A 60,948-nucleotide genomic window follows, 5' to 3' on the forward strand; every position below is an offset into this window, starting at 1 on the left:
CCAGGAAGATAGCAGAAATGACAGAACATGGGAGTCAAAGCATTAGTACTATAGATGCTGCTGTAGATAGACTGGAAGAAGAGTGAACTATGGGGGCGTAGAAGCATCATTAACATGGGTGAAATTAGTAATAAAATACATAGGGGCCTATTCATTAAACGATAAATGGCCCGGTAACCATGCAGAAACGCATATTTAAGTTACTGGGCCATTCATCATCAGGGGTCCCAAATGGACACCCTGATATTCAACAACTCCGAAAACTGAAATTTTTCGGAGTTTGCTGCCGAGTACAGGCGCCATCTTCAGACGGTGCTTGTTCTCGGATCCCAGCTCCTTTCAATGTGAAGGAGTTCTGGGGATACGAAGAGGTTGACCTTCTTACATGTCTACCTTTAATGTGTCGACCTATTGTCCATGTCGACCTATTGCCTGTCTAACATCTGGCGTCTATCTAGACATTGTCTACCTTTTTACTGTAGATCTATCAATCCATAACCATCTCCACCATAGTGTATGGGGGAGATGTATCACAATCTATACAATGAGAAGCTGATTGGTTGCTAAGAGCAACTTCTGCAGTTGGTAGAAACTAGAGGGTATATTTACTAAAGTACAGGTTTTTAAAAGTGGAGCTGTTGCCCATAGCAACCAATCAGGTTCTACTTATCATTTATCTAGCACCTTCGAGAAGATAATAGCTAGAATCTGAATTGTTGCTATGGGCTTTGTTACCACCACCCAGCACTGGACTGAACCCCTAGTAGTTTTGCTTCATTATTGTGTCCTTCATTGGTGGAGGCACCGAGACCTCAGGGCATACTGTACTTACCGACATCTGAGATTCCCTTCCCGGGAGAAGCCCAGGGAGGAGAAGCATCTCGGGAATTGGTTGTGAACGCCCATATTTGCCTACCCTCCCGAAAATCGTGTGCCACTCCCGGCCCTCCGGAAAGGCAGGCAATGCCTCCCGATGCCGGTCACACCCACCTGCGATGCCAATTTGGCTAACCCTTCACGGAAGGAGCAGCCAGAAAGTCAGCAACCCTGGCAACGGCGCATACTTAATTAGGGGGGCGGGGCAAAATGCAATGATTCTCATAGAATCGCGTCATAAGAACCCGCCGCCTACGCACGTACACGCAGATCCCCGGGAATATTCTGCCCACTTCACTAGGAAGTGGGCGGAATGCGGGAGAAGTGTCTACTCTTCCGGGGGTTACCCAAAAAATCGGGATCCTCCCGTAGGTCCCGTTGAGGGTGGGCATATATGCCTCAGGGTACTGAGCAACCAGATGTTCCATGGTTTTCCCAGAATGGATAAAGGAGCCATGTTGGGAGTCCATAATGACCAAGCAGACATTTTGTTGAACAAATCCAGACAGTATAGCATATCTCCCTGGAAAGTCAATGACAGCAACTCTAACAACAAAAATGGAGATCTTTCATGCCAGAACAGCCAGAGCACCTCTTTTACTGGGGACCTCAGCCAAGCAAGAGATGGAGGGGTTCCGGACTGTAGATAGACCGTAATTAGATTGACAATGTCTAGGTAGACACCAGATGTTAGACAGTCAATAGGTCGACAGGGACAAAAGGTCGACATGTAAGAAGGTCGACATGGTCAAAAGGTCAACACAAAATTTTTGACACACAAATGGTTGAATTTTTTAGGGTTAGGCACTAGAAAGGACAGTTAGGGTCAGGCACCAGGAGGGAGGGTTGGTGTTAGGCACCAAGGGGAGGGTTAGGGTGAATATTAGTGCTAGAAAAAAATAATAATGTGTCAACTATTTTATTTGTTTTGTGTCATCAGCTTTTGTGTCGACCTATTGACTGTCTAACATCTGGGGCCAAATGTAATAGGGTGAGAGTTTAGAAAAGTGAGAGTTTCTGACACTTTTTAAACTTTGCCAATGTAATAGAGTCCAAAAACAAAGTAACAGAGTTTTTTTAGACTTAAAAAACTCTCACCATTTAAAATCTCTTTCAGATGTTTTCCCATTTTGAAGATAAAACTCAACCAATGTGAGAGGTTACTGCTAAACTCTCACATTTTCTAAACTCTCACCCTGTTACATTTGGCCCCTGGTGTCTATCTACTGTATATCTTTTATACCACACCCGAGGTGGAGGCAGCCATTTATTATATCATAGTTTTCCCAAACTCCACCATTACAGTCCAGATTTTAAGGATTTCCATGCTCTAGCACAGGTGACTTAATTAGTACCTCAATTTGATTTAACCATCTAGGCTCAAGCATAGATATCCTTAAAATCTGGCCTGTAATGGAAAGGTTTGGGAAACTCTTCCTTAGAATGCAAGCTCTCTGATGGGCAGAGCCCTCCGACCCTTTATTTTCATACCTGCATTTATTTTGCTACCTTTTATGTCCCTACTTTATGGGTGCCCTACTTTATCCCATTTTGCTGCACTTTCACGCCTCACAAATCAACAACAGTGATAACGATGGTGAAGCGCGCTGCAGGGGACCAGGGATGCCCCCATGTTATTATAATTTATTTATATGGCGCCACAAGTGTTCCGCAGCGCCTTACAAAGTACATAAACAAATAGGTGACCAGTGACTTACAGTACAATACAGGAGATGTATAATATACATTTCTACATTCGCAACCATAACACCCAGATAAGCAACAGAGCAAAGCAACCAAGTGTTAGGTGCCCTAGTGGGGAGTAAGAAGTAGATGAAAGTAGAGAACGGAGGACAAGAGGGTAGAGGGCCCTGCTCATAAGAGCTTACATTCTAAAGGGGAGGGGCAGACAAACGGGTGACACAGATGGGGTAGGCAGGGAGGAAGCCGTATGTAGCAGCAAGTTAAGATGAGAGTTGGAAGGCTTTGATGAAATAGTGGGTCTTGAGAACCCGTTTGAAGGATTGTAGAAAGGTACAGAGTCTGATGGGGAAGAGGGAGAGAGTTCCAAAGGTGGAGAGCAGTGCGGGCAAAATCTTGGAGGCGGGAGTGGGAGGAAGTAATCAATTGGCAAGAGAGGCGGCGTGCATTTGTCGAACTAAGAGGGCGGACAGGAGAGTGAAGGGAGATGAGATTAGAGATATAAATGGGAGAGGAATGGGTGAGGGCTTTGTAAGTGAGTGTGAGAACCTTGAATTGGGTTCTGAAAGGGAAGGGGAGCCAGTAGCAGACCGTCCAACATGACCCCTTCCATTAGTTACACAATGCTCTGCTCCTGGACCCCTCTTAATTTATGATTACAGTCACCTGTGATGAATCACCCTTCTCATCAATTACCATGTTTAACACAGGTAACTGAAATTATAAATTAGTTGGAAAGTCCAGGAGCAGAGCATTGTGTACCTGATGGAAGGGGTAATGTTGGAGGGTCTGCAGTAGAGAGCTTGTAGGAGAGGGGAGACAGAAGTAGAGTGTTTGGAGAGGAAGATGAGCTGAGCGGCAGCACTGAGGACAGACTGAAGAGGGGGAGAAGGGATTTGGGGAGGCCAGATAGGAGGAGGTTACAGTAGTCCAATCTGGAGATGACCAATGAGTGAATGAGGGTTTTAGTGGCATCCTTGGTTAGAAAAGGTCTAATCTTGGAAATATTTTTAACATGAAAACGACAGGACTGCGAGAGGTTCTGGATATGTGGTTTGAAGGAGAGGGAGGATTCCAGGATAACTCCAAGACAGAGCAATGTGGGGCTAGAGGAGATAGTTGTGCCATCAATTGATAAAGAAATGGTGGGAGGTGAGGTTATGTTGGAGGGTGGGAAAATGATCAGCTCAGTCTTAGACATATTAAGTTTAAGAAATCGCTGGGACATCCAGGAAGAGATGGCAGAGGGGGAGAGGACAGGGACAGTTAAAGTTTTTAAATATTTTTATTAAAATTAATCTAACACCTCTCTTAAAGGATTTTTCTACAGACTTGTCTTAAAATACAATTGACAAATCTGTATTACTGGGACTGTGCTGGGGAAACAAACTGAAGTGCGTTAGACTATGTGCTCACTGAGAACTACAACTCCCATGAGTCATTGCGCGTCGCACATGCGCACTAGTTCCCCCTCAGGCGTCTCACCACCCAGTCACAGTGTGACAGGATTCCAATGTGGCTCGTTTCCATGAGCACACAAAGGGGCGGGGCCGGACAACCAGCTGCCCAATCACGAACCCTGCTTTACTGACTGAAAGGACGTGGCCAATCAGAGATGGTCTCGCCTCGAAGGTTCCCTCCCCTCCCATTTTTTGACAGACGTTTGTTATTCCTCTCCCGCTGCCAATTACGTGTTGACTGACACTTCGCCGGACCAATGGGAGCGCAGCCTTGCTCTGCCTTCGTTGACGACAGAAAGAAGGGGGAGGGTCGGTAGCAACAGTTGCCCGGGTGAGGGACGGAGCGGCCATAGCCACGGTAGTCGTGGCGACAAGAACCCCGGCAACGGCAATCAACAACAACAACCCCCGGTGGCTAGCTCCCCGTTCCCCCCCGCCGCCACATTACACGGCCTCTCAGTTACTAGCAGGGTGGGGGCCGGACTCTCTGCCCACCGGGCACTCCCCGCCATCCAGCACTGGACTGAAGCCGGAACCCCACGGTAAGTGCTCGGGGGCGGAGCCGTTACAGGGAACCGGGCGCTCGGGGGCTGTTGGCAACGTCGGGAGTCATACCGGGGACCGGGTAGCACTCGGTCGTTATGACGACGTCAAACGGTTTTCCCACCCCTCCCCTTTCCAAAATGGCGGCGCCTACTGCGAGCGGGAGAGAGGAGCAGGCCGCGCGTCGCCATGGAGACCGAAGGAGAGGGGCGGAACCGTTGCCAGGGAGACGCGTTTCGGGCCTCCTGATTTGCTCTGGTCGAAGCGAGGGGGTGGAGCCTCGGTCATACCAAGTGTCGGCAGAAGGAAGGGGTGGATGGCCGGAACCAGCACCGTGAATTATAATGATTACATGGATGATGATGATGATGATAATAATAGTTATAGTAGTTGTGTGTCAGCAGTTGCCTCGGCGGCTGGGTCCTGCCCTGTATATAGAACACGTCCCTGTTAGGACAGGGCTGACTGTAAATATACATTATACACCACATAGAGTGCAGAGAGGAATTGCTGGAAGGAAAAAGTATGAGCCATATGGTAATCACATTACAATGGCCTCACCTTACTAGTAGTATGTACACAGCTAGCAGTACAGCCATGGCCAAAAGTATTGAGACTGACACAAGTATTAGTTTTCACAAAGTTTGCTGCTTCAGTGTTGTTAGTCCTTTCTGTCAAATGTTACTATGAAGTTACTGAGGTAACATTACATACTTGTCAGATGTTACTATGGTATACTGAGGTAACATTACAAGTATTTCATAAGCGGCAAAGGATGATTTTATTATTATTATTATCCTTATAGGCACCACAAGTGTTCCGCAGTGCCTTACATAGTACATTAAACTAATAAGTGAACAAAAAAACAGTACAGTGAAGGACATTATATACATTGCTGCAATAGTGATTAAAACACTCATAATAAGCAGCCGGGAGTTGGCAGTCACGTGTTAGGTGCCCTTATGAGGAGTAAGGAGTAGAAGAAAGTGTAAAGAGAAGCACATGAGGGAAGAGGGCCCTGCTCGTGAGAGCTTACATTCTAAAGGGGAGGGGCAGACAGACAGGCGTGAAACAGAAGGGGAAGAGTATTATGTGGGTTAGGATGAGAGCTGGAAGGCCTTGATGAAGTAAAGGGTCTTGAGAGCCCATTTGAAGATATTCAGTGAGGTGGAGAGTCTGATGGGGAGAGGGAGAGAGTTTCAAAGGTGGGGAGCAGCACGGGCAAAATCTTGGAGGCGGGAGTGGGAGGAAGTAATCAGTTGGCAAGAGAAACGGCATGCATTTGTTGAGCGAAGTGGAGGGAGAGAAGGTCAGAAATGTATGTGGGGGAGGATTTAGTGAGGGCTTTGTAGGCAAGTGTAAGAACCTTAAATTGGCATCTGAAGGGGAAGGGGAGGGGAAGCAGATGTAGAACATCTGGAGAGGAAGATGAGCTGAGCAGCAGCATTGAGGACCGATTGTAGCGGAGAGAGATGGGAGACTGGGAGGCCAGCTAGGAGAAGGTTACAGTAGTCCAATCTGGAGATGACCAGTGAGTGGATGAGAGTTTTAGTGGCATCCTGGGTGAGGAAGGGTCTAATCCTGGAGATATTTTTTAGGTGGAAGCGGCATGACTGCGAGAGGTGCTGAATGTGTGGTTTAAAGGAGAGGGAGGAGTCTAGGATAACGCCAAGACAGCGTACTTTTTTTATTGACAATTACATTAAGTTTATGCAAAGAGTCAATATTTGTAGTGTTGACGCCTTTTGTTTCAAGACCACTGCAATTCGCCCTGGCATGCTGTCAATCAACTTCTGGGCCACATACTGACTGATGGCCGCCCATTCTTGCCTAATCAACGCTTGGAGTTTGTCAGAATTTGTGGGTTTTTCTTGTCCAACCGCCTCTTGAGGATGGACCACAAGTTCTCAATGGGATTAAGGTCTGGGGAGTTTCCTGGTCATGGACCCAAAACTTCAATGTTTTGTTCCCCGAGCCACTTAGTTATTATTTTTGCCTTATGGCAAGGTGCTCCATTATGCTGGAAAAGGCATTGTTAGTCACCAAACTGTTCTTGGATGGTTGGGAGAAGTTGCTCTTGGAGGATGTTTTGGTATCATTCTTTATTCATAAAATAAAAGCTTATGACACTTCTGAAATGCCTGTAATGTTACTTTAGTATACCATAGTAACATCTGACAAAAAGGTCTAAAAACACTGAAGCAGCAAACTTTATGAAAATCAATACTTGTGTCGTTTTCAAAACGTTTGGCCATGGCTGTAGATAGTGAGATGTAGCATCATTATTAGGGTGAGAGAGGATTTGTAGCAGGGCTTCTCTCGGCTTGTCCCACTTCCAGAGGCTGCTGCAGTAACTCCCTGAGGGAAGATCGCCCCCAGACGTGTTATTGTTATATAGCTCAGTGAGTACTTTAGGACCGAGAACCCCACCAACAGCACCCCTTCCCCAAATTGCTCTCTGCCGCATCTTCCCGGTTAACGCAGTAACTACGGTGCATTAATCGTTGAGATGTGTTTCTGAGCAGCAGTGACTCCATGCAGGTAGCGGCAGTAGACCATGGACTGGGTAGCCCAATAAGTTTTAACAGTTTATAGGTTCTTGTACCTGGCTCGTGTCCCTGTAATAAATATATGGTATAATGGAAACCCATCTATAAATTATAAGGGTTTTATAGAAGTCACTAAGTTCTCAATGTTCTAAGTGACATTTTATATAAAAGGTTTATTTTATACAGGTGAAAGAAAAAGCAAATTTCAGTTGGAAAATGTCTTTTTACCATCATAACATGATGAGGTCGTGGTCCGAATGGCAGTGTAGGCTGGAATTAGAAGTGATGCGTTGGCTTTTGAGAGGCATTATCTAACTGGCACGCTCGTCAGTAAATGAATATGCACCTGGTGTTTTTGCAGCTGCATAAAGGCAGAAAAAAAATCTATATTTTCTTTATTGTCAATTAAACTAATAGGAGGCAAAGTAGTAATCAATCATTATCATAGAACCATTAACAATACTCTAAGGGATGTAGTTTGGAAGCCTACGGTCTACATGCCGACCGCCGGCTTGCAGACTTTCTAATCACGGCGTGGTACTAATGACAGGCGTCGAAAACTCGACACTTGAAGACCGACGCCCGGCATACCGAACGAAGGTAAGCCGGGCAGCTGCGCGCCCGGGCGGGGGGTGGCGGGGGCGGGGTTAGGGCTCCCGGGGGCTTAGGGCTAGGCACCCCCTGGGAGGGTTAGGTTTAGGCTAGGTGATGGCGGGGTTAGGGTTAGGCACCCCCGGGGGGGAGATTAGGGTTAGGCATCCGCCCGGGAGACTTGGGTTTAGGCTGCGGGGAAGGGGGGGGTTAGGTTTAGGCACTTAGGGGGGATTAGGGTTAGGCATTTGGGTGGGAGGTTAGGGTTAGGCACCCCTAAGGAAGGGTTAGGGGGTGGAATTAGGTTAGCGATACTTACCTTAGGGACGATCGGGATTTTCACCCTTGCCGGGCTGCCGCTGTCGGGATTTGAACCGCCGGCCCTCCGTCCGGTGGTAATACTTACTACACCCTGCTCTAATATTACAATTGGATGGGTCAAACTCCTAACAAGCAGCATTTATTTCCCATCTGGTTGAAAATACAGAGTATCATTACAGTGTTTATTCTAGTGATATACAATGTTGGAATAATTTGAGAACCTTGGCCCTTAAATGAATCTAGTGTGACTGTCTAATAGGCTTCTGATTACATAGGTGCTCCGTGCAATGGCACCACACGTCACACCACACGTCACGCCACACCTCACGTCACACCTCACGTCACACCACACGTCACATCTCAGTCACACCACACGTCACATCTCAGTCACACCACACGTCACATCTCAGTCACACCACACGTCACATCTCAGTCACACCTCAGGTACACCACACGTCACACCACACGTCACACCTCACGTCACACCTCACGTCACACCACACGTCACACCACACGTCGCATATCAGTCACACCACACGTCACATCACACCTCAGTCACACCACACGTCACACCACAGTCACACCACAGTCACACCTCACGTCACACCTCACGTCACACCTCACGTCACACCACACGTCACATCTCAGTCACACCTCAGGTACACCACACGTCACACTACACGTCACATCTCAGTCACACCACACGTCACACCTCAGTCACACCACACGTCACACCTCAGTCACACCACACGTCACACCTCAGTCACACCTCAGTCACACCTCAGTCACACCACACGTCACACCTCACGTCATACCTCAGGTCACACCACAAGTCACATCTCAGTCACACCACACGTCACATCTCAGTCACACCACACGTCACACCACACGTCACACCTCAGGTCACACCACACGTCACATCTCAGTCACACCTCACGTCACACCTCACGTCACACCACACGTCACACCTCACATACACCACACGTCTCATCTCAGTCACACCACACGTCACACCACACGTCACACCACACGTCACACCACACGTCACACCACACTTCACATCTCAGTCACACCTCAGGTACACCACACGTCACACCACACGTCACATCTCAGTCACACCTCAGTCACACCACACGTCACACCTCAGTCACACCACATGTCACACCTCAGTCACACCATTAGTTAATAATGAGAGTAAGGAGACCTTTGCGATTCTCCAAAGTACATAATGTCCAGTTAAAAGTGTAGGATGACAATATGGCGGCTCTGACGCAAAAACTAAGCAAAGCCCTTCTGATTCAGTGCCCTCTGCGATCGCTTTATCTAATTTTTATAACCTCTATCCGCAATATCTTGTTTTGTCACATTGTTCAGCGAAACTTGGCGCATCATTGACTCTACGCTGTACCGAATGCAGATCGCCCTCACTCTGTATGGCAACGCTAATATACTGGCCCTAACGTGTGTGTACAGCTGCGAGAGCCAGTCAGTGCACTTTGGTGGTAATATAAATATCATTTATTGTAGTAACTGATTTGAATGCGTATATGATGTTTTAGTAATAGTAATAGTAACCTCTGTAGTCTCCCGCAGGGAAGGCGCCTCTCTCACCACCCACTATGGCTACACAGGCCTATGTGACAGAACTGCAGGCCACTCCACCTGCTGCGGGCCAGTCCACCCCACAGCAGTATGTGGCTGAACTGCAAGTGGCTCCACCAACACCCGCTCCACAGCCAGCTGGTTCTCAGACCCCAGCCCCACAGCAGTACATTGTGGTCACCGTATCCGGTAAGTTATGGCACATCCTCTAACACTAGGTCTGTGAATGGTAAAAACAGGGTGTCTGACCAAGTTACAGCTGTAACCAGGCCCTGGGAGCTGTTGCCACACGGCACCTGCATGTGGCTTGCAGGGTGCCTTGAACGGCACCCAGTAGCGCTCAGTGCCGTGCTCTACTACCTAGAGCTGGCGCCCTGCCTCCTAGGCGTGACATCACGGGTATAGGAGGTGGGGCCGGCACAGCGTGCACGGCCGTCCTGTTACAGCGCTGGCTATAACAGTCTTCAGAGAGACTTGTGAGCATCGCTGTTTGACACCGCCTGTAGAGCATGTGTGAGTCAGATAATGTAACCCATTCAGTAACTGGGAACAGGGGACAGGTTCATTAAATTAACAGGCCACAGTCTCACAACTAATGTGTATAGGTTATTGTGGACTTTAAATAAGGTGAGTTATAGTGTCTCGATCAGGACCATAAACATGTCGGGCGGTATTCAATTGTTTTCGCCATCCGGATCGCCCGTCTAAAGTGACGGGAGATCGCGGGGCGCTATTCAATTGTTACTGCTTTTCGCGCTGATCGCTCCCAAAGTGGTCGGGTTTAGCCACGTAAATCGTCTTCCCCCGACCAAAGGTCTGGGCGCGATCGCTAAAAGTGCCATTTGGGTGCCCAAACAGGTCACTTTTTGCCCATTTCAGCTCGCCCTCCCCTGGGGCTGCAAGATGAAATGGAGCGCTGGCAGCTGATCGCGCCCGACAGGAGCAACCATTGAATAGCTCCATCGGGCGCGAAGGGGGCTGGAAACAATTGAATTCCGCCCGTTATGTCTTCAGCCTGAAGGAAATTTACTTGTTTGTAACTTGGATGAAAGCTTTGCGGTTTTCAGTAGCCCATTGCCGGCTGACCAGCTTCCTCCCTTTGTTGGACAGAAATGTTTCCTTAAACTAAATATAAGCAGAACTGGATGAAACAGACAGGAAAGGCATTGCATGATGTGTCCCATGCCCACAGAGGGAAGGTCTGTCATAGAAGGGGGCATTTATTTCCTGACCCTCCTCCTAACCGGGCCCCCAGGCAGTGGTTTTTTCCCAGTGATCTGGATAGGGCACAGGGCTATGTGAGTAAAATATTATATGTAAGGGGTAGGACAGCTTTTAAGGACAACTCCACTGAAAAAATGACATTGTCTAATTGAAAGCATTACTGTGGGAACTACAAATCCCTAACAGATCTGCTTAGGACATCTACCTGAAATAGCCTGTTCAAGACTAAAAAACACATTGTTACTGCCATTCGACAGATAAGTTGTGAATACTTGATATTCCTTAGCAAAACCCGTAACCATGGAAACAGTCCAATCTATGGTTTGTGCCCATGGTTAGGTTTCTTACTAGGAAAAGTCACAATCTATTTGTCAGATGGCAGCATCAGTGTTTTCTCAGTATCAGGAGTTGCAGAACCAAACAAATAGTAACATTTTGTATTTATTTATTGAATGATAAGTTGTACAAGCGTTAGAACTAGCCATTAATAATGTGGCAAATGTAATTTGTGAGTAGAGTTACACCATACAGTTCACATTTCTGGACATAAGCTCCCTTCCCTATTTTTCGTGCCTTTCGTGGGCTGCCTGTAATCTGCATGGTTACTTTTAAAGGCTGTGCCAGGACTGATACCCTAACACTGACTCTTTCCACTCTCACAGAAGGGGCCATGAGAGCCAGCGACGGGGAACTGAGCCCAGGGGGATCCTCTGCCACTCAGGTCGCGGTGCCCACACAAGTGGTGCAACAAGTGCAGGCTGCACAGCAGGTATAGTGCAACAAATGTCCCTGGCACACAGAGGGTTGGCGCGGATGTGCATCACGTATTGGGGTTTCACACATCCTGCACTGTACAGTATTAGAGTTTGGGAGTATATATAATGGGAGGGTTTTCTTTTGCTTATTCTGCCTCTCTTCTCCAAGGTAACACCAGTATTACCTGTTCTGCCTCCCTCCTCTGCCCCCTGTATTACCTGTCTTGCCTCCCTCCTCTGCCCCCTGTATTACCTGTCCTGCCTCCCTCCTCTGCCCCCTGTATTACCTGCTCTGCCCCCTGTATTACCTGCTTTGCCTCCCTCCTCTGCACCCTGTATTACCTGCTCTGCCTCCCTCCTCTGCCCCCTGTATTACATGCTCTGCCTCCCTCCTCTGCACCCTGTATTACCTGCTCTGCCTCCCTCCTCTGCCCCCTGCATTACCTGATTTGCCTCCCTCCTCTGCACCCTGTATCACCTGCTTTGCCTCCCTCCTCTGCACCCTGTATCACCTGCTCTGCCTCCCTCCTCTGCCCCCTGCATTACCTGCTCTGCCTCCCTCCTCTGCACCCTGTATTACCTGCTCTGCTTCCTCCTCTGCCTCCTGTATTACCTGCTCTGCCCCCTGTATTACCTGCTCTGCCCCCTGTATTACCTGCTCTGCCCCCTGTATTACATGCTCTGCCTCCCTCCTCTGCCCCCTGTATTGCCTGCTCTGCCTCCCTCCTCTGCACCCTGTATTACCTGCTCTGCCTCCTCCTCTGCCCCCTGTATTACCTGCTCTGCCCCCTGTATTACCTGCAATGGCTCCCTCATTTGCCCCGTATTACCTGCTGTGCCTCTATCCTCCTCCCTCTGTATTTGCCCCCTCTAACAATGGTTCTGTATTTCCACACACAGAGGCTGCTGGTACAAGCCAGGGTCCAGCCCAAAGTAACTGCAGTTTCCCCTCTGCAGCTAGCAGGAGCAGCTGTACCCCAGCAAGTACGTTACTATGCCATCGCTACCAGCTAGGGGTGACACTGCCCACCATTCTCATATCATCTTCACCTCAGATAGCTGGGCTTAGGGCCGTATTCAATTACCGATAATATCGCTCATTTTTCATGTAAAAATGGTGAAAACTTTTCTCCATTTTAAAAAAGGGGTAAAATGTGCAAAATTTTGGTGTAAAAATGTGGGGATTTCTTACAGAACCCTTTGGACAGCTCCCCTAATGATACTGTAGTGAAAAAAAATTGTACATTGCGTACTTTGGCGAATAACAACCACTGAAATTTCAGTCAAATTATAATTTTTTTTCGTGAAAAATGCATTTAATGTATTAGGGCTGGTATTTTGGAGGGACATAAAGATGCGCCAAGTGTTTTAAACATCGCACGTGGCCGGCGCATTCGTTTTTTAAAAAGCCACCTGCGCCAGCCACGGCCGATTCGCAAACTACGTCCGATTTCGCCTCTAATTGAATAGTCTCTTAATCATCCCATCATGATCCTCATATCCATTAATAAACACTGAGATGCTGCATAAATATTGGGACATTGACAGAACTTTCATTTCTACTTCAGGGTCCATAGGGGGTCCACAGGGTTGACCTTGGGGTATAGCTTGGATCTGGATCCACGGGCACCATACAGTTAAAGCTTTAGCTCCCAGGATGCACTTGGGTCCTCTATACCCCGCCCCCGAGCCACAGGCACCTCAGTTTCAGTTTGGTGCCGGGCTGCCCCTAAGCTTTATTTTTACCGAAGAAATTTTTTTTATTTTTTCTCTTGTTTTACACTTAATGCGGCAGCATAGGACTGTCGCTCCAACACCCCGCTGGCGCTGCGACGCCAGTAATGATCTGGGGATCGCAGCGGGACCCCGGAGTTAGTCCTAGCATGGCTCCGGGACCTCCCTCTGACTGCTGCCGGACTCTACGGGGAACAGGTAAGCCGCGAGCAGCGCTCTTAGCGCCGCTCGCGGGGATAAATGCAGTCAGTTGCCGCCGGTCTCTGGGGACAGACCGGCGGCGCTAGTAGCGGCGGCGGGCTCCCCCTCATGCAGGCATACCCCGCGCTCCGCTGGACCACCAGGGTATAAGTTCCGGAGGGGAACCGGCATTCCTGGGGTTAAATACTAGCCAGGGAAGGCAGCCTTCCCTAGTTTAGCGGCTCCTCCCCTCAGCTCAGCGCGCCTTTTCTCACGTGTACTGGCGTCGCTGAGCTGCTCCTCTGCTGGCCACTCCTCCTCAGAGCTCTCCGGCTATAACGCAGGCTCCCAGGCAGGTGCATGGTCAGGTCCCCCTGTGTACCTCTCCCCTACCAAAAGGACAGTGTACACGGCGCTATAACTCCCCCCAGACACTGAATCTGGGTGGTTGAGGGCAGCGATTGGTGCAGTAAGTACAATCTTTCTGAATTGTATGTGACTTTGCTAGTGCTGCTGTCTGTACTTATTCTCTACTTGCTGTCAGCTTATATCTATCCCTTTGCTTCTCCTACAGCCCGAAGGTGTGTGGGGGAGGGGCGTTTTTCTATTAACCTCACTTTTATAAATCATGTATTTGTGAGGTCAGTCACATACTGTTGTGTGCTACACAGTACCATATTTTTGGGCCTGTTTGTGTTGCATGCTGGTGAGTGCGAGGGTGTTAACACCGTATGTCCTCTGCTGATAAGTATTTATTGTATAATTACTGTATTATGTCTGATGAGGAGACTGAGCACTCCGGGGCTCCTGTGTTGCTTTCCTGCAGACGCTGTTCTGCTGGTGTTAATGGGAGGATTTATCTCAGGATGGTCTTTGCGGGCAGTGCCAGCTGGCACCAGGCCCCTCTATACCCCCTATGCAGCAGGACCCCCTTGGGCGATGTTTTCACAAGTGCTGCCATCTATTGCAGATGTCGATCCCTACAGTGACCCCTTCTGGGGCATTGTCCCAGCACTCTATCTCCCATTCCCCGGATATTCCGCAGGTATTGCGGTCTCCCTCCGGGGCCCAAACTGTGAGACAGTATTCGGGGCTGCCTGTGTATGTCCAGCCTCCCCCTGTATCACAACGGTCTGTAGTGCCTTTTCAGAGCTTCCCTCAGTCGGCTCCTCCGCCTTGGGTGGATGTTCTCTCCAACTCGGTACAGAGTTTGGCGGCCTCATCCTCGGCTTTTCAGTCATTTTTGAAGGGTGATGTGCCACAGAAGGCGACTAAGCGGCCTGTTGTGAGTTTACTCACTGCGCAGGTATCAGAATCGGATCCCTCTTCAGATGATGGAGAGGTCCACGAAGATTCTGATTTGGATGCTGTGGGACAGGAGGTTGAGCCTAGGTCCTCCATTAATGTTCCAGCATTTGTTAGGGCGGTGCGGGCTATTCTCAATATAGAAGAGGAGGCACCGGTCCCTAAGTCGAAGTTTCCTGACTTCAAGAAAGCAAAGGTTACTTCTAATGTGTTCCCTCTGTCCGATCAGTTGGCGGATCATATGGCGGCTGCCTGGCAATTACCCAGCAAGAGATTCCAACCGCAGAAAAGGTTGGCTTCTCATTATCCCTTTCCTGAGGATCATTGCAGGAAATGGGAGACTCCACCGGCGGTGGATTCACATGTCACTCGCTTGGTTAAAACCGCTACGCTACCATTGCCGTCTATTTCCTCTTTAAAGGATCCAACGGACAGGAAAGTGGAGATTTGTTTGAAGTCCATTTACTCGCTCTCCGGAGCGGTGGCGCGCCCGTCCATGGCCATTTCCTGGGTGGCTAAAGCCATTGAGAACTGGGTCAATGCCTTGGAGGATTCTCTTACGGACGATGTGCCGGATGTTCAGAGAGCATTAGTGGCACAAATGAGGGATGCCGCTTCCTATATTGGGGAAGCGTCATTGGACGCAAGCATGTTAACCTCTAGAGTTTCGGCTGCGGCTGTGTCTGCTCGGAGATCCTTGTGGCTGCGGTCCTGGAGGCCTGAGGCGGACTCTAAAAAGGGTCTGGAGACTCTCCCCTTTAATGGAGATTTGCTATTTGTTCCGGATTTGGACAAAATAGTGGATACCTTGGCTAAGTCCAAGTCGGCTTTCCTCCCTTTGGCTTCTGCGCCGGCTAGGGTGAGGAGCACTGCCTTTCGGTCCTTTCGGGTTCAGGGTAAGGCCAAGGGCCAGTCCTTCCCGAGACATTCAGCGACCAAAGCCTCATCCAAACCCAAGAAGCAGGCATGGAATGCTCGGCTCCCCTCTTCCAAACAGGCGGATAAACCTGCTGCCTGACGGGATGGGCCTCTCCCTGGGGGACCCCAGAGTGGGAGGCCGACTTCTCAGATTCGCCCAGTGTTGGTTCAGTACCACCATGGATGTTTGGGTTCGAGAAGTAGTCTCTCAGGGGTACGCCCTGTCGTTTCGGTGCAGGCCGCCCCACCAATTTTTTTGCACGAGTCCTTCGCTGGACGAGTCCAAAGCTTCCCATCTCTGTTTCTGGTGCAGAGACCCAATGGGTCTCATCGCCCTATTCTGAATTTAAGGTCTCTGAACAAGTACCTCAGAGTTCCCAGGTTCAGGATGGAAACATTGCGGTCCATCATCCTGGCGATGGAACCAGGGGACTTCATGGTCTCCCTCGATATCCAGGACGCCTATCTCCATGTGCCCGTGGCACCGGCACATCAGCAGTACCTGAGGTTTGCTATCCTAAACCATCACTACCAATTTCAGGCGCTGCCTTTCGGTCTTTCCACGGCTCCGAGGGTTTTCACCAAGGTGATGGCAGTCATGACTGCTCAACTTCGGGGTCAGGGTATACGGCTGCTGCCGTACCTGGACGATCTGCTGCTGCTGGCGAGTTCCCCGGAGGTGCTTCTTCATCATCTACACCTGACAGTTGCTTGTCTTCAAGCACATGGGTGGTTAATAAATTGGAAGAAGTCGTCTCTGATCCCATCTCAATGGATGGTCCATCTGGGAGCACTTCTGGACTCCAGTCAACAAAGGATTTTCTTGACTCTGGAAAAGGTATCCTCCCTACAACTGAGGATACACGGTTGCCTAAGCAGTGGCAGGGTGTCAATACATTCGGCAATGAGGCCAGGGGTCCATGGTGTCGGCATTCGACATGGTGGAGTTCGCCCAGTTCCATTCCAGACCCCTGCAGGGGCAGATTCTTGTGGAATGGAACGGGTTGTCCCGCCAGATCCGATCCCAGATGCTGGTATTGTCTCCGGAAGTGCGCCGGTCCTTGGCGTGGTGGCTGCAGTCAGCTCATCTCAGCCAGGGTCGCCCCTTTTGGATTCCGGACTGGGTTCTGCTCACGACAGATGCCAGTCTCCGGGGTTGAGGGGCAGTGACCGGCTTGTTGTCTCTTCAGGGCCGTTGGTCGGCGGAGGAGGCCGTCCTTCCCATAAACATTCTAGAGCTACGGGCAGTGTACCGTGCTCTTCTGGAGTCAGGCACCGTTCTTCTCGGAAGAGCAGTTCAGGTGCGATCAGAAAACGCCACCACGGTGGCATACATAAATCACCAAGGAGGAACTCGCAGTTGAGCTGCGATGTCGGAAGTGTCCCAAATCCTGACTTGGGCGGAGTGCCACCTTCCAGCAGTATCGGCAGTCTTCATCCCGGGAGTCCTCAATTGGGAGGCAGACTTCCTCAGCCGTCACGACGTGCATCCCGGGGAATGGTCGCTTCAACCAGAGGTGTTTCAACTTCTCGTGGACAAGTGGGGACTGCCGGAATTGGACCTGATGGCCTCTCGTCACAATTACAAGTTGCCCATATACGGCTCAGGGACAAGGGACGCGGGCCCAAGCCTAGTGGATGCGTTGTCAGTGAAATGGTCGTTTCACCTAGCGTATCTGTTTCCTCCAATCTCCCTGCTCCCTCGGGTACTCAGAAAGATCAAACGGGACGGAGGCACATTTCTGCTGGTGGCTCCAGCGTCGCCCAGACGTCCTTGGTACTCCGATCTCAGGGGCCTGTCTGTAGACGCTCCGTACCTTCTGCTTCAACGTCGGGATCTGCTGTCTCAGGGTCCCTGCCTTTACCCGGATCTGGGTCGACTGTCTTTGACGGCGTGGCTCTTGAGACAGCTGTCTTAAGGTCCCGGGGCTTTTCAAGCTCTGTCAACAGTACCATGCTTAGGGCACGTAAACCTGCCTCTGCACGGATTTACCACAGAGTGTGGCACACTTACTTTCAATGGTGCGAGTCTAGAAGCTATGACCCTCCGGTGTTCAGAGTTTCTAGGATCTTGGCATTTCTGCAGTCAGGTCTTGACCTGGGCTTACGGCTTGCTTCCCTAAAAGTTCATGTATCGGCCCTGTCAGTGTGGTTCCAACGAAGGATTGCCTCACTGCCTGACGTTCACACCTTGTTCCAAGGTGTGCTGAGGATCCAGCCTCCCTTTGTGGCTCCGTGGGACTTGGCGGTGGTTCTTCGGGTCCTGCAGGGACCTCCTTTTGAGCCTCTTGAGTCGGTTGACCTCAAGTGGTTAACACTTAAGACTGTGTTTCTCCTGGCTCTTGCTTCGGCCAGGAGGTTATCCGAGTTGGGGGGCACTTTCCTGTAGCCCCCCCTTCCTGATTTTTCATCAGGACAGGGCTGTGCTTCGCACCTGTCCTGAGTTCTTGCCTAAAGTGGTTTCTAAGTTCCACATAAATCAGGAACTTGTGGTGCCAGCTTTTCAGGCTCTGGGTCTTACGGCTGGCGAGGCTTCGCTGGACGTGGTCCGGGCTCTCAGAATTTATGTTGAACAGACGGCCTCTGTTAGGAAGTCCGATTCGTTGTTCATCCTCTTTGGTTTCCATAAGAGGGTTTGGCCTGCCAACAAACAAACTTTAGCCCGTTGGCTTTGTTCTGTTATTGGGGAGGCTTATATACAGGAACCTTTGCCTGTTCCAGCCTCGGTTAAGGCTCATTCCACTCGGTCTGTAGGCCCTTCTTGGGCTGCTAGACGTGGTGCCTCCGCTGTTTAGCTGTGTAAGGCGGCCACTTGGTCTTCAATTCAGACATTTTTGAGGTTTTATGCGTTTGACACCTTTGCCTCTCAGGATGCATCCTTCGGGCGCAGGATTCTCCTTTCTGCTCAGGAGCGTCCCCGCCCTTAGTTGAACTGCTTTGGGACATCTCCAAGGTCAACCCTGTGGACCCCCTATGGACCCTGAAGTAGAAAACAAGAGATATGGTAAGAACTTACCTTTTGTTATCTCTGTTTCTACGAAGTCCATAGGGTCCACAGGGCACCCGCCCTGACGCACCTGGCTTCAAATGGGCTGTGGTACTGGTCACTGGTGTTTCCGTCTCCCATTTCTGTGAGTATGGTTTCTTGTGTGTTCCAGTCTTCCTTCTCTCTGTTTAGTCTCTTCCTTCGGCCTAGGCTGCTTACCAACTGAGGTGCCTGTGGCTCGGGGGCGGGGTATAGAGGAGGACCCAAGTGCATCCTGGGAGCTAAAGCTTTAACTGTATGGTGCCTGTGGATCCAGATCCAAGCTATACCCCAAGGTCAACCCTGTGGACCCTATGGACTTCGTAGAAACAGAGATAACAAAGGTAAGTTCTTACCATATCTCTTGTTATTTTGACCTCTATTCACCACCACAATGGCTTTGAAATGAAACAAACAAGATGTGCTTTAACTGCAGACTTTCAGATTTAATTTGAGGGTAATTACATCCAAATCAGGTGAACTGTGTAGGAATTACAACGGTTTCTATATGTGCCTCCCACTTTTTAAGGTGTCAAAAGTAATGGTGCAAACTAGACAATCCTAAATCTAACTTTCACTTTTTAATACTTTGTTGCAAATCCTTTGCAGGCAATTACAGCCTGAAGTCTGGAACGCATAGACATCACCAGACGCTGGGTTTCATCCCTGGTGATGCTCTGCCAGGCCTCTACTGCAAATGTCTTCAGTTCCTGCTTGTTCTTGGGGCATTTTCCCTTCAGTTTTGTCTTCATCAAGGGAAATGCATGCTCAATCGGATTCAGGTCATGGGATTGACTTGGCCATTGCATAACATTCCACTTTTTAGCCTTAAAAAACTCTTTGGTTGCTTTTGCAGTATGCTTCGGGTCATTGTCCATCTGCACTGTGAAGCGCCGTCCAATGAGTTCTGAAGCATTTGACTGAATATGAGCATATAATATTGCCCGAAACACTTCAGAATTCATTCTGCTGCTTTTGTCAGTACTCAGTAGTCACATCATCAATAAATACAAGGGAACCAGTTCCATTGGCAGCCATACATGCCCACGCCATGACAATACCACCACCATGCTTCACTGATGAGGTGGTATGTTTTGGATCATGAACAGTTCCTTTCCTTCTCCATACTCTTCCCATCACTCTGGTACAAGTTGATCTTTGCCTCATCTGTCCATAGGATGTTGTTCCAGAACTGTAATGGCTTTTTTAGATGATGTTTGGCAAACTGTAATCTGGTCTTCCTGTTTTTGTGGCTCACCAATGGTTTACATCTTGTGGTGAACCCTCTATATTTACTCTTGTGAAGTCTTCTCTTGATTGTTGACTTTGACACATATACACCTACCTCCTGGAGAGTGTTCTTTATTTGGCCAACTGTTGTGAAGGGGTTTTTCTTCACCAGGGAAATAATTCTTCTGTCATCCACCACAGTTGTTTTCCGTGGTCTTCCGGGTCTTTTGGTGTTGCTGAGCTCTCCGGTGCGTTCTTTCTTTTTAAGAATGTTCCAAACAGTTGATTTGGCCACACCTAATGTTTTTGCTATCTCTCTGATGGGTTTGTTTTGATTTTTCAGCCTAATGATGACTTGCTTCACTGATAGTGACAGCTCTTTGGATCTCATATTGAGAGTCGACAGCAACTGATTCCAAATGCAAATGTCACACCTAGAATCAACTCCAGACCTTTTACCTGCTTAATTGATAATGAAATAACGAGGGAATAGCCCACACCTGTCCATGAAATAGCTTTTGAGTTGATAGTCCCATTACTTTTGGCCCCTTAAAAAGTGGGAGGCACATATAGAAACCATTGTAATTCCTACACCGTTCACCTGATTTGGATGTAATTACCCTCAAATTAAATCTGAAAGTCTGCAGTTAAAGCACATCTTGTTTGTTTCATTTCAAAGCCATTGTGGTGGTGAATAGAGGCCAAAATATGAAAATTCTGTCAATGTCCCAATATTTATGCACCTGACTGTATCTCTGTGGCCCACCCTGCTGGCATTGCAGAATGTACACCGAGCCATCCTCCCATTCATACCTGCGTATGCTGCCGACTACTGTTCTTCTCCTTATTTCTGACTCCTCAACCCTCGTTCTCTCTTGTATAATAGCGCCTGGTGGTGCAGAGCACTCCGCAGGGCACAAAGGCAGCACAAGTCTCCCTGGCAGTGCACACAGTGCAGCAGCCGGTACACTCCCCACCAGAGGTAAGTCGGGGGATGTCGGTAGAGTGATGCCAGATATAATTTGTATTCCTACGTAATATTCGGATATCGGGATCTTGCTGGATACACAGGGTTATAATACCACATTTGTGTTACAGAGTGACAGCTCGGCTCTGAAGACAGGACAAAGCCAGTCGCTGCAAGTACTCACAGCTTCCCAAGAGGTCAGCAGACATAATATTTGTTACAATAAATCAGAGGTTCTCAAACTCGGTCCTCATAACCCCACACAGGTCACTTTTTCCAGGTCACCCAGCAGGTGCACAGGTGTATTCATTACTCACTGACACATTTTAAAAGATCCACAGGTGGAATTAATTATTTCACTTGTGATTCTGTGAGGAGACCTGGAAAACATGCACTGTTTGGGGTCCTGAGGACCGAGTTTGAGAACCTGTGCAATAAATGATCACAGTCGTCTTTCCAAATATTGATGCATATTTCTCCATGAGCCACTAGGGGCAGCCAGAGCATGTATGGAAAGCAGAGCATACCACTGTAGGACAGAAGGCATAATGATGAAGGGGGAGACTAGACCCCATTTAGTGACATGTCATGTACAGGCTGAACACACATTCATGTGAGCCAACCATATGTTTCCCAGTAGTCTTTCACCTTAAAATAACTTGTTTGTATTCAGAATACACTCAATGAGGTATCTTTTTTTTTATTTTGTTTACATACAACAAGTTCTGTCTTCTTTCCAACTTTTCATTGCTTGCATATCTTTGGTCTCCCTGACAGGATAGAAACTGGTTGCGCCAACCCAGCACCGCAGCCTCACACCCTCTGTACTTTCTCTCTGTGCAGTAATGTGTCTCCTGACTCCTCTCTCACTCTCCCGCAGCGCTGTGTTGTACAGACACCTCCCCAGCCTCACACCCTCTGTACTTTCTCTCTCTGTGCAGTAATGTGTCTCCTGACTCCTCTCTCTCTCCCGCAGCGCTGTGTTGTACAGACACCTCCCCAGCCTCACACCCTCTCTACTTGCTCTCTCTGTGCAGTAATGTGTCTCCTGACTCCTCTCTCTCTCTCTCTCTCTCTCCTGCAGCGCTGTGTTGTACAGACACCTCCCCAGCCTCACACCCTCTGTACTTGCTCTCTCTCTGTGCAGTAATGTGTCTCCTGACTCCTCTCTCTCTCCTGCAGCGCTGTGTTGTACAGACACCTCCCCAGCCTCACACCCTCTGTACTTGCTCTCTGTGCAGTAATGTGTCTCCTGACTCCTCTCTCTCACTCTCCTGCAGCGCTGTGTTGTACAGACACCTCCCCAGCCTCACACCCTCTGTACTTTCTCTCTGTGCAGTAATGTGTCTCCTGACTCCTCTCTCTCTCCTGCAGCGCTGTGTTGTACAGACACCTCCCCAGCCTCACACCCTCTGTACTTGCTCTCTGTGCAGTAATGTGTCTCCTGACTCCTCTCTCTCACTCTCCTGCAGCGCTGTGTTGTACAGACACCTCCCCAGCCTCACACCCTCTGTACTTGCTCTCTCTCTGTGCAGTAATGTGTCTCCTGACTCCTCTCTCTCTCCTGCAGCGCTGTGTTGTACAGACACCTCCCCAGCCTCACACCCTCTGTACTTGCTCTCTCTGTGCAGTAATGTGTCTCCTGACTCCTCACTCTCCCGCAGCGCTGTGTTGTACAGACACCTCCCCAGCCTCACACCCTCTGTACTTCCTCTCTCTGTGCAGTAATGTGTCTCCTGACTCCTCTCTCTCACTCTCCCGCAGCGCTGTGTTGTACAGACACCTCCCCAGCCTCACACCCTCTGTACTTGCTCTCTCTGTGCAGTAATGTGTCTCCTGACTCCTCTCTCTCACTCTCCCGCAGCGCTGTGTTGTACAGACACCTCCCCAGCCTCACACCCTCTGTACTTGCTCTCTGTGCAGTAATGTGTCTCCTGACTCCTCTCTCACTCTCCTGCAGCGCTGTGTTGTACAGACACCTCCCCAGCCTCACACCCTCTGTACTTGCTCTCTCTGTGCAGTAATGTGTCTCCTGACTCCTCTCTCTCACTCTCCCGCAGCGCTGTGTTGTACAGACACCTCCCCAGCCTCACACCCTCTGTACTTGCTCTCTGTGCAGTAATGTGTCTCCTGACTCCTCTCTCTCACTCTCCTGCAGCGCTGTGTTGTACAGATACCTCCCCAGCCTCACACCCTCTGTACTTGCTCTCTGTGCAGTAATGTGTCTCCTGACTCCTCTCTCTCACTCTCCTGCAGCGCTGTGTTGTACAGACACCTCCCCAGCCTCACACCCTCTGTGCTTTCTCTCTATGCAGTAATGTGTCTCCTGACTCCTCTCTCATTCTCCTGCAGCGCTGTGTTGTACAGACACCTCCCCAGCCTCACACCCTCTGTACTTGCTCTCTCTGTGCAGTGATGTGTCTCCTGACTCCTCTCTCTCACTCTCCTGCAGCGCTCTGTTGTACAGACACCCCCCCAGCCTCACACCCTCTGTACTTTCTCTCTGTGCAGTAATGTGTCTCCTGACTCCTCTCTCTCACTCTCCTGCAGCGCTCTGTTGTACAGACACCCCCCCAGCCTCACACCCTCTGTACTTTCTCTCTGTGCAGTAATGTGTCTCCTGACTCCTCTCTCTCATTCTCCTGCAGCGCTGTGTTGTACAGACACCTCCCCAGCCTCACACCCTCTGTACTTGCTCTCTCTGTGCAGTAATGTGTCTCCTGACTCCTCTCTCTCACTCTCCTGCAGCGCTGTGTTGTACAGACACCTCCCCAGCCTCACACCCTCTGTACTTGCTCTCTCTGTGCAGTAATGTGTCTCCTGACTCCTCTCTCTCACTCTCCTGCAGCGCTCTGTTGTACAGACACCCCCCCAGCCTCACACCCTCTGTACTTTCTCTCTGTGCAGTAAAGTGTCTCCTGACTCCTCTCTCTCATTCTCCTGCAGCGCTGTGTTGTACAGACACCTCCCCAGCCTCACACCCTCTGTACTTGCTCTCTCTGTGCAGTGATGTGTCTCCTGACTCCTCTCTCTCACTCTCCCGCAGCGCTGTGTTGTACAGACACCTCCCTAGCCTCACACCCTGTGTACTTGCTCTCTGTGCAGTAATGTGTCTCCTGACTACTCTCTCTCGCTCTCCCGCAGTGCTGTGTTGTACAAACACCTTCCCAGCCTCACACCCTCTGTACTTGCTCTCTGTGCAGTAATGTGTCTCCTGACTCCTCTCTCTCACTCTCCTGCAGCGCTGTGTTGTACAGACACCTCCCCAGCCTCTCACTCTCCTGCAGCGCTCTTTGTACAGACACCTCCCCAGCCTCACACCCTCTTTACTTGCTCTCTTTATGCAGTAATGTGTCTCCTGACTCCTCTCTCTCACTCTCCTGCAGTGCTCTGTTGTACAGACAACTCCCCAGCCTCAGAAGTCTTCTCCTGTGCATCAGCTGAGTATCCAGGGGCTGCAGCATGTCCAGGGGACTCCAGAGGTACGAATAGGAGTGACTGCATGATCAGCCATGGGGATATGATAGAAGAAGCTTAAATAAACCACAGGCACCAAAATCCTAAAGGCTTCTAATTACTGTCATGTACAGGATTTACAAGTATCAGCAGCTGATCACTGCTGGTATTCACAGTGATAAGGTGCCTATCCACTAGAAGACAGGCAAAAGACTGCACGATTACGACATTGTAATCTTGCAGTCGTTTGTCAGTCTGTGATGAGCCTACACTGAACGTTCAGTCGTTCAGTGTAGGCACAATCAATCATCTGCAAACATGCTCAACCTGACGTTATCGTCAGGTTGACCAGCATGTTTGCACGATGATGGATGTCTAAAAGACCAATTTTTTAAACGATTTTCAAACGATATCGAGATCGTTATCGTTCAATCGCTCATTTTAATCGTTTAGTGGATAGGCACCTTAACAGTTAGTACCTAATTCCCTCTCATGGCATGGGAAGTTTTAGATACAGAGTATTTACAGTGCAACACACCTTTTCAAGTAGGCCATTTAAATGTAGATGAGCAGATAAAGGAGACAAATTTTCTAATAGGAGGTGGCTTGTTTAAACAGTAGGTGGTGTCCTGTCTGAGATGCATACAATGGGGTAGATACTAGGTGGGAACCTGAGTAACATCTCCAGGTGAGCAGAGAAGAAGAGTCCTGGCTTAGATGACTATCATGGGGTAGACACTAGATGGGTGCCTTAATAATATCTCCAGGTGAGCAGATAAGGAGGTGTCTGGCTGAGGTGACTATCATGGGGTAGACACTAGTAAGGAGCTTGAGAAACATCTCCAAGTGAGCAGAGATGGAGAGTCCTGTCCGAGATGCATATCATGGGGTAGACTCTAGGTGGGAACCTGGGTAACATCTCCAGGTGAGCAGAGAAGGAGAATAGTGGCTGAGATGGCTATAATAGGGTAGACACTAGGTGGGAGCCTGAGTAATATCTCCAGGTGAGCAGAGAAGGAAAGTCCTGGCTGAGGTGACTATCATGGGGTAGACACTAAGTGGGAGCCTGGGTAACATCTCCAGGTGAGCAGAGAGGGAGGTGTTCTGGCTGATGATTATAATGGGGTAGACACTTGGTGATAGTCTGAGTAACATCTCCTGGATTGTCCTGTCTGTGTGTGTCTGAGGAAAGATTGTACTGAGGACCTCATTCAGAGCCGGACGCTGTTTGCGCTCGCTCGTTCAGAAAAAGGGGATGGCTATTTAAATTGAGCGCTCGCTCTTTGCGGTCTGTTGACGCCTCTATGTCTGAGCAAGCGTCCGAAACATGCGCTCGCTATTTTGTAAAGACGCCCCTTGGCCGCTCGCATCATACGTCATCTCCGCTATTTATTAGATTAATCGAGTACATCGAAAGGCGTATGAGCTGCTCGCTATTCTTGTGGTAGCATTTTCCTACCGCAATCATGCGAGCAGTTCAGGCTAAAAGACAACCAAGTGACGTGGTCGATGACGCTGCTTTGTTAATTATGCACACCCTTAAAACGCCCGTTTTGGCACGCCTGCGTTCGGATCTCCACTCCCCGTTTTCAAGCACCTTCCCTTGTTACCACCCACAAACGCCTCATCCTGTCACTCAAATTACAAGCCCCTCGCTATTTTGCGAGCACAAGATTTCCGACCGCACTGACTGGTTGGCGCATGCGCATTACGACCCATACGCATGCGCAGATGTGCGAACATCGCTCGGAGCGAGCGGCCGCTTACGAGCGGCTCTGAATCAGGCCCTGAGTGTCCCCTCTGTGTTTGTGTCTGAGGAAAGACTGTAGTGTCCCCTTGGTGTGTCTCTTCAGTAGAGACTATATTGAATGAGTATCCTCTATGTGTTTCTCTGAGGAGAGATTGCACTGACTGAGTGTCTGTGTGTGTCTGAGGAGAGACTGTACTGACTGAGTGTCCTCTCTGTATGTCTCTAAGGAGAGACTGTAGTGTGTGTGTGTGTGTGTGTGTACACTGTACTGTCTGAGTTTCCTCCCTGTGTGAATATCCACAATAATTTTTCATGCATGTAATTGCGTTGAACTCTGAGGACAGACTGTGAACCGATTGTGCGCCAGATCTGGCTCCTCATTTTTACCATTTACAATCAGACTCTGATTGGTTCGAAGGTAATATCTGATCATCCAATGGCAGCGTCTGCATGTGCGTGGGGCTGGCAGAACTCCTGGTATTAGGCCACTTGTGGCCTTGGCCATTAGTCGGCCTGGTCATACTGCCGGATCTGCCCAGTGTGTTGCCAACCTAAGGACATACTGAGTACTGGCTGATATGTACCCACAATGGACCTGTCACTTTGTATCATTGTGTCTGTGATAGACAATGTGCTAACTGACTCACCACAATCATTGTGTCACCGTCTCTTTATCCTCCAGAGTGGAGTCAGACAGTTCCCCTATAGGACAGCTGAGGATCAGACAGAGCAGCAAGAGTTAGAGAGAGTTTTCTACCATCACCTGCTCAGCCCTTCCCCGAGCTTCCACTGCATGCAGCCTGAGTGGTTGGAGCTCTGCCACTTCATGCCGCAGCCCCTGCTCTTCTCCAGCCCAGTCACAGACTACCCAGAGCAGAGGGTCAAGGTGCAGAGGGTGCCACAAGTGCTGATGTTTGGCACAGCCGCCACCGCTCTGAAAGTAGGTGCCAGGGAGACGAGGCCATGACCAGGGTCAGGAGAGGGTGACTGTGTATCGTGGAGGAGGAATCCAGACTGGCATAGACCTATATATTCCATATGCCTGACATGTATTCTCCAATCTCAGGTCCAGCAGCTGCAGCAGGTTCCTGTACAACATGTATATCCCGGACAAGTTCAGTATGTGGAGGCAGGAGACACCAGCTACACCGCAAGCACCATGTGAGTCCTGTGCGATCCGTTACCATAAAACCACCCCCAGGGAGATGATCTTATGCCTCAACCGCCTCTCTGTCCCTGCAGCCGCTCTGGGACCTTCCCCTATACAGACAGCCCCCTTTACAGCCAGGCCACGGGCTCCACATACTACGAGACTCAGAACGCCACGGGCCAGGTCAGCTCCCCCACCTCATCCCCGGCTCTGGCCAGCAGCCCCTCCGTTCCTATGTACGTATCTGGAGGGCAGATCCTCGCCAACGCCACCCCACCGGGGGCTTCCGGAGGAGCTGGAGCTAGCGGTGGGACGGGAGCTGGGACCTACGTCATTCAGAGTGGATTCATCATGGGCAACGCTACTCAGTCCTTCTCTCACACCACACGTGCCTCTCCGGCCACAGTAAGCCCTCGTCTACTCATCCATTCGAACTCCCTAATCCATTCTCTTCTCTCTCTCCCCTGACATTTTCCTACCAGACCCTGGGACTCTGCACCAATCGGCATCTCTGCCCCATGTGACTGTCTTGCTCTCTCCGCCAGGTGCAGTGGCTGCTGGACAATTATGAGACGGCAGAAGGGGTGAGTCTCCCCCGCAGCACCCTCTACTGCCATTACCTGCTGCACTGCCAGGAGCAGAAACTGGAGCCGGTGAATGCCGCTTCCTTTGGGAAACTCATACGCTCAGTTTTCATGGGATTGCGCACCCGACGGTTGGGAACCAGGTACAGACTCGTCCTGCGGAGCATGATATTCACTAGGACAGTGGTTCCCAAACTCTGCCCTCAGAACCCCTAAAAGTTCACACTTTTCAGACCACGCGTCTGGTGCACAGGTGTATTCATTACTGACTGTCACATTCTGGAGATCCGCAGGTGGCCAGAAACATGGACTGTTAGGGGTCCGAGGGGCCAGGCATGAGAATCACTGCACTAGGTTATATTGGGAAGGAAGAAGTGCATTTTTACTGAAAAGTTATCTCCTATGATGTATGATAACATATTAATGGTCATTTTCAAACTGTAAAATACGCACAAATGCAACATCATGCATAACAAGGAGATCGGGTCCTGCACTATGCTGTGTATACAGAAAGGCGGCGTCCTGCACGATGCTGTGTATAGAGATGGATGGCGTCCTGCACTATGCTGTGTATAGAGAAAGGCGGTGTCCTGCACTATGCTGTGTATAGAGATGGATGGTGACCTGCACTATGCTGTGTATAGAGATGGATGGTGACCTGCACTATGCTGTGTATAGAGATGGATGGTGTCCTGCACTATGCTGTGTATAGAGAAAAGCGGTGTCCTGCACTATGCTGTGTATAGAGAAAAGCGGTGTCCTGCACTATGCTGTGTATAGAGATGGATGGTGTCCTGCACTATGCTGTGTATAGAGAAAGGCGGCGTCCTGCACTATGCTGTGTATAGAGAAAGGCGGCGTCCTGCACTATGCTGTGTATAGAGAAAGGCGGCGTCCTCCACTATGCTGTGTATAGAGAAAAGCGGTGTCCTGCACTATGCTGTGTATAGAGATGGATGGTGTCCTGCACTATGCTGTGCATAGAGAAAGGCGGCGTCCTGCACTATGCTGTGTATAGAGATGGATGGTGACCTGCACTATGCTGTGTATAGAGATGGATGGTGTCCTGCACTATGCTGTGTATAGAGAAAGGCGGTGTCCTGCACTATGCTGTGTATAGAGAAAGGCGGTGTCCTGCACTATGCTGTGTACAGAGATGGATGGTGTCCTGCACTATGCTGTGTATAGAGATGGATGGTGTCCTGCACGATGCTGTGTATAGAGATGGATGGCGTCCTGCACTATGCTGTGTATAGAGAAAGGCGGTGTCCTGCACTATGCTGTGTATAGAGATGGATGGTGTCCTGCACTATGCTGTGTATAGAGATGGATGGTGTCCTGCACTATGCTGTGTATAGAGAAAGGCAGTGTCCTGCACTATGCTGTGTATAGAGATGGATGGTATCCTGCACTATGCTGTGTATAGAGAAAAGCGGTGTCCTGCACTATGCTGTGTATAGAGATGGATGGTGTCCTGCACTATGCTGTGTATAGAGAAAGGCGGCGTCCTGCACTATGCTGTGTATAGAGAAAGGCGGCGTCCTGCACTATGCTATGTATAGAGAAAGGCGGCGTCCTGCACTATGCTGTGTATAGAGATGGATGGTGTCCTGCACTATGCTGTGTATAGAGATGGATGGTGTCCTGCACTATGCTATGTATAGAGAAAGGCGGCGTCCTGCACTATACTGTGTATAGAGATGGATGGTGTCCTGCACTATGCTGTGTATAGAGAAAGGCGGCGTCCTGCACTATGCTGTGTATAGAGATGGATGGTGACCTGCACTATGCTGTGTATAGAGATGGATGGTGTCCTGCACTATGCTGTGTATAGAGAAAGGCGGCGTTCTGCACTATGCTGTGTATAGAGAAAAGCGGTGTCCTGCACTATGCTGTGTATAGAGATGGATGGTGTCCTGCACTATGCTGTGTATAGAGAAAGGCGGTGTCCTGCACTATGCTGTGTATAGAGAAAGGCGGTGTCCTGCACTATGCTTTGTACAGAGAAAAGCGGTGTCCTGCACTATGCTGTGTATAGAGATGGATGGTGTCCTGCACTATGCTGTGTATAGAGAAAGGCGGTGTCCTGCACTATGCTGTGTATAGAGAAAGGCGGTGTCCTGCACTATGCTGTGTATAGAGATGGATGGTATCCTGCACTATGCTGTGTATAGAGAAAAGCGGTGTCCTGCACTATGCTGTGTATAGACATGGATGGTGTCCTGCACTATGCTGTGTATAGAGAAAGGCGGCGTCCTGCACTATGCTGTGTATAGAGAAAGGCAGCGTCCTGCACTATGCTGTGTATAGAGAAAAGCGGTGTCCTGCACTATGCTGTGTATAGAGATGGATGGTGCCCTGCACTATGCTGTGTATAGAGAAAGGCGGCGTCCTGCACTATGCTGTGTATAGAGATGGATGGTGACCTGCACTATGCTGTGTATAGAGATGGATGGTGACCTGCACTATGCTGTGTATAGAGAAAGGTGGCGTCCTGCACTATGCTGTGTATAGAGAAAGGCGGCGTCCTGCACTATGCTGTGTATAGAGAAAAGCGGTGTCCTGCACTATGCTGTGTATAGAGAAAGAAAGGCAGTATCCTGCACTATGCTGTGTACAGAGATGGATGGTGTCCTGCACTATGCTGTGTATAGAGATGGATGGTGTCCTGCACTATGCTGTGTAAAGAGATGGATGGTGTCCTGCACTATGCTGTGTATAGAGAAAGGCGGCGTCCTGCACGATGCTGTGTATAGAGAAAGGCGGTGTCCTGCAGTATGCTGTGTATAGAGATGGATGGTGTCCTGCACTATGCTGTGTATAGAGATGGGTGGTGTCCTGCACTATGCTGTGTATAGAGAAAGGCTGTGTACTGCACTATGCTGTGTGTAGAGATGGATGGTGTCCTGCACTATTCTGTGTATAGAGAAAGGCGACATCCTGCACTATGCTGTGTATAGAGATGGATGGTGTCCTGCACTATGCTGTGTATAGAGATGGATGGTGTCCTGCACTATGCTGTGTATAGAGAAAGGCGACATCCTGCACTATGCTGTGTATAGAAAAAGGCGATGTCCTGCACTATGCTGTGTATAGAGATGGATGGTGTCCTGCACTATGCTGTGTATAGAGATGGATGGTGTCCTGCACTATGCTGTGTATAGAGATGGATGGTGAACCTGCACTATGCTGTGTATAGAGAAAGGCTGTGTACTGCACTATGCTGTGTATAGAGATGGATGGTGTCCTGCACTATGCTGTGTATAGAGAAAGGCGACATCCTGCACTATGCTGTGTATAGAGAAAGGTGACATCCTGCACTATGCTGTGTATAGAAAAAGGCGGTGTCCTGCACTATGCTGCGTATAGAGAAAGGCAGTGTCCTGCACTATGCTGTGTATAGGGATGGATGGTGTCCTGCACTATGCTGTGTATAGAGAAAGGCGATGTCCTGCACTATGCTGCGTATAGAGAAAGGCAGTGTCCTGCACTATGCTGTGTATAGGGATGGATGGTGTCCTGCATTATGCTGTGTATAGAGAAAGGCGACATCCTGCACTATGCTGTGTATAGAGATGGATGGTGTCCTCCACTATGCTGTGTATAGGGATGGATGGTGTCCTGCACTATGCTGTGTATAGAGATGGATGGTGTCCTGCACTATGCTGTGTATAGAGAAAAGCGGTTCCTGCACTATGCTGTGTATAGAGATGGATGGAGTCCTGCACTATGCTGTGTATAGAGATGGATGGTGTCCTGCACTATGCTGTGTATAGAAAAAGGCGGTGTCCTGCACTATGCTGTGTATCGAAATGGATGGTGTCCTGCACTATGCTGTGTATACAGATGGATGGTGTCCTGCACTATGCTGTGTATACAGATGGATGGTGTCCTGCACTATGCTGCGTATAGAGAAAGGCAGTGTCCTGCACTATGCTGTATATAGGGATGGATGGTGTCCTGCACTATGCTGTGTATAGAGAAAGGCGACATCCTGCACTATGCTGTGTATAGAGATGGATGGTGTCCTGCACTATGCTGTGTATAGAGATGGATGGTGTCCTGCACTATGCTGTGTATAGAGAAAGGCGACATCCTGCACTATGCTGTGTATAGAAAAAGGCGAAGTCCTGCACTATGCTGTGTATAGAGATGGATGGTGTCCTGCACTATGCTGTGTATAGAGATGGATGGAGTCCTGCTCTATGCTGTGTATAGAGATGGATGGTGTCCTGCACTATGCTGTGTATAGAGATGGATGGTGTCCTGCACTATGCTGTGTATAGAGAAAGGCTGTGTACTGCACTATGCTGTGTATAGAGATGGATGGTGTCCTGCACTATGCTGTGTATAGAGAAAGGCGACATCCCTCACTATGCTGTGTATAGAGAAAGGCGACATCCTGCACTATGCTGTGTATAGAAAAAGGCGGTGTCCTGCACTATGCTGCGTATAGAGAAAGGCAGTGTCCTGCACTATGCTGTGTATAGGGATGGATGGTGTCCTGCACTATGCTGTGTATAGAGAAAGGCGACATCCTGCACTATGCTGTGTATAGAGATGGATGGTGTCCTGCACTATGCTGTGTATAGGGATGGATGGTGTCCTGCACTATGCTGTGTATAGAGATGGATGGTGTCCTGCAGTATGCTGTGTATAGAGAAAAGCGGTGTCCTGCACTATGCTGTGTATAGAGATGGATGGAGTCCTGCACTATGCTGTGTATAGAGATGGATGGTGTCCTGCACTGGGAGGTGTATAGAGATGGATGGTGTCCTGCTGTGGGAGGTGTATAGAGATGGATGGTGTTGTGCACTGGGAGGTGTATAGAGTTGGATGGTGTCGTGCACTGGGAGGTGTATAGGTATGGATGGTGTCGTACACTGGGAGGTGTATAGAGATGGATGGTGTCCTGCACTGGGAGGTGTATAGAGATGGATGGTGTCCTGCACTGGGAGGTGTATAGAGTTGGATGGTGTCCTGCACTATGCTGTGTATAGAAAAAGGCGGTGTCCTGCACTATGCTGTGTATAAAGATGGATGGTGTCCTGCACTATGCTGTGTATAGAGATGGATGGTGTCCTGCCCTATGCTGTGTATAGAGATGGATGGTGTCCTGCACTATGCTGTGTATAGAGATGGATGGTGTCCTGCACTCTGCTGTGTATAGAGATGGATGGTGTCCTGCAGTATGCTGTGTATAGAGATGGATGGTGTCCTGCAGTATGCTGTGTATAGAGATGGATGGTGTCCTGCACTATGCTGTGTATAGAGAAAGGCTGTGTCCTGCACTATGCTGTCTATAGAGAAGGATGGTGTCCTGCACTATGCTGTCTATAGAGAAAGGCGACATCCTGCCCTATCCTGTGTATAGAAAAAGGCGGTGTCCTGCACTATGCTGTGTATAGAGAAAGGCTGTGTCCTGCACTATGCCTTGTATAGAGAGAAGCTGTGTCCTGCACAATGCTGTGTATAGAGATGGATGGTGACCTCCACTATGCTGTGTATAGAGATGGATGGTGTCCTGCACTATGCTGTGTATAGAGATGGATGGTGTCCTGCACTATGCTGTGTATAGAGATGGATGGTGTCCTGCACTATGCTGTGTATAGAGATGGATGGTGTCCTGCACTATGCTGTGTATAGAGATGGATGGTGTCCTGCACCATACTGTGTATAGAGAAAGGCGACATCCTGCACTATGCTGTGTATAGAAAAAGGCGGTGTCCTGCACTATGCTGCGTATAGAGAAAGGCGGTGTCCTGCACTATGCTGTGTATAGGGATGGATGGTGTCCTGCACTATGCTGTGTATAGAGAAAGGCGACATCCTGCACTATGCTGTGTATAGAGATTGATGGTGTCCTGCACTATGCTGTGTATAGGGATGGATGGTGTCCTGCACTGGGAGGTGTATAGAGATGGATGGTGTCGTGCTCTGGGAGGTGTATAGAGATGGATGGTGTCGTGCACTGGGAGGTGTATAGAGATGGATGGTGTCCTGCACTGGGAGGTGTATAGAGATGGATGGTGTCCTGCACTGGGAGGTGTATAGAGATGGATTGTGGCGTGCACTGGGAGGTGTATAGAGATGGATGGTGTCCTGCACTATGCTGTGTATAGAGATGGATGGTGTCCTGCACTATGCTGTGTATAGAGAAAGGCGGTGTCCTGCACTATGCTGTGTATAGAGATGGATGGTGTCCTGCACTATACTGTGTATAGAGATGGATGGTGTCCTGCACTATACTGTGTATAGAGATGGATGGTGTCCTGCACTATGCTGTGTATAGAAAAAGGTGGTGTCCTGCACTATGCTGTGTATAGAGATGGATGGTGTCCTGCACTATGCTGTGTATAGAGATGGATGGTGTCCTGCACTATGCTGCGTATAGAAAAAGACAGTGTCCTGCACTATGCTGTGTATAGGGATGGATGGTGTCCTGCACTGTACTGTGTATAGAGAAAGGCGACATGGTGCCCTATGCTGTGTATAGAAATGGATGGTTTCCTGAACTATGCTGTGTATAGAGATGGATGGTTTCCTGCACTGGGAGGTGTATAGAGATGGATGGTGTCCTGCACTGGGAGGTGTATAAAGATGGATGGTGTCCTGCACTGGGAGGTGTATAGAGATTGATGGTGTCCTGCACTGGGAGGTGTACAGAGATGGATGGTGTGGTGCACTGGGAGGTGTATAGAGATGGATGGTGTCCTGCACTGTGTGGTGTATAGAGATGGATGGTGTCCTGCACTGGGAGGTGTATAGAGGCGTATAGAGATGGACGGTTTCCTACACTGGGAGGTGTATAGAGATGGATGTTGTCCTGCTCTGGGAGGTGTATAGAGATGGATGGTGTCGTGCACTATGCTGTGTATAGGGATGGATGGTGTCCTGCACTGGGAGGTGTATAGAGATGGATGTTGTCCTGCTCTGGGAGGTGTATAGAGATGGATGGTGTCGTTCACTGGGAGGTGTATAGAGATGGATGGTGTCCTGCACTGGGAGGTGTATAGAGATGGATGGTGTCCTGCACTGGGAGGTGTATAGAGATGGATTGTGGCGTGCACTGGGAGGTGTATAGAGATGGATGGTGTCCTGCACTATGCTGTGTATAGAGATGGATGGTGTCCTGCACTATGCTGTGTATAGAGAAAGGCGGTGTCCTGCACTATGCTGTGTATAGAGATGGATGGTGTCCTGCACTATGCTGTGTATAGAGATGGATGGTGTCCTGCACTATGCTGTGTATAGAGATGGATGGTGTCCTGCACTATGCTGTGTATAGAGATGGATGGTGTCCTGCACTATGCTGTGTATAGAGATGGATGGTGTCCTGCACTATGCTGCGTATAGAAAAAGACAGTGTCCTGCACTATGCTGTGTATAGGGATGGATGGTGTCCTGCACTGTATTGTGTATAGAGAAAGGCGACATGCTGCACTATGCTGTGTATAGAAATGGATGGTTTCCTGAACTATGCTGTGTATAGAGATGGATGGTTTCCTGCACTGGGAGGTGTATAGAGATGGATGGTGTCCTGCACTATGCTGTGTATAGAGAAAGGCGGTGTCCTGCACTATGCTGTGTATAGAGATGGATGGTGTCCTGCACTATACTGTGTATAGAGATGGATGGTGTCCTGCACTATGCTGTGTATAGAAAAAGGCGGTGTCCTGCACTATGCTGTGTATAGAGATGGATGGTGTCCTGCACTGGGAGGTGTATAGAGGCGTATAGAGATGGACGGTTTCCTGCACTGGGAGGTGTATAGAGATGGATGTTGTCCTGCTCTGGGAGGTGTATAGAGATGGATGGTGTCGTGCACTATGCTGTGTATAGGGATGGATGGTGTCCTGCACTGGGAGGTGTATAGAGATGGATGGTGTCCTGCACTGGGAGGTGTATAAAGATGGATGGTGTCCTGCACTGGGAGGTGTATAGAGATGGATGGTGTCCTGCACTGGGAGGTGTACAGAGATGGATGGTGTGGTGCACAGGGAGGTGTATAGAGATGGATGGTGTCCTGCACTATGTGGTGTATAGAGATGGATGGTGTCCTGCACTATGCTGTGTATAGAGATGGATGGTGTTCTGCACTGTTGAATAGTAACACAATAACTTTTTTATATTTCTTACAGAGGAAACTCCAAGTACCACTATTATGGTCTCCGAATTAAAGCCAGCTCTACCCTTTTACGCCTCATGGAAGATCAGCAGCACCTTGCCATGCGTCAGCAGCCTTTCTCTCAGAAACAGAGGTACCCAGACTGTGAGCCCATCCCCTGTCCTATAGTCTCCAGTAATCCATCATCACCTGATTCCTGCTCCGCTTTCCGGTTACCTGACTGCAACCTTCAATACTCTGCGTTGTGCAGGGGTAAAATTAGGGTTTCCATCACCCGTGGCAAAGACTAATATGCCCCTTCACCCCTCTGTCCCAGGAGATAGTAGTCATTCTTTAAATATGACCGGCATGTAGTACAGATAGAATTAGTGACTCCTATAATACCTGGTATGTACAGGCCGGTTGCCTATCAGCTCATCCCCTGCATCTCTCCAGCCTCATTCTTCCTCTGTGTCTCTCAGCCTAATCTCACCCTTGTGTCTCTCAGCCTTATCCCCCCCCCCCCCCCCTGGTTGTTTAATCTCTTGCCCCCCCCCCCCCCCTCTGTCTCTTAGCCTCATGCTCCTTCTGTGTCTCTCAGCCTCATGCTCTCCCTGTGTCTTAGCCTCCTGACCCCTCCGTGTTTCTCAGCTTCCTGCCCTCCTTTGTGTTGTGTCACACATCCTCCTGCCCTCTTCTGTGTCTCCCAGCCTCTTGCCCCCTCCCCAGTGTCTCCCCGCGGCCCTGCCTCTATGCCTCCACACTGTCACGTCACCCCGTCTTTGCATACGTCGGAGTCGCAGCGTGTGTACATGCCCGCCTCCGCCTCACTAATTTTATTGCATGGAAATAAGCCCCCTCCATGTGCAGCCTTAAGGCCCGATTCAGAGATGGACGCAATACTGATAGTTACGCAGTTGAGCGATTACCGGTAATCTGCGCATGTGTCTGAATCGCACTGCGCTTGCTTCAACGTTCATTACCATTGTTGCCCGCAGGGACCATATGTGGGCAGCAACGGGCGGTGGCACCAAAAACTCTCGCATTTTGCAACCGTTTTCGCAGTATGCCTCAGCCTGCGATTGTGATCCCGTACACACACAAAAAAAATGAATCCGGAGTCTGCGTTACGGCGGCCATTCGGCGCGATCACATGGTTATCTCGATAATCGACTGTTCCAGGACCGAGCTGCGTCTTTGTACGCAGTCTCCTGGATTTGCGAAGCCGCCGGTGGGTGTCTCCATACAAATCCCAGCAGCTGTGCATATTTGCGCACAGCCGCCGTGTACGAATTCGTAATAGCGGCGGCATTACTGCACATCTCTGAATCAGGCCCTTAGTAAGGGATCCTGGTGTTTGTGTCTGATTTATGCTTCCCCCTAATATTCTGCCAACAATCTGTCTTCCTCCCAGGATGAAGCCCATACAGAAAATGGAGGGAATGAGCAACGGGGTGGGCGGTGCCCTCCAGCCTTCCTCCGGCCTATCAGATATCAGCTCCCAAGTCCAGCAGTACCAGCAGTTCCTAGGTCAGTGGCAGCCACGTATTGCCTGATTACATGTCTTGTCTGACACACACGGGCAGTGTCAGTGACTGCAACATGTACCCGCAGTGTTTCTCTGTGTTCAGGTGCGACCGCTGGTCAGTCTAGTGCATGCATGGTAAGAGGGACGTCTGCAGGGATAAATATTGCGTCCGTCCTCCCACAATCCCTACACATTCTCTCCATCTTTCTGTACTCCCATTCCGCAATCTCATTTTGTAGACCTAGGTGCACTCCTGGGACTAATCTGTCCTTCGTATGGAACATCCCAGATGCACCCAACTCCTCCCATTGGCTCATGGGAAGTTCTGCGTCCTTACTGGCACTGCAGAAGCTTGTTGTGCTCCGCAAAACTAGGCACAGCTGCACTAATCGCATTACGTTACAAAATGCCATTCGCACTTCGGTTTTGTACTTAGCGCATCATCAATGACCTTTTATGTATCTCTCAATTCACTATTGTTATCTGCACAGACGCTTCTCGGACGCTACCAGAGTTTGCTGATATAGACGTACAAGGAAAACCACTTCCGGATGGTGTCACTTTGGCCAATATTAAGGCCTTCCAGCTGCTGTACCGGGAGCATTGTGAGGTAACCGCTAATCCTGATCTGACCCTTAGCCGCTTTATGGACCGTACATTACCCCAAGCTCTGCAAGCCAGACCTTATAGTATCCAGTTCTCATTAATCTCCAAATTCTTATTCCTAAACCTGACCCTTTATCCACAGTTCTATCACCCACATCATTAAACATTAGTGGCCAATCCTACTATTGTTTATTATTTATCACAGGCTATAGTGGATGTGGTGGTGAATCTTCAGTTTACCTTGGTAGAGACTCTGTGGAAAACCTTCTGGAGGTTCAGCCAGACACAGCACAGTGATAACACTGTGTGAGTAGCACCAAGCAAATATGCCTCTCGCTGCCATCACTTTACTGCTGCTTCCTGTGCTCATCTCACTGCCATCACTTTACTGCTGCTTCCTGTGCTCATCTCACTGCCATCACTCTACTGCTGCTTCCTGTGCTCATCTCACTGCCATCACTTTACTGCTGCTTCCTGTGCTCATCTCACTGCCATCACTCTACTGCTGCTTCCTGTGCTCATCTCACTGCCATCCCTTTACTGCTTCCTGTGCTCATCTCACTGCCATCACTTTACTGCTGCTTCCTGTGCTCATCTCACTGCCATCACTCTACTTCTGCTTCCTGTGCTCATCTCACTGCCATCCCTTTACTGCTGCTTCCTGTGGTCATCTCACTGCCATCACTCTACTTCTGCTTCCTGTGCTCATCTCACTGCCATCCCTTTACTGCTGCTTCCTGTGCTCATCTCACTGCCATCCCTTTACTGCTGCTTCCTGTGCTCATCTCACTGCCATCACTCTACTGCTGCTTCCTGTGCTCATCTCACTGCCATCACTTTACTGCTGCTTCCTGTGCTCATCTCACTGCCATCACTCTACTGCTGCTTCCTGTGCTCATCTCACTGCCATCCCTTTACTGCTGCTTCCTGTGCTCATCTCACTGCCATCCCTTTACTGCTGCTTCCTGTGCTCATCTCACTGCCATCACTCTACTGCTGCTTCCTCCCCTCATTTCACTGCCATCACTTTACTGCTGCTTCCTGTGCTCATCTCACTGCCATCCCTTTACTGCTGCTTCCTGTGCTCATCTCACTGCCATCACTCTACTGCTGCTTCCTGTGCTCATCTCACTGCCATCACTCTACTGCTGCTTCCTGTGCTCATCTCACTGCCATCACGCTGCTACTGCTTCCTGTGCTCATCTCACTGCCATCCCTTTACTGCTGCTTCCTGTGCTCATCTCACTGCCATCACTCTACTGCTGCTTCCTGTGCTCATCTCACTGCCATCACGCTGCTACTGCTTCCTGTGCTCATCTCACTGCCATCCCTTTACTGCTGCTTCCTGTGCTCATCTCACTGCCATCACTCTACTGCTGCTTCCTGTGCTCATCTCACTGCCATCACTCTACTGCTGCTTCCTGTGCTCATCTCACTGCCATCACGCTGCTACTGCTTCCTGTGCTCATCTCCCCGCTGTCTCGTCACCTCTCCTTCTATATATCCTGTGCGCATCTCACCTGTCTCATCACCTCTCCAATATCACCTAACCTCTCCTCTGCTTCTATATGTTCTATGCTCACAGTCTCACCACTATCTCCACACTTCTCTATGGATCTTTCCACTCTGTTCTTCTCTAACCCACCTTCTCATCTACAATCTCTCCATCCAGAGATGACGAAGCAGAGAAACGCTTGCCTAAGGACTGCCTAGTTCTCTTATCTAAGTACGAGCCTTTGTTGAAATGGAGCCGGGACTGTGATCACCTGCTGTACCAGGGTCTGGTGGAAATGCTGATCCCAGATGTGCTGCGCCCTATCCCCAGTGAGTGTTCAATTATCCTGCTAGATGCGGGTTCCTCTACACACAGTGTCATAGTGGCCTACGTGCTCCTGCAACATATGACTATAGGTGTATTATAGGGGGCGCCGGCATTGCAGGGCCAGGCTTAGCCAACGTGTGTCTCGTCAGCTGCTGTGGGAGCAAAGTCCTAACACTGCAACGACTGATGAGGCACAGGTTCTCGATCCCTGCTGTAGCCTGTCCCCGTACACTGGAGGTGTCCCTGTGTGTAATTGTGTGCAGGATAGTAGCTTCCCGTGCACATCTGACTTTGTTTGTTTGTTTGTTTTCTCAGGTGCCCTGACACAAGCCATCCGGAACTTTGCCAAGAGTCTGGAGAGCTGGTTAACAAGTGCGATGATGAATATCCCAGAAGAGATGGTCAGAGTTAAGGTGGGTAAAATGGAGCCCGGGGGGCAATTTCTACAGCAGCCTCAGGGTCTCATTCCGTGTGCGTGTGTGTGCGTGTGTGCGCGCTCTCATTATGTGGTATGACCGTGACTGACCCTTTAGTCCATCTCTGTTCACCTTTGGCCACAGGTTGGTGCTGCAAGTGCCTTTGCCCAGACTTTGCGCCGCTACACATCGCTGAATCACCTGGCCCAGGCAGCTCGGGCTGTGCTGCAAAATACTGCGCAGATCAATCAGATGCTCAGCGACCTCAACCGTGTAGATTTCACCAATGTACAGGTAGCCAAACACATGTTCACTGCTGTCAGGGTGAATTCAAAATCGTTTTCCTTCCTCGTGAGCTGGTCTGCTTGTTTACTCTCATTCTGTCTCCCTCTCTCTGGGGCTGGCCTCCTCTGTTACTCCTCATTCTCTCTCCCTCTCTCTGGGGCTGGCCTCCTCTGTTACTCCTCCCTCTCTCTGGGGCTGGCCTCCTCTGTTACTCCTCATTCTCTCTCCCTCTCTCTGGGGCTGGCCTCCTCTGTTACTCCTCCCTCTCTCTGGGGCTGGCCTCCTCTGTTACTCCTCATTCTCTCTCCCTCTCTCTGGGGCTGGCCTCCTCTGTTACTCCTCATTCTCTCTCCCTCTCTCTTGGGCTGGCCTCCTCTGTTACTCCTCATTCTCTCTCCCTCTCTCTTGGGCTGGCCTCCTCTGTTACTCCTCATTATCTCTCCCTCTCTCTGGGGCTGGCCTTCTCTGTTACTCCTCCCTCTCTCTGGGGCTGGCCTCCTCTGTTACTCCTCATTCTCTCTCCCTCTCTCTGGGGCTGGCCGCCTCTGTTACTCCTCATTCTCTCTCCCTCTCTCTGGGGCTAGCCCCCTCTGTTACTCCTCATTCTCTCTCCCTCTCTCTGGGGCTGGCCGCCTCTGTTACTTCTCCCTCTCTCTGGGGCTGGCCTCCTCTGTTACTCCTCATTCTCTCTCCCTCTCTCTGGGGCTGGCCTCCTCTGTTACTCCTCATTCTCTCTCCCTCTCTCTGGGGCTGGCCTTCTCTGTTACTCCTCATTCTCTCTCCCTCTCTCTGGGGCTGGCCTCCTCTGTTACTCCTTCCTCTCTCTGGGGCTGGCCTCCTCTGTTACTCCTCATTCTCTCTCCCTCTCTCTTGGGCTGGCCTCCTCTGTTACTCCTCATTCTCTCTCCCCCTCTCTGGGGCTGCCCACCTCTGTTACTCCTCATTCTCTCTCCCTCTCTCTGGGGCTGGCCACCTCTGTTACTCCTCATTCTCTCTCCCTCTCTCTGGGGATGGCCGCCTCTGTTACTCCTCATTCTCTCTCCCTCTCTCTGGGGCTGGCCGCCTCTGTTACTCCTCATTCTCTCTCCCTCTCTCTGGGGCTGCCCACCTCTGTTGCTCCTCATTCTCTCTCCCTCTCTCTGGGGCTGGCCTTCTCTGTTACTCCTCATCATCTCTCCATCTCTCTGGGGCTGGCCTTCTCTGTTACTCCTCCCTCTCTATGGGGCTGGCCTCCTCTGTTACTCCTCATTCTCTCTCCCTCTCTCTGGGGCTGGCCTTCTCTGTTACTCCTCCCTCTCTATGGGGCTGGCCTCCTGTTACTCCTCATTCTCTCTCTGGGGCTGGCCTCCTCTGTTACTCCTCCCTCTCTCTGGGGCTGGCCTCCTCTGTTACTCCGCATTCTCTCTCCCTCTCTATGGGGCTGGCCTCCTCTGTTACTCCTCATTCTCTCTCCCTCTCTCTGGGGCTGGCCTCCTCTGTTACTCCTCATTCTCTCTCCCTCTCTCTGGGGCTGGCCTCCTCTGTTACTCCTCCCTCTCTCTGGGGCTGGCCTCCTCTGTTACTCCTCATTCTCTCTCCCTCTCTCTGGGGCTGGCCTCCTCTGTTACTCCTCATTCTCTCTCCCTCTCTCTGGGGCTGGCCTCCTCTGTTACTCCTCCCCATCTACAGCTTCCAGCCAGGATCTGGCGTGGGCAGCCAACCTGTCGCAGGTACTGTTGCAGTTGGTGGATCGCCTTACAGCCCCCGCACCCGTCCTCCCTGCCTTGGGGGTTCAACCTGCCCCTATCATGCAGTCTATTCTGCAGCTGCCTGTGCTGGAACCCCCATGGATGAGCACCTTCTCCCAGTCAGTGCAGGGTTTAGCACTGGTGTCTGCCTCCTTCCAGCAGATGCTGGATAAGGACCGTACTTCTGGACGCAGACCTTCTAGGCGCGACAGAGCTGCCCCCCAGGTGGATGGTGTTTCAGATTCGGAAATCTCCACAGACCAGGAGGAGGATATTTCCGGTGTCTCAGAGGAAGAGACCTCTTCGGTACAGGGAGAGTCTCTCCCTCAGGTGGACGTTGTCGCTTTGGTTAGGGTGGTTAGATTGGTCCTTTCTATTGAGGATGAGTAGCCGACCCCTAGTTTCAGTAGAATTCCCTAAATCTGAACAGCTTGAGGAAATGCTAGCGGAGGCTTGGGCCGCTCCTAACAGGCGGTTTCAGGTCTCCAAGCGCATTGCTTCCTTTTACCCGCTTCCTGCTGAGGAGAGTAACAAGTGGGAGTATCCTCCCCCAGTTGACGCCCATATTGCTTGTCTTATCAAGAATTCTACCCTCCCTAACCCTAATACGGCCTCCCCTAAGGATTCAATGGATAGGAAGCTGGAAAATTTCCTTTATGGTCATTTATTCTCATGCAGGTGCTATCACCCGTCCGGCCCTTGCATCTGCTTGGGTGGCCAAGGCAATTGGCTCTTGGGCGGACACCCTAGAAGAGGGACTATTGTCGGGGGTGCCCATGGAAACCAGTTATTAGCTCTTGTGGCGCATAATAAGCAGGCCGCTTGCTCTCTTGACGAACTGGCCCTTGACACCGGTATCTTAACCTCCAAGGTATCAACATCTTCTGTGTCGGCCAGAAGGCCCTCTGGCTGCGCTCTTGGGGCCTGATTCAGCAAGGAACGCAGTTGCTTATACGCACGCAATCGGACGATTATTGCGTTCTGCGTACGCATCGCAGTGCGCGAACCGACCACTGCGATTGCAGTGACCACGCAGACCCATCGCAGAGTGATTGACAGGAAGGGCCATTTGTAGGTAGTGACAGGAGGGTGGTCGGGCGAACGCAGGCGTGCCAGTGCGTTTCAACGCCGTTGCAGGGGCTTGCATAAATTATTCACTGCGATACCATACGCTGCCTGAGGCCTGAGGCACTGAAGCAATTCCTGAGTGAGGTCTGATCTGCCTTGACTGTGAGTATGGGTCCGATATTACTGATTATTTCGCTATGTTGCCAAAGTATACGGATGTGTGTAATGGAAAGTAGGCGTCCTTATGTTAGGCTGCGAACTCAGGGCCTGATTCAGAGCCGGACGCTCTGACAAGAGCGCTCGCTCTGAATCAGGGCCGTCCTATCTAAAATTGGTGCAGCCTCCTGGCGGCTCACATAGCTGTGGGTGACCACCCACAGCTTATGCGAGCGGCCAAAAAGATGGTCGCGATGGTCAAGACCATCGCGACCATTGGGCTTGCGACGAGACCCTTGCGGTAGGGTCTCGTTGTCTGCAAGCCCGGAGTGCTTTTGGCTCTATCAGAGCCAAAAACACTCCCACTGACATCACTAGTGATGTTAGTGGGGTCAGACCCAGACGGTAGGCGTTCCCATGGGAACGCCTCCGTCTGGGCAGCCACACCCCCGGCACGCCCACCACCATCGACAGCACACCCCCTTTGGTGCGAGACCCGGAGCGACGGCTTCCCCGTCGCAAACCGGGTCTCGCGCATGCGTACGACGGTGCAGCCTCCGTCGTGCGCATGCGGACTTGGGCAACATCGACCCGCCTGCGAGCGCTCAGCGCTCGCGAGCGGGTCTGAATCAGGCCCTCAATGCGAATGCAAACATTTGCATATAACCGCTGATATTAGCAACTGTGTTGCGTGCGTATAATCAGAATAGCGATCCTTGCTGAATCAGGCCCTTTGTTCACTGACTCTGAAGCTGCATACACACGGTACGATATGTCCAATGAACGATATCGTTGAACTTTCTGTAGTGCAGGACAAACGATATCTTTCAGTGAAGTCATCCTGCCACATCCCTGAACAGGCAATTCTTGACGATATCGTCCAGGTTGGCCAGCATGTACGGACGACCAAAGATATCTTTATCGTCCAGTGGGAGCGCACATCGTTGGTTGTTCACTGCATACACACTGAACGATATGAACGATATATCGTTGAACGATATAGTTATTCATATCGTTCAAAGATATAGTCTTGTGTGTATGCCCCTTGACTCTAAGAAGGCCATCTGGACGTCTTTCAACTAATGGTTCATCGCTGGGGCCTGCTGGACATCGATTTGATGGCGTCTTGGCACAACCACAAGGTACGGCTCTCTCACCAGAGATCTGGGAGTTCTTCTGGTGGACGCCTTAGTGGTTCGGTGGACCTTCAATCCCATGTTCATATTCCCCCCTGATCTCGCTTCTGCCGAGGGTTCTCCGCAAATTGAAGTTAGAAGGCGGCTCACGATTATGGTAGCCCCTGATTGGCCGGGGAGGGCTTGGTATGCAGATCTTCTGAGCCTCTCCATCGACGCTCCACTGCGTCTTCCTCCATGGCCGGATCTTCTGTCTCAGGGCCCGTGCTTCCACCCGGATCTGACTCTTCTCGCTTTGACAGGGTGGCTCTTGAGAGCTAAAAGGTTTTCGCTGTCGGTCATTCGTACCATGCTGAATGTGCGAAAGCCCTCATCCACTAGAATTTATCATCGGATTTGGCGTACATACTTCTCCTGGTGTTCTACCAAGGGCCTTAACTCCAGATCCTTCCGGCTTTCCCGAATCCTCTCATTTCTACAGGAGGGTCTGGATTTGGGTCTTCTCCTTTCATTCTTTTTCTTTTTTCAACATTACATTTTTATTGAATTTAAATAGAAAATAAAATGGGGCGGGGTACAGAAAAGAAAGCGATAAGGGGGGGGGATAAAAGAAAAACATTCAAGGAAGGTGCACATAATCAAGATGTACATACAAATAGAGCAATAATAGTAAATAAACCATAGCACTGTCAATTTGAAAAATACATAAAAAAATGAACAGGAAATATACCTGCAGACAGCAAAATTCAAATGGTAAACATTAAACAATACAGTGGTTTACCGAGCGTACAAAGAAAATATAACAATGGAATCGACAGAAAATCACAGAAAGAACATTACAATTAAGCCCTGATTTTCGCTTCCCAATATTCGTTCAAACCAAACCATCTAATAAAGGGGTTAGAAGCTGAAGAGGAGTAGGAGACTCCCGCTGTCTCGAATTCATAATGAGATTGTACACCTTTCTCAATTGCATCCATACTGGGAATGTAGGGAGAACACCAGCGTCGCGCTAACATTAGTTTAGTGGCAAGGAGGATGTGGCCCATAATGTAACGATCATTATTGGACAAGCCATTATGGTATAACTGGAATATTGCTATTAATGGATGAGGTGGAATAGAGACATTCAGTACTTTGGATATTAGAGCAAATACCGATGACCATTAAGCAGTGATATGTGAGCATGACCAAAAAATGTGCACTAAGGAACCTACATTACCGCAATTGCGCCAACATATTTAGATTGGGAGGGCCAAAGGGTGTGCATTAATACTGGTGTGAAGTATAGTTGGTGAAGTAATTTATAAAATTGCTCTGAGTGGGAAATGGACTTGGAAAGGCTAAAACAGGTTAGAAAAATTAAGTGCCAATCTTCTTCAGATATTATACGAGAGAGGTCTGCCTCCCATTTCAGTAAGGATTTAAATGTGGTAAATTCGTGGGGATTAGTCATATATGAATCCCACCACGTAATACCCCATCTACTTTCAGTCTTTAACAATTGATCATTGAGAAATTTGCGTAGCCTCTGCACTATATGTGGAGAAGGGGTAATACTACTTAGCCAATGTCTCAGTTGTAAGTACTTATAGAAGTCCCTGGACGGGAGTGAATATAGTGATTGAATCTGGGTATATGATAATAAGGAATCCGGGGTAGTTACCTCAGCTAAGGTAAAGATTCCTCGAGCTCTCCAAGTTTCAAAAGATAAATTCGGGATCAAGATGGCTAATCCTTCAAGGGAAAAGTTAGTAGAGGGAAAGAGAATGTCCGATGTCATGGTGGCCAGTTCTAGCCAGGCTTTGCGGGAGTGAGAGACAGAAACTGATCTCCCTAATGCCTTTACCGTAATTGATGAGGGCAGCCAAAGACAATCTGTGAGAGGGAATGGGGAGACCATTCTGCGCTCCTAGATGGCCCATGATTTTGGGTTCTCCTGAGTAAACCATGCATTTATTTGGGAGATTAATGTAGGTAGTTGATAACATCGTAAATCAGGGTAAGCCAAACCACCCTCTGTTTTCGGAAAAGACCTAGTCTACCTTGTTAATCTTGGTTTCTTACCCTTCCATACGTATTTAATGAAAAGTGCGTGAAACCTATTGAGGATAGTTTTGGGGACCAATAAAGGCATAGATATAGTATCTTTGGTAAAATCACCATTTTAATGGCCATTGTACGACCTAACCAGGAGACATTTTGCATGATCCAATCAGTCGTCAATAAAGCAATACTACGCAGAAGAGGTAAATAATTTGCCGAAATTAAATTGTTAGTAGTAGGGGTTTTACAATCGTTTAGTTTGTAATAGGATACTCTAATACTGAGTGTAAGTGTGGTGGGGACGAATCAGGATTTATAAGAGTCAAGAGAACCTCGTCCGCGAATAAAGTGATCTTATATGTCTGACCAAATAGGACAGGGCCTCGTATAGAGTGATGAGACCTAATAGTCTCCACCAGAGGTTCAATCGCCAGTGCGAACATCAGTGGTTACAGTGGGCATCCCTGGCGTGTACCATTAGTAATCGGGAATGAAGGTGACAAAATGCCATTAATAAAAACTCTGGCTGATTGGTTTGAGTACAATGCAGAAATCGAAGACAGCATGAAGGTACCCCCAATGCAACCTGTCAAATGCCTTCTCGGCATCCAATGATAACAATAAAAGGGGCTGATCCACATGCAGCCCTGTTCGTTCCTCAGGTGGCTCCGTGGGATTCATCCTTGGTGCTTCAGGCTCTTCAGTCTTCTCCCTTTGAGCCTTTGGACTCGTTGGAGCATCGTTGGCTCACGTGGAAGACCATCTTTCTTCTGGCTATCACTTTGGCCCAGAGGGTGTCAGACTTTAGTGTGCTGTCGTGTCGCTCCCCTTTTCTGGTCTTTCACTCAGACCGGGCCGTTCTTCAGACTCGACTAGGCTACCTTCCGAAAGTGGTTTCCAGATTCCACCTCAATCTCCCGGATTTTCAGTCTCCGGAGGATTAGGCAGAGGAGGCCTCTTTAGATGTTGTGAGGGCCCTCCAGATCTATGTAAAACGTACCAGGGATATCCGGAAGTCTGATTCCCTTGTCATCCTCTATGGCTTCCATAAGTGGAGCTGGCCGGCTACGAAAGCAAACCTTGGCCAGATGGCTCAGTTTAACCATCTGCCACATGTGCTTGGCCAGATGGCTTTGTTTAACCAAACGCCACGCGTCCCGACCTTCCTGTCCCAGCGGTGGTGACGGCTCATTCCACCAGGTCGGTCGGTACCTCTTGGGCAGCTCGTCGTGGCGCCTCTGCGGAGCAGCTTTGCAGGTCAGCCACTTGGTCTTATGCTCACACATTTGTCCATTTTTATTCCTTTGCCTCCGTGGATGCGGCCTTTGGGCGACGGGTACTCAGTGCAGCTCAGGAGCACACCCTCCCGTAGGGGGATTGCTTTGGGACGTCTCAGCCTAGCTCCTTGTGTTCCCTATGGAGAATGCAGAAAAAAAGGAGACTTTTATCTTACCTGGTTAAGTCATTTTCTCCTAATTCCATAGGGGACACAGGGCGCCCACCCTGACTCCCCTGGCTTGCGGGGTTTTCCTCGTTTTCTGGTTCCCCTGTCTATTTATGTGTGTGTGTGTCAGTCTTCCTTCACCTGCATTCTCGCTCCTGCCTTGGGCTTACTAACTTGACTGGCCTGGCTGGGGGCGGGGTATAGGGGAGGGCTGCTGGAGTGTGAAAGTTTTAACTGTTTGGTGCCCAGACTCCACTGCCTGCCTATACCCAGCATAATCCCTGTGCCCCCTATGGAGTTCAAAGAAAAGAACTTAAAAAGGAGACTTATGTCATACCTAGTTGTCTCCCTCTCTCTTGGGCTGGCCTCCTCTTTTTCTCATCTCTCTGTCTCCCTTTCTCAAGGGCTGGCCTCCTCTTTTTCTCTTCTGTCTGTCTCCCTCTCTTGGGCTGGCCTCCTCTTTTTCTCTTCTGTCTCCCTCTCTTGGGCTGGCCTCCTCTTTTTCTCTTCTGTCTCCCTCTCTCAAGGGATGCCCTCCTCTTTTTCTCTTCTGTCTGTCTCCCTCTCTCAAGGGATGGCCTCCTCTTTTTCTCTTCTGTCTGTCTCCCTCTCTCAAGGGATGGCCTCCTCTTTTTCTCTTCTGTCTCCCTCTCTCAAGGGATGGCCTCCTCTTTTTCTCTTCTATCTGTCTCCCTCTCTCAATGGCTGGCCTCCTCTTTTTCTCTTTTCTCTGTCTCCCTCTCTCAAGGGCTGGCCTCCTCTTTTTCTCTTTTCTCTGTCTCCCTCTCTCAAGGGCTGGCCTCCTCTTTTTCTCTTTTCTCTGTCTCCCTCTCTTGGGCTGGCCTCCTCTTGTTCTCTTCTCTCTGCCTCCCTTTCTTGGGCTGGCCACCCCTGTTTCTCCTCTTTCTATCTCCCTCTCTCAGGGATGGGCTTCCTGTGTTTCTCCTTATCCTAATACCTTTTGGCTTCTACTTTCTCTAACTCTGCCACCATCTGTCAGGATCGGTTCTGCTATACACTGTAGCTGGTTTCCTGCACTGAGGTGCACTGTGTCCTCCCCTTGTCTCTCAGGAGCAGGCCTCCTGGGTGTGCCGCTGTGCAGACCGCGTGGTCCAACGACTGGAGCAGGACTTTAAGTTGACGCTACAGCAGCAGAGCTCCCTGGAGCAGTGGGCGGTGTGGCTGGATGGCGTTGTCTCCCAGGTGCTGAAGCCGTATCAGGGGAATCCTGGCTTTTCCAAAGCTGCCAAATTGTTCCTGCTAAAGTGGTCGTTTTACAGGTGGGATATGGAGGGGGAATGACCATAAGCCAGTGATGGTGGCCAGTTCAGGGAATTCGGGAGAGGTCAGTCATGTGACAGGCTCTTCTTTCCTCCTCAGCTCCATGGTAATACGGGACCTCACTCTGCGCAGTGCGGCCAGCTTTGGTTCCTTCCACCTGATTCGCCTCTTGTACGATGAGTATATGTACTTCTTAATAGAACATCGCGTGGCTCAGGCCCGTGGAGAGACGCCTATTGCTGTCATGGGAGAGGTGAGTGCCAGGTCGTCAACAGGGGGGAAATTATATTGTATATGTGACTGTAAAGTGGGTGGTTTCCAGAGTGAACTTACAGTATGTCCTACTTTCTTAGTGCATACCATCTTCAACACACAGTTGTGTCATTAGCCCAAAACACTGGTGACTGTCACCCTCAGCACACAGCAGTGTCATCTTTCCAACACCTTGGTGACTATCAGCCTAACACACAGTAGTGTCATCAGCCCAGCACCATGGGGACTGTCACCCCAACACACAGTAGTGTCATCAGCCCAGCACCACGGGGACTGTCACCCCAACACACACAGTAGTGTTATCAGCCCAGCACCACGGGGACTGTCACCCCAACACACAGCAGTGTCATCAGCCCAGCACCATGGGGACTGTCACCTCAACACACAGTAGTGTCATCAGCCCAGCACCACGGGGACTGTCACCCCAACACACGGGAGTGTCAACAGCCCAGCACCATGGGGACTGTCACCCCAACACACAGTAGTGTCATCAGTCCAGCACCATGGGGACTGTCACCCCAACACACAGTAGTGTCATCAGCCCAGCACCATGGGGACTGTCACCCCAACACACAGTAGTGTCATCAGCCCAGCACCATGGGGACTGTCACCCCAACACACTGTAGTGTCATCAGTCCAGCACCATGGGGACTGTCATCCCAACACACAGTAGTGTCATCAGCCCAGCACCATGGGGACTGTCACCCCAACACACATTAGTGTCATCAGCCCAGCATCATGGGGACTGTCACCCCAACACACTGTAGTGTCATCAGTCCAGCACCATGGGGACTGTCACCCCAACACACAGCAGTGTCATCAGCCCAGCACCATGGGGACTGTCACTCCAACACACAGCAGTGTAATCAGCCCAGCACCATGGGGACTGTCACCCCAACACACAGCAGTGTCATCAGCCCAGCACCATGGGGACTGTCACCCCAACACACAGCAGTGTCATCAGGCCAGCACCATGGAGACTGTCACCCCAACACACAGCAGTGTCATCAGCCCAGCACCATGGGGACTGTCACCCCAACACACAGTAGTGTCATCAGCCCAGCACCATGGGGACTGTCACCCCAACACACAGCAGTGTCATCAGCCCAGCACCATGGGGACTGTCACCCCAACACACAGTAGTGTTATCAGTCCAGCACCATGCGGACTGTCACCCCAACACACAGCAGTGTCATCAGCTCAGCACCATGGGGACTGTCACCCCAACACACAGTAGTGTTATCAGTCCAGCACCATGGGGACTGTCACCCCAACACACAGTAGTGTCATCAGCCCAGCACCATGTCACCCCAACACACAGCAGTGTCATCAGCCCAGCACCATGGGGACTGTCACCCCAACACACAGCAGTGTCATCAGCCCAGCACCATGGGGACTGTCACCCCAACACACAGTAGTGTTATCAGTCCAGCACCATGCGGACTGTCACCCCAACACACAGCAGTGTCATCAGCTCAGCACCATGGGGACTGTCACCCCAACACACAGTAGTGTTATCAGTCCAGCACCATGCGGACTGTCACCCCAACACACAGCAGTGTCATCAGCCCAGCACCTTGGTGACTGTCATCCCATCACATTGGTGGCATTCTATCATTAACCTCTCTAGTCATCTTCCTAGTCCTAGAGTCACAGGGGCTCCTTGCGTATTACACGGGTTGTCAGCGGATGGACATAAATGAGCTAAGAGTTGACTCCTGCTCTGCAGACAGCCATAACTGCTGGTGTGACACAAGCTAGCGAAGTGTCTGATTGGTTTGTCTGTATATACCCTGCCTGCATGCTATATGTGGGCGTCTCCGTGTAAAGGCATGGGCAGCACTGATGTAAGGATGTATTTAACAGTCGCAGTCATCTGTAACCTGATCACAACCTCTTGTTTTGCAGTTCGCCAATGCAGGGAGCTTGTTACACCCCATGGATCAGGACAAGGGTAGGTGTAATATTAGGGTGTTGTGTCATGCCATACTGCTTGTAAAAATACATCATCATTTGCTGAACTATTTACAAAGTAATTACACCCACCATTGGACATAAGTATACAGGAAATTCTCTGTATTCAATAGCTAAACTGTATACAGAAACTATTCTCTTGCTGGTAGCCGATGTGTCCAAGAGGTGTGTGAGAGAGTCTTTATCTGCCTCACTCTACAGCTTAAAAGCAGAGGAGGGACAGTGCATAGAAGCCGTAAGCTTCATAGGACTCAGTAATTGACTTGCATTGTCCTAGGTAACGGAAATGCTTTGTAAAGATTTCCACTGATGACTCTGGGAACCTGAAATTACATAAATGGCATTAAAACGCCTCAAACATTATCCACATTACTTTTTTTTTAAATTTTAGTATGTATTCTATGATTCTTATACTAGTTTGGACCTATTGGTTTACTCCTTTTAATGTACTCCTTTCAGCGACCTGCAGATGTCACTGTTGCTGCATGTGAATAGAGGAAACAGAAGTTATAAAGCAGCTGCATACACTGAAGCTGTTGGGCAGGAGATTGTGTTCTTCTCTGAGGAAGAGATTTATCAAACCTCCTAAAGAGAAAAAGTAGAGAAGTTGCCCATAGCAACCAATACGATTGTAGCTACCATTTTATAGAATGTACTAGAAACTAGATAAATCATAACTAGAAGCTGATTGGTTTTTATGGCAACACCTCCACTTGGTCGTCATTAGAAGGTTTGATAAATCTCCCCCCATGAGTAAGCAACGGCAGAACATGTGAAGCAATATGAAAACCAACAAATTAATACTATCTGGGCCGTAACGAGGGGTATGTGACCCGTACCATCATCCAGGGCAGAGGGGGCGGCACCGTCCCTACCCCGACTGTATACTGCCACTTGTGCTACCTTGCTGGATGCCCAGAAAGGCACCCTGCTGCAAGGAAAGCTACGGGGGGCGTCCTTGGAAAGTGCCTGGCAGCCAACTTACTGCCCCTGCAGCGCTTACTGTGAGATCTCATGATGTCACGTGCGCCGGGGGCGGGGATTACTGGACCAGATAGCACAGGCGCACAGCTTTTGCGGAATACAGGCCTGTGGGTCTCCTTTGTAATGTCCTCTGCCCACCAGAGGAGGTCACTATGGTCATCTAGCCGGGAGCATCTTCCAGCTCTCAGGAGATCGGCAGAGGTCCCTCTTATTATAAGAACCCTAATGTCTGGGGTCTCCATTAAAGTAGGAAAGTGTAGGGACTACCATTGGTGGGTTCACCATCGATGGTCACCATCAATTGTACCATTGTTCGATAACCTTGATGGTATAAAACAATTAGTGAGGGCCCATCGATGATTCCGCCCACCGATGGTAATCCCTGCTCTTACTCACCAGGCAGCGTACCAATCAGAATTTGAGGTGGGGCTTCACTGGTCATGACGTGGGACGGAGCTATGCTCTATATCCTGGTGCCAGTAGGGAAAAAAAAAAAAACCATTGCAGGGCTCTTTACAATCAATGGTGGTTAACTATTGGATCACCATCGATGGCAAAAACCCTTGGTTATCGATGGTTAACCATTGCTGGTTGTTAACTATTGGTGGTCGATGTCCATCTCTAGGAAAATGGGAGAAGTGTAAAATAGAGATAAGGAAATCTATTGTGGAGATACCTTTTTTATTTCTCTATTATTTATATGGTACTTTGGTTCTTCCCCGCCAGATGAGGAAGAGGAAGAAGACGACGAGAGCGACGAGGAGCTGACTCATGAGCTGCCCCTGAACTCGAACGATTCTCCCAACGCGCTGCTGGGCTCCGACTCCATGGAACCACCCGCCAAGCTGCCGCGGACCGATCCGCAGGGAATCTTCGTGCAAGTGCCCTCGGCCACCTAATGCGCTCCTCCAGCCTGGCCAGCTAAGCACCAAAGCCTTCTGGCAGCAGCAGCAGCACCGGTGGGACATGGACGGGGGTCTCCTCTGTAGTAATGGTCCCCAGTAATGCACTAGCCATGAGTTCAATATAGACTCCTGAAAAGGGCTTCTGTAAGTGTGGGTTTGTGTCTGTGTCATGTATGCAGATGACAAATGGACGACCACTATATGTGTGTATATGTATATATTTACACACCTACATATAAATATATATATACATATTCTATAGATTGTTATACCGCTGTATTCGCCCAAATGGTGCAGGAAAATTGTGTACATGTTTTAAAAGGCTAATACAAATTGTATTTTGTGTGTGTCTATATGTATATATACATGTTCTATATATAGATAAGTGTATTTTAAACCAAGTCTTGCCCTCATTCCTTTTGGAATTTTAAAAAAAACCTAAAAAAAAAAAAATTTTCTTTTTTTTACATTAATCTATGAGATTAATGGATGACAGCGAGAGTCCCCGCCAGCTAATCCTCAGTGCCATTACTGTATAATCTCTGCTATTCACGCTGCCAAAACTCACCCACCTTGCTGCCCAGCTTCAATTTTATTAGTTATAGTTTAAATCGGGGGGGCGTTGCTGCTCTCAAGTTGCTGAGGAACCACAAACAACAGCATGTCCTGAGAGCCGCAAGTTTGCCTACCTCTCATCCAAATCTTAATGTCTTAAGTCTACTGCCTTAAACTGACCCAAGTCACTAAACGGAGGTACTCTTAGCTCTGGGAGTCCCCACCCCCCTGCTTGTATTTCTCTGGATAAACTGACTCATCGTTACTATAATGTATATTGTATTATGTCGCAGTGGGACGCCCACGTGCTCCACCCTCTCTATGGCCTTACCTGTCTCTGTTCGTCAAACCTGTGATATGACCGTCTGTATGAGAGGGGGAGACGTTGTATTTTGTATAAATGATATATCTCTAAATCTTAGTTTTGTGTCCATATTATGGGAAAGCAGAGGGGGCGAGTTACGGAGGAGGGGGAGGGAAATTGCAAGAAAAAAAAACATTTTCTAACTTTTTGTAGTATTTCTTAAATACACAATAAATTTTTGCTGTGTTCTGCAAGCCACTTACAAGGTCTGTCATTGTAGGGAAATCCGGACGTGTGTGTGGGTGGATAATATTATATATACATTATCACTGTACAATCTGCTGAAAATATATTTAATGCAAAATGATTTACAGTGTCGGTAACCTGACTGCCTATTAATATGCATTATAGCACCCCTTAGTGGAATATAGAGAGAGCGGCATGTTGTAAAACAGTCAGTTTAGTATGGAGTCAACTCATTAATATAGAAAAATATAAATCCTGTGTTTCCATTTGATTTCCAATGACTGCCTGATATATGCTTCAGCCACCTGCACTGGGCAAGAAGGTAATACTCAAATGAATTAAACGTAACAATACAGACACTCCAGACTATCACATAAACTTTACTAAGAGGGTACAATAAGGATTTAAGCTGAATACACTCTGGGCCTGATTCAGAGCCGGACGCTCTGACAGAGCTCTGAATCAGGGCGTCTTTTTTTTTTTATGGAGCGGCCTCCTGGCCGCTTGCATTGCTGTGAGTTGCCACCCACAGCTATAGCGAGCGGCCAGGATGATGGTCAAGACCATCGCGACCATCGGACTTGCGACGAGACCCTTGTGGTAGGGTCTCGTGGCCGCAAGCCCCAGAGAGATTTCAGCTCTAACAGCCGAAAGCTCTCCCACTGACATCACTTGTGATGTCAGTGGGGCCGCCCCCAAACGGTAGGCGTTCTCATGGGAACGCCTCCGTCTGTGCAGCCGGCCCGCCCACCAAAGGGGGCATGCTGTCACTCAACATCGACAGCACGCCCCCTTTGGTGCGAGACCCAGAGCGACTGATTACCCGAGCGCTATCTGGGTCTCGCGCATGCGCACAACGGAGCCGGTTCTGTCGTGCGCATGTGCTCTGGGCCACCATCGACCCGGTTGCGAGCGCTCAGCGCTTGCGACCGGGTCTGCATCACGCCCACAGCTCGATTTGTTAAATGAACGATTTTCGTTCATTTTTTTCGGGGGAACGAGTTTTACAAACTACAAACTAATTTTCATACTTACCATATTAAAAATCGTTCAGTTGGACAGTCAGAATGGACGATGAACTGCAAACGTGAACGTGCATGAACGATTATCGTTCATCGTTTTACCTCTGAAACTGAACGATTTTAATAAACGATTGAACGATAACGATTTAATTATAGTTAAATCGTTTGAAAAACCGGTGTGTGTGTGTGTGTGTGTGTGTGTGTGTGTATGTGTACGCACCTTTAGCCTTTGAGAATACATGGAAACCCCCTTACTGTTCAACAGATTCTTCATTGGCTCTTTTGTGTAAAAGCCAGCACCACCAAAAGATAGTTTAGAGATTATACTCATCTATCTAAGGCACTACACGGGTTCTGCAGTGATGTACAAAGGCTAAAATATAAGGAATTACATGGGTATATACAGTGTATGATACAGACAGTAAAGAAATGTGCATCTATATAATAATAGGAGCTAATTATTTCACTTGTGATTCTGTGAGGAGTCCTGGAAAACATGCACTGTTTGGGGTCCTGAGGACCGAGTTTGAGAACCTGTGCCATAGTCATTACAGCCACAGAAATAACTGTCTCAGCAGTGGCTGTTCCCTTTGCAATGTCAAGTAAGGATTAATCTGGATGATGCCGCAAAAGAGATGGGGACTGTCGTAATTATCTTTCTACACCTCCCCATACAGTAAAGATTCCCCCCACAGCTGCTCTGTATCTGTAAAAAAGGTCAATATTAAATTACAACTTAATCACTATTTCCTCTTCACAGTGCATAGGGGACACAGGCCGAGACCATGGGTATAAGGTGAGAAGGAGGAGTCCGGGCACCAAATAGTTAAGCTGCTTCTCCAAGCAGACCCGGGTCCTCCTCCCCCCTATACCCCAGCCCCAGGCAGGCCAGTTTGATACCTTGCAGGAGCAGGCACAGATAAAATAAAGAAAAATTAGCTATTTTTTTACTATGAGTGGGCAGTGCTTGGCGTCGTATACGACTGCCGCTTCCCAGCACCCCTGGGATGTGGGTACGGGGGTAATAAAGTGGAAAATCAAAGTGAACTATTGTATTTTACAGTGGAACTACAGGTGACAGCATGTCTGCCCTTTTACACTTGTGGAACTACAAGTGCCAGCAGGCAGCCGGCACCCGTACCTCCACTGTAAAATAGTTAAATAAAGAAATAACACACACACCATAGACAGTAGAAGTTTATTACACACATACATCAATCACACATACTTACCTGTACCAGCCGGTCTGTCCGCTTTTCCAAGTAGATATCCGTGTGGTATGACCTGCAAAAAAGATCGTATACTCACCTCCATCCTTGCGCTGGTCTCCGTAGCATCCAGGGGGGTCTTTGCAAAAAACCCAAACCGAGCACCCGATCCATATACTTACCATTAGCGGTGTATGTGTGTGACCACATACACCGCTAACCGGCTCCCGACTGTTCAGTGAGACCAATCAGCGCCTGCTAACTGTAGTGCGGCCACTGATTGGCTCCGGCACCTGACAGTTCCCACTTGGGCGAGTCAGCGGGATAAGAGCTGTTCTTCGCTTCAACGATGCAGAGGCCTACAGGCCACACCACCCTAAACACGTCCGATATCGTCTGATCTCGGAAGCTAAGCAGGGTCAGGCCAGATTAGTACTTGGATGGGAGACCGTCTGGGAACACCAGGTGCTGTAGGCTGTAGACAGTTGAGGCTAGCGCTTTGGTAGACTGTCTCTGCAGAGTTTCCATCTGTTGTGCAGTGAGTGAACCTTCTACGGAGGGCTCACCCTAATAGGCACCTCCAGGTTTCTAAGCGCATTGCCTTCTTCAATTCTCTACCTGCTGCGGAGCGGGCATAATGAGCCTCCTCCTCAGTGGATGCTCACATGACCCACCTAGTCAAAATATGCTTCCCTTTCTAGTCCAAATACAGCATCCCTTGGGATCCGACGGACAGGACAATGGAACTTCCCTCATAAGGGACTTGTATTCTGCGGACGCTATCGCGCCTCCAGCCCTGACTTCTGCTTAGGTAGCTAATGCCATTGGAGGTTGGACGGATGCTCTTCAGGCACATCCCATTGGAACGAGCTGCGTCAGGTGGTGGCCTCTTATATAGGAGAGGCAACAATAGATACTGGTGTCCTGACTTCAGAGTGTCAGCATCCTCTGTGGCTGTTAAACGAGCTCTCTGGCTTAATTTCTGGTGTACTGACTCAGACTTTAGAAAGGCCATAGAGACTCTTCCGCTTTCAGGTCATCCGCTGAGATCCTGTTTTGACCAGGATTGTAGCCACAATGACGGCGTCCAGGATGGACCTCCACCTAGGGGGGTCCCAGCGTGGGAGGCCGACTTTTGCAATTTCAGTCAGGATGGTGACCGCCTAGGATGCCTGAGGATGAGGTTTTCTCTCCTGAGGCTATGCCATAGCCTTTCAGGAGAGGCCTCAAATCTTATTTTTTCCAGATAAAGCAGAAGCGCTTGGGGGACTCTGTTGGCCGCCTGAGTGCGTGTTCCAGTTCCCCTCAGGCAAGGACTTTTATGCAAGTCTCTTATTTGTTCACCTGGAAATCCTCAACAGGTTTTTTTGGTGAGTCCGCATAGAGTCTCTATCCATCATCCTGGCACTAGATCTAGGGGATCTCAGGGCCTCCTAAGATATTTGCAGGTTTCTATCCGGCCAAGTCACCAGAGTTTCCTCTGGCTTGCGGTCCGAGAGGAGCATTTTCAGGCATTGCCATTTGGTCTTTTCAGGGCCCCTCGACTTTTGACGAAAGTCATGGTAATTCATTTTCTTCTTCAGGGTCCGTAGGGCTCCACCGGGAAACTTTGGGGTGTAGGTGGTGGTTGAGGACCGGGTACCACGCAATTAAAGCTTTCAGCTCCCAGGATGCCTTAGTCCATCCCCCTATGCCCCCGAGCCAGAGGCACCTCAGTTTCGTCGGTGCCTGGCCGAAGTCGGGTCACCATTATGCAGTGGGCTGCTTAGGCAGCCCAAATAGCTTTATTTTTATGAATTTATTTATTTTTAGTACTTGATCTGCTGAGCGGGCAGCAGCAGATTGTCCGCAGGACGTCTGCGCTGCTGCTCCGTCAGCCCTCCGGGATTTCAGCAGGCATCGCTAGCCGGCCCTGTGGACGGACCCAGACTGCATCACAGACACAAGGGGACAGGTAAGGCTGGTCACCGCACGTGGTGACCCGCGGATTGGCACTTACCCCTAACCACGTCCCCTCAGAGGGCTCCGGTGGCCATTTTCTCCAGGCTCAGCCACAGCGCTCTCAGGGAAACGCTGGGTCCAGTTCCCCTACATACCTCGCCCTGGAGTTGGGTTATGTAGCGCTGTAGCCTACCAGATGTTGAGTCTCTGACCACAGAATCGTGTAGTTCAGGGGTGGGGAACCTTTTTTCTGCCGAGGGCCATTTTGATATATAATTATTCGCAGGCTACGCCCTTTCTGTGTGATGTCACATGGGGGTTTGGCCACATCACCGGTGACTACAGCAATGCCCGGATCATCCTGAGGATGCTCCGGTGAGCTGTAAGGGCAGCGATGTGATCGTCTGAAGTGTCCAGGCACTGCTGCATAGATTCTGGCTGCAGGGTGCCATTCTAAGCACGCTGCTAGCCAGATGAGGCTAGCAGAAAAAAAGCTCAGAGGGCCAGACCAAATGATTCCGTGGGCCTTATACGTCCCCCGGGCCTGAGGTTCCACATCCCTGGTGTAGGTGATTGTAGTGCCATTCTGCAGCTAGATTGTATTTCTGCATTGTATGTGAACTGTCTGTATATTTCTCTATACTGTCAGCATAGATCTTTCCATTTTATTCCTTACTTTGCCCTAACATACAGGTGTACTCAGTGTGTTCCTGTGCCTCACATCTCTTGTATTTGTAAGGGTTGTCGCATACAGTTGGTTACTGCACTGTGCCATATTTTGTGCTGTGTGCTCCTGCAGCTTGCCTAAGCATAAGACAGGATCAGTATATTGCATTCTTACTTCTATTCTACCTACCTAGTGGTTGCATAATACCCAGTGCCATATTGTGTGCTATACTACTCTGCAGCTATGTCTAGCAAGGGCAAGAGAAGCAAGCATCTGCACCCATACTGCTATCATGCAAATTATGTGCCGCAGGCTTAAGTGAGGATTTCATACACGATGGGTTATGTGCTAGCTGTTAAACTCCACCAGCTCAGTCAGACCCCCCAGGGCTTCCTTTTCTCAGGTGCTGGCTACTATTGCGGACCGCCTAGCAGTCCCAGGCTGTAATTCCCCCTCTGGGGTTACCACAACAGGTTCAGGCTACACAGGTACCTCCTGTGCCCCCTCCATGGGTAGACGTACTCTAGCTGAGTACAGAGTCTGGTGGCTACCTCTACAGCCTTTCAAACTATGTCCCGTATTCAATTTGAGGCGAAAAGTCCAGACTTTTCGTCTACTGTACTTTTCGCCTATTTTCCAGGCGGAAAAGTATTGCGCGCGTGCCCGCTTATCCAGGTATTCAATTTCAGGACGCAAGGACGCAAAAACGGGACCCAGCGAAACAGGAAGCATTGAAAAAAAAAAAATGGAGATTTTCGGGAAATCATCCTTGGCCCCCCTAAAGATGTCCTGACATGGGGGATCACTATGGGTAACCCTGTTTTTACCTGCTGAAAGAAGTCGGGTTTTTAAATAGTCGCGGCAGATACATAAATGCGGCTTTGAAGATAATGCAGAAGAGCATTTAGCAATTTTTTTGGGGAAAAATAACTATGCCCATCAAATTTGGGGTACTTAAAAATATGCTTGCACCCATTTTTAAGTCCCTAAAATGATTATTATTTTTTTTAATTCTGCAAAAATATATTTTTTTCCCTATTATTTTTTTTTTTAACCCCAAAATGTAAAAAAAAATTTGGGGGGTATCCAGTTTTTTTTTTTTTACTTTTTTTGACATACATTTATTTTAGGGACCATTCCCAGGGGTGCAGGCTATTTTTTTTCAAGCCTGCACCCCTAAACCCCAATTCTGCACTTTTTTTCGCCAGCTAAAGGCTGGAGAAAAGTTATCCCTATTTTTTTACAAAGATCTTTTGCACCGGTGATAACAGGTTTTCACCTGGAATTGAATACGAGCCGATGTTGCAAGATGAGAAACCCCTACTC

The 60,948-nt window shown here is 49.4% G+C and overlaps 1 protein-coding gene and 1 pseudogene across 6 annotated transcripts; both read left to right on the forward strand.

The window, feature by feature from the left end:
- Positions 1-4,234: 4,234 nt before the first annotated feature.
- On the forward strand, positions 4,235-54,704 carry RFX1 (regulatory factor X1). Of its 6 annotated transcripts, none has more exons than XM_088473967.1 (22): positions 4,235-4,579; positions 9,416-9,543; positions 9,635-9,832; positions 11,530-11,636; positions 12,523-12,606; positions 20,901-20,996; positions 21,113-21,178; positions 24,368-24,463; positions 27,254-27,348; positions 27,430-27,742; positions 27,883-28,064; positions 36,063-36,182; positions 37,443-37,558; positions 38,048-38,166; positions 38,368-38,468; positions 39,835-39,986; positions 40,300-40,397; positions 40,545-40,694; positions 49,334-49,542; positions 49,643-49,796; positions 51,725-51,770; positions 53,501-54,704. In XM_088473967.1, the coding sequence occupies exons 2-22, from the start codon at positions 9,453-9,455 to the stop codon at positions 53,671-53,673; spliced, it is 2,766 nt and encodes a 921-aa protein (XP_088330093.1). In that variant the 5' UTR covers positions 4,235-4,579; positions 9,416-9,452; the 3' UTR covers positions 53,674-54,704. The 6 variants fall into 6 exon arrangements, with proteins under 6 accessions (XP_088330093.1, XP_088330095.1, XP_088330094.1 ...); XM_088473972.1 differs by lacking the exons at positions 4,235-4,579; positions 9,416-9,543 and adding exons at positions 4,590-4,873; positions 26,870-27,127 and having other exon boundaries at positions 9,625-9,832; XM_088473969.1 differs by lacking the exon at positions 9,416-9,543 and having other exon boundaries at positions 9,625-9,832.
- Positions 54,705-57,371: 2,667 nt separating this feature from the next.
- LOC148522624 (5S ribosomal RNA) lies at positions 57,372-57,491 on the forward strand (annotated as a pseudogene).
- Positions 57,492-60,948: the final 3,457 nt, after the last annotated feature.

The sequence above is a fragment of the Taudactylus pleione genome, unplaced genomic scaffold (assembly GCF_031769625.1).
Source record: "Taudactylus pleione unplaced genomic scaffold, aTauple2 ptg000145l, whole genome shotgun sequence".
Lineage (NCBI taxonomy): Eukaryota > Metazoa > Chordata > Amphibia > Anura > Myobatrachidae > Taudactylus > Taudactylus pleione.

Excerpts from the sequence above, each read along its gene's own strand:
- RFX1 (XM_088473972.1), top strand. The coding sequence starts at position 4,679 with ATGACGACGTCAAACGGTTTTCCCACCCCTCCCCTTTCCAAAATGGCG. Across the intron at positions 28,065-36,062 it reads ACCCGACGGTTGGGAACCAG|AGGAAACTCCAAGTACCACT; the intron begins GTACAGACTCGT and ends TATTTCTTACAG. Across the intron at positions 40,695-49,333 it reads TAGATTTCACCAATGTACAG|GAGCAGGCCTCCTGGGTGTG; the intron begins GTAGCCAAACAC and ends CTTGTCTCTCAG.